At 37.2% G+C, this 72089-nt stretch overlaps 3 protein-coding genes and 1 pseudogene across 3 annotated transcripts; all 4 read left to right on the top strand.

The window, feature by feature from the left end:
• The first annotated feature begins 12488 nt into the window (after positions 1 to 12488).
• On the top strand, positions 12489 to 13121 carry LOC114410641. Its single transcript, XM_028374595.1, has one exon. It carries the CDS (start codon positions 12489 to 12491, stop codon positions 13119 to 13121), a length of 633 nt encoding a protein of 210 aa, XP_028230396.1.
• Positions 13122 to 32820: 19699 nt separating this feature from the next.
• On the top strand, positions 32821 to 35640 carry LOC114410640. The gene has a single exon (XM_028374594.1). It carries the CDS (start codon positions 32821 to 32823, stop codon positions 35638 to 35640), a length of 2820 nt encoding a protein of 939 aa, XP_028230395.1.
• Positions 35641 to 35873: 233 nt separating this feature from the next.
• LOC114409482 lies at positions 35874 to 60472 on the top strand. Its single transcript, XM_028372963.1, has 14 exons — positions 35874 to 36046; positions 56213 to 56425; positions 56529 to 56792; positions 56890 to 57425; positions 57574 to 57781; positions 57866 to 58119; positions 58202 to 58369; positions 58442 to 58546; positions 58645 to 58717; positions 58809 to 58904; positions 58982 to 59488; positions 59617 to 59706; positions 59907 to 59991; positions 60357 to 60472. Exons 1-11 carry the CDS (start codon positions 35927 to 35929, stop codon positions 59054 to 59056), a joined length of 2112 nt encoding a protein of 703 aa, XP_028228764.1. The 5' UTR covers positions 35874 to 35926; the 3' UTR covers positions 59057 to 59488; positions 59617 to 59706; positions 59907 to 59991; positions 60357 to 60472.
• A 3715-nt stretch (positions 60473 to 64187) lies between these two features.
• LOC114410639 lies at positions 64188 to 64888 on the top strand (annotated as a pseudogene).
• Positions 64889 to 72089: the final 7201 nt, after the last annotated feature.

Here is a 72089-nt window from a genome sequence, read left to right as displayed (position 1 = left end):
TATAGGGCCCCTTTTCAACTCACCGTGTGTGCAAAAAGGTGTTGGTGTTGTGTGCATCAAATGAATACATATTTATCTCATGCATACATTAAAACACGCTTACAACATCGAAGAAGTTTATACAAGAACATAAAGGAAAAGGGAAACCGATGAAAGGGAAAACACAACTTTTGCACAAAAGATTAATAGGCCTAACTCTCTAAAAATAGTCCCCAATGGAGTCGCCAACTGTCGCAACCTACCCTTCGGCGAGAGGGCAACACAGGTGCGTCTTCCAAGGGAGGAAGGCGCGTGGAGTCGCCACCAATGTTTATTCGAGGAAAACGTCGGAAAAACTGGAACGTGTGGTCTACGAACTTTAAGTGTGAAAGGGAGTTGTTTTTACGCACGGGGAAGGTATTAGCATCCCACACGTCCGTCACAAGGGACGACAACCTTTAATCAAGTGTGCAAATATGACTTCAAAACTACATATTTTCCCTTTTTCCTGTTTTTATGTATTTTCCCCTTTTTCTATTTTTATGTATTTTTCCCCTTTTGTATTTTTTATCTTTTTATGGTCGACAAGGGTGTTTCCCTCGTTCCTACGTATTCCTCAATTGCGATGAAGAAATCAGACCTACGTAGTTCTTTCAGAACTAAACGTTGGTTAAGTTGTTTTTATCTTTTTTCGCAAGATATATTTTAACCAAACAAAAGGTCCTTTAAGGCGTTGGACCATTAAACGATCTTTTGATTTTGAAAGGAGAGAAACGTTAAGGCGTTGGATCATTAATGATCTCTCAGTTTTTGAAAGGCAAGAAACGTTAAGGCGTTGGACCATTAACAATCTCTTGGGGTGATCGACAAAAGCGGGGTTTTTGCTCCTACGTATCCTCAATTGCGATGAGGAACTCAGGCCTACGTAGTTCTTGCAAAATCGATAAAGTTATGTGTTGATTTTATGCTTTGAATGGTCCATTTTAACCAATAAAAGCAAAGAGGTCCGTTTTAAGGTGTTGTACCTTAAAACGGTTTTGAGTGACTTTTGCGAACAAAACTTGGTTTGTGAGTTGATTTTAGCCTTAGTTTCACTTTGATTATTAGTCAATTCATTCAAGGAAACTTTCAAAGTAAAGCATCCGATTGATTTTTTTGATTATTTTTTATTATTTTTTTCAAGATGTTTTGATTATTTTATCATTATTTTGCTTTTTTTATTTAACCGAGGTTACATTGTGAACAATCGGTTAGATTTTCCTTTAACAGTGATTAAACGATATTACAACACAAATGATCGGTTGAAGTTCATTTTATCATTTATTAGGTGAGGTAACGACTTAAACAATCGGTTAAAGCTCGTTAAAAATGGAAGAAAAGAAAACCGAAAGTGAAAGAAATGAAGATGAAAGACAACAAAACAAGAAATGAATTAAAACTTTCAGATTCGAAAACTTACCGGTTGAAGAACGAAGAACGGACGAAGAACGGTGAAGAACGACGGAAAATCTTCACGAAATTGCTCATGGAAATGTCTCAGAAGCGTTACGGAAGAACCTCAGCTTGGATTTTCTTCACGGAAACACGTTTTTTCACCAAAAACAGCTGAAATGCATAGCATAGGGGTTAGGGACCCTTTGGAACAACCCCCCCCCCCCGCCCTATTTATAGAAAAAAAAAAGGGGTGGAGCTTGCCGCCCAGCTTGCCCAGGCGAGCAGGTGGCTTCCTCAGGAAGTTCCTTGAGGCATCCCCTTTTACTAAGTTCACCCCTTTTTTTTCCGAAATTTACAGAAAAGTTATGGAAGCACATTGGACTTGATTTTCTTCTTTTTTTTTCTCTTCCTTCTCACCCATCTTAAGTGAAATATGCTTATTTAGGGTTACAGGAATTTTACGGAAGCATTACGGAAGCCTTGCAAGTCATTTTTTTAACAAAACGGGGGAGGAGGTTGCCGCCCAGCTTGCCCAGGCAAGCTAGGTTGCTTCCTCCTTAATCAACCCAACTTATGAAATGTTCTAGAAGGGCCTAGATTTGAAATTTCTATTTACACCTCTATCTTGATAAGTTCACCCCCTATTTTTGTGTTTTTTGGCTGTTTTCCTTACGAAACTTTACGGATTCCACGACCATGGGTGTTAAGCCTTCCGAAGTGATAAAAAACGGTCCCCGAATGAAATCAGGGTGTAACAGTCTATTTACACCCCCACTTTGCTAAATACACTCTCGTTTTCGTGTTTTTGGCCGGTTTCTCTCTGAAACATCTCGGAACTTTATGAATTCCACGGTGATGGGTGTTAAACATTTTGAAGTGGTCAAACAAAGGTCGCATGCCGATAAACAATGGTCCCCAGACAAAATTAGGGTATGCCACCTAAGACTTAAAAAAGTACCTCATCCTCAAGGTGGTACTCAGCTCGCAATTGCTCCCAATCTTCCCAAGTGGTATCTTCCGGAAGCAATCCATCCCATTGCACAAGTTCCTTTAGTTTGGGTTGTCAAAACCTAGGATGTACCTGGTGCTTATAATGGCAAGAGGGGATACCACTGGTTCATTGTCAATTACTACCGGTGGTAGTGAAAGTGCAGGAGAAGCATTAACCAGAGCTGGTTGGTGAAATTGTTTAAGCATGGAGCAATAAAAAACGGGATGGATGCAACTGTCATCGGGTAATTTTAACTTATAAGCAATTGGCCCAATTCGATCAAGCACCTTAAAAGGCCCATAATACTTCTTACTAAGTTTGTAAGAACCCCTCTGGTGACCCGTAACAGATGATTGTCGATGTGGTCGGAGTCACACCATGACCAAGTCTCCGATATTGAATTCAACATCTTTGTGTTTCTTGTTAGTTGAGTGTTTCATGGCCAATTGAGCCTTTTGAAGATTTTTCTTTAATTCGAGGAAAATAGATTCTCTATAAGAGAGGAATTCGTCCATTGCTTCCACTTTCGAGGTCTCTGTGATGTATTGTGGCCAATCTGGCGGTTTTTGTTCGAAAGTAACCTTGAATGGCGAGACACCGATGCTTGAGTGCCACGACATATTATAAGACCATTCTGCCGAATTAAGGAGCTTGCCCCATGAGGAAGGTTTCTTGTGAAGGAACGCACGTAGATACTATTCGATCACACGATTCAAAACCTCGGTTTGCCCATCTGTTTTTGGATGGTAAGCCGAGCTCATCCTCAGCTTCATGCCGCTCAGTCAAAACAGGTTTTGCCAAAAATTACTAATAAATAACGGGTCCCTGTCGGAGACCAAGCTCCGTGGCATGCCATGGAGTTTTCCGGCAATGTCCATGAACAAGATAACGGCTGAGTAAGTAGAATGTTATGTTAGCAGCATGCCCAGGTGCACTCCCTTCGAGAACTGGTCTACTACGACCAAGATGGTGGTGTTTCCGTGAAATGGTGGTAGGCCCGTAGTGAAATCTAGGGAAAGGTCCTCCCAAGGTCGACATGACACCGGTAATGGACATAAGAGGCCAACGACTTTCTTGGTCTCGTACTTGGTCTGTTGACAATTTACACAGGTCGCCACAAATTGCTTTACATCCTTCCTTAACCCAGGCCAATAGAAGTTTTCAGTGAGCCTTGCTAGTATTTTCGGCACACCCATGTGGCCCCCTGTCAGAGTTGAGCGGCACTCTGTTAAAAGCGTCTGAATGAAAGGATGCCTTGTGGTAACCAAATGCAATTTCCATGCAAAATTAACCTATTTGAAACAGAATATCCATGGAATGTTTCGGGATGGGCCCTTATGTTCTGTCTGAATTCAATGAAAGTTGCTTCCTGAGTTAATTGTTTCTTCGGTTCTTCCAAAAATGCCAAGCATGGCACCGACAATAATAACATGGTACCTTCTGTTTTCTCAGATCTTCGAGATAAAGCATCAGCCACTAAATTAGTGTTACCAGATCGATATTGGATGCAATAATCATAACCCATGAGTCTGGCTAAATACATATGTTGCTCTGGGGTTTGAATGACCTGAGTCAAGAGCTCCTTAAGGTTCTAATGATCGGTTAAAAATGGTGAACTGTTGACCGAGCAGATATTGTCTCCACTTCTTAACCGCAATCGTAATCACACATAATTCACGCACATAAGTTGAAGCTTGCAACAATTTGGGAGTGAATGGCTTACTAAAAAATGCAATTGGGTGCCCCTTCTGTGATAACACTACGCCCATGCCAACTCCGGACACGTCCATTTCCAGGGTAAACAGAAGGGTGAAATCGGGCAATATAAGAACAGGAACAGATGTTAGGGCCTCCTTTAGGATCCTAAATGCTTGATCAACATCGCATGTCCATTCAAAGGGTTCCCTGGTGCTTATTTTGATTAGAGGAGCAACGATAGAGGCATATACATGAATGAACCGACAGTAAAATCCGGTGAGTCCTAGAAAGCTCTGTAGAGCTTTCATGGTTTTCAAAATAGGCCATTGATCTATTGCTTGAACCTTGGAAGCGATTGGTGCAACTCCTTGGCCCGAAACAACGTGGCCCAAGTACTCCACTTGTGGTTGCTCAAAGAAGCATCTAGAAAACTTAAGGATGAATTGATTGTGAAGAAGGGTCTCGAAAGCTTTCTTTAACTGGAGTAGATGTTCCAGCAAAGTTCGACTGTATATTAAAATGTTGTCGAAGAAGACAATGATGAATCGCTGGAGGTAAGGTCGGAAGATGTCGTTCATTGTGGCTTGAAATGAAGAGGGGGCATTACACAACCCGAACGACATCACCTTAAACTCATAATGACCAGGGTGGGTATGAAATGCAGTCTTAGCAACATCAGGTTCATGCATCCGAATTTGGTAACCCTGCAAAAGATCTAGGTCAAAAAACCAGCTTGCACCTCCCAACTCGTCTAACAGCTTGTCAATGGTGGGAATGTGATAACGGTCTTTGTCGTTATCACGTTTAGTGCCCGATAATCTACACAGAGACGCCACAACCCATCGTGCTTCTTGACTAACAGAACAGGGGAAGAAAAAGGACTGATACTTGGAGGAATAAGGCCTTTCTGTAACATGTCCTCAATTTGGCTCTCAATCTCGTGTTTCTAAAAGTGAGGGTATCTATATGGTCGAACATTCACAGGCTCTGAATGAGGTTGAAGGTGAATGTGATGGTCTGTGGGACGCGAAGGTGGCAGGGATTGGGGTGGTTGGAACAAGGAGTTGCATTTGGCTAGAAGGGGTTGAATTTTGGAGGGGATGATTGTAGTGGTTGGGCTTGAGGGGAGCTCTATGGTGGTGATGGCTATATGGAAACACGCACTCGTGCCATCCTTTCGGAGAAGACGATGAACCTGGGGGTGTGAAAGGAGACCCAAAGTAGACACATCATCACCCTTTAGTTCAACTAAATGACCATCATGGAAGAACTTCATGGAAAGGGTGTTGTAGTCTGTGAGAATGGGTCCGAGAGCCTTAAGCCATTGGACTCCTAGCACCAGGTTAGCACCGCTCAGGGGAAGGAGTTGTAAGTGTATCGTAAACTACGTTTTCTGAATCAACACTGGAACTCCCTTGCAGAGTTGATCGCAGTTCAAGTGTTGGCCGTTACCCACCATGACACTCAGTGGGTTTGTATTGCGCGAAGGCAGGCCCAACAACCTTGCTCATGGTGCTTGAATAAAGTTGTGGGTACTACCCCCATCAACTAAAATCACCATGGGGTGCACATTGATATAACCTAGTAACCTCAGCGTCTCAGGTGCTAGGTGGCCCGAAAGGGAATGAAAGCTGATTTGGGCCGGGGTTAGGTCTGGGTCATCGGGTGGGCCGGGTGGATGATCCAAAGTCACATTGTCTTCAAAAGGGGAATCATCTTCATCCGAAATCAGCAAGAAAACCATAGAGGAGCATTTGTGCCCACGGTGAAACTTTTCATCGCAGTTGAAGCATAATCCTCAATCCCAGTGGGAAGCCAACTCCATCGGTGAACGGTGTTTGAGAGGGACAGGATTGGAGGGGGGTAATCTTAAAGATGTGGGTAGTAACGGCGGGTTTGGAGTGGGAGGGGAAATTGGAGGGCTCGAAAAGGTTGTTGGTGGGGAAGGGTTCAAAAAGGTTGTGGGTGGGGAAGTGTGAGTTACCCTGGATGAGGGGTAAGCGGGCCCAAACCTGTTACGCCCCTGTCGGCGAGCATCGAAGAGTTTCTCTTCTTGTAAACGTGCCAACCCTACCGCCTGAGCCATCATCAAAGGTTGGTGCACTTGAACTTCTCTGCGTATCTTTGAGGATAGTCACGAGACAAAACAACTCAGGAGAAAAGGAGATGGCAAGCCAACAATGCGATTTGCCAGGTCCTTAAACTCCGAGAAGTAAGCGTTAAATGTTTCTTTCTGGGTTAATTTAAATAATGTGCCAGTAGGATCCTCATATTGTGAAGGCGCGAATCTGGATTTCAGGGCTTGAAGGAAAAGTGGCTAGGATATGAACTGTCTGTTGCTCGTCATCCACTGGAACCATGCCAGAGCACGACCATCCATGTAGAAGGAGGCAATCGTCAGCCGTTCATGCTCCGGGGTCACGTGATACTCGAAGAATTGGTTGATCTTAAAGATCCAACCAAGGGGGTTTGCTCCATCAAACCTGGGAACCTCAAGCTTCATGCGGTGTGAAGAAGAGGGAGTCGCGGTAGAAGGGATGGCCAAAGAAGACGAAGGTGAGTGACTGATTGGTTCTGGTTTCTGCAGGTTACTGATGAGCTCGTTAATTTTATGCATGAGGTTATGTAGGGTATCGTTGAGGGAGATGGTGAGCTTGGATATAGCTTCCTCCAGGCGATCGGAGTTAGCTTTGGATCGCGTAGATTCTGCCATGGGTCTCTCAACAAGAGCACAAAAAATGTTAGGAAAATTGCTCTGGTTTAAAGGGACCAGTTCCTCCTAGAAGCAGGAGATGAGAGTGAGGAAAATAGTGATTTTCATTATCTACCATATTACATGATACTCATATTTATACTAGAATTATGCTAACTAAATTTGTAATTTTGTGCTAATAAGGTGTAATGGAAATATGAAATAAAGGTGTAGTGGTGGGACTAATGGCAGACAGGGATCAGACAGAGGTGCCACGTCAGTAGAGTTTGTTATATGTAATCCTTCAAGTACACAGGTACAATGCTTCTCCTTTTAGGTCTGGTTGCTACATAATCCTTTTGGCTATCATGCATGGTCTCATCAATGAATTAGCCATAATGGTTTCTGCTGCATATTGCATTAGGAACGAAGATCCAAAGCCACATGAAATTCATCTTGAAAGAGCTCGGCACTTGTCATACAACAGAAGGAGGCATGATTGCTGTAGAAGCAAGCTTCATGATGATGAACAAAAATTTTGATGATGACAAACCTGAAATCAAGAGAATACATGCAAGTTTTGTTCTATCGTTCACTCATCTCTTTCTCCCCCTTTCTTTTTGAATTCATGCTTAAATTTAAAACTTAGTAAGTGGTATTATGTTCTTGATTTCTAAAATACCCATTTTTCTTGGTATCAAGTGGTCTCGGAATAATTAAGAAGGGGGGAGGGCTGAATTAATTATGAACGTGTCTTGATTAATTAAAAATTATCCTTCTTAATGTTACTAGATTCAATTAGGCTTTACTACTAAGTTATGAGAAAGTAAAGAACAGAAACAATAACTTAGAAAAAAGTAAAGTGGAAACAAAAGGTGCACAGCGGAAAAATAAAGAGTGTAGGGAAGAAGAAAGACAAATACAAGATTTATACTGGTTTGGCCATAACCCGTGCCTATGTCCAGTCTCCAAGCAACCACTGGTTGTTGAGATTTCCAATAACCTTGTAAAATCCTTTACAAGCAAAGATCCACAAGGGATGTACCCTCCCTTGTTCTCTTTGAACAACCAAGTGGATGTACACTCCACTTGAACTGATCCACAAGAGATGTACCCTCTCTTGTTCTCAGTATTACAACCCAAGTAGATGTACACTCTACTTGTACCACAAAAGATGTATCCTCCAATGTGTTAAGACAAAGAATTCTTAGGCGGTTAGTTCCTTGAATCTTTGTAAGGGGAAACAAAAGATATCTCAGGTGGTTAGTCCTTTGAAATCTTTTGTTTAAAGGGAAGATGAAGAATCAAAAGAATTCTCAAGCAGTTAGTCCTTTGAATCTTTTGGCAAGAGGGAGAAGGAAGAATCAAAAGAATTCTCAGGTGGTTAGTCCTTTGGATCTTTTGGCAAGAGGGAGAAGGAAGAAACAAAAGAATTCTCAGGCTGTAGTCCTTTGAATCTTTTGGCAAGAGGAAGAAGGAAAGAAGAAGAAGAATAGTACAAGTTTTTGGCCAATGAACTTTTCTTTACAAAGAAAGTATTGAACAAAAACTCTTAGAAAGATGAATGAATGAATGAAAGAAATATGTTATGCATGCTTTGAAAGTTGTGCCATGGTCACATATGTATAGCCATTTTATGGCTCTTGAAAAAGATTTGTGACTTTTGGCAATTTCTTCAAAACTAGTCACTTTAAGAGTTGTGACTCTTATGAAAACTAGTCACTTAAAAGTTGTGACTCTTTTTGAAAACTAGTCACTTTAAAAGTTATGACTTTTAAAAAATCTTCAAAAACTAGTCACTTTAAGAATTGTGACTTTTGGTAATTCATTTTTCAAAATAAGTCACTGGTAATCGATTATCATCATAGTGTAATCGATTACACATCAACATATGTGACTCTTCATGTTTAAATTTAAAAATCAAAACGTTTAGAAACACTAGTAATCGATTACAAGTATTGTGTAATTGATTACACAAGTTTGAAATGATTTGAAAATGTTTTATCACAAGTTGTGACTCTTGAAATTTGAAATCTAATGTTTTAAAATATTGGTAATCGATTATATGATTATGGTAATTGATTACTGCTTTGTAAATCAATTTGAAAAGAAAGTTTGCTACTGGTAATCGATTACTTCCTTCTGATAATCGATTACCAGAGAGTAAAACTCTTTGGTAAAAGATTTTTCTTTTTGAAAAATTCTCTTGAACAAAATTGTGCTATTCAATATTTTGAAAAACTTTTAATACTTATCTTAATGGTTCTTGCATATCTTGAGTCTTCTCTTGATTCTTTTCTTGAATCTTGATTCTTGATTGAACAACTCTTTGATTCTTTGAAACTTGTTTGACTCTTGATTCTTGACTTGAGTCTTTGGCATCATCAAAATAAACTTGGAAAGCTTTGCTTCCACAATTGCTTCAATAGATTTGATACACTTTATGGTGCAAAATGTCTTTGCACTTTGTAGCCTTACCATTGAGACATTGGTGGTCATCAAAATATCCTAACCTGAGAAGCCATTACCTATCAAACAAGTTACTATTTGACTTGCTGCCAGCTATGAAACGGTTAATGGTGTTATCTTTGTCACACTTCAATAACATCACTGAGGTACCAGACTCTCTTGGAAACTTGACAAACCTTAGATACTTAGATCTCTCTAACACTAAAATTGAAAGATTGCCAGACACAACATACAAGCTCCAAAATCTACAAACCCTGTTGTTGTCCAAATGCTGGTTACTCACTGAATTGCCAAAGAAAATTGGAAATTTGGTTAATTTATTCAACCTTGACATTAGTGGCACCAAATTGAAAGAGATGCCAGTGCAAATAGCAGGACTGAAGAATCTCCAAACACTGTCTAACTTTGTTGTTAGCAAACAACAAGATGGATTAAAGGTCTCGGAGCTGGGAAAATTTCCCCATTTACAAGTGAAACTTTCAATCTCAATGCTATAGAATGTTACTCATTCCTCAGAAGCTTTTCAAAAAAATTTGAAGAAGAGAAAATTGATGAGTTGGACTTGAAAAGGAACTATGATACCTCATAAGACTTGCAAGTTGAAAAGCTCATACTCAATCAGTTACAACCTTCAACAAATTTAAAGAAATTCAACATTCAATCCTATGGTGGAACCAGCTTTCCAAATTGGTTTGGAGATTCCTCTTTTGCCAACATGGTGTATTTGCACATCAGTGGCTGTAAGCATTGTTGGTCACTGCCTCCACTAGGACAGCTACTTAGTCTCAAGAAACTCATCATTTCAGGACTAAATTTAGTTAGGACTATTGGAACTGAATTCTAGGGAACTTGTTCCAGCTCCCTTTTGTTTCAACCCTTTCCCTCATTGGAGATTTTGAGCTTTCAAGAAACGCAAGAGTGGGAGGAATGGAACTTAATTAAAGGCGCATTTGTAAAGTTTCCAATTCTGAAGCGTCTTTTTCTATGCGACTATCTTAAACTCAAATGAAACTTACCCAACAATCTTCCTTTACTACCAGAACTGGAGTTGTCCCAATGTCCCATGCTCAACTCACAACACCACCCAGATGACATGGTGAATAATGGCAACCTTACAAGGCTACTAATGACACTTTCCCTTTATTCTCTTACACAGTTAACTATCACAGGCATTCCCTCTCTAGTGTCGTTTCCAGAAAACATTTTGCCCACAACATTGCACTATCTTACTTTCCTTTTTTTGCCAGAATCTCCAATTCCTATCTTGTGAATCCTTACCGTGCTACACATCACGGGAGAATTTGCATATATTCAACAGATGTGACTCATGACATCATTCCCCTTGTCCCATTCCCCTGTTCTCAAAAGCCTATTCATTCTGGGTTGCAAGAATCTTAAACATATTAGCGTCATGCAGTGTTCATCATGGCAGAGTCTCTTGTGTCTTGAGAGTTTATCCATATACGCGTGTTTGAAGCTGGAGACAGTTCCCGATAGCGGATCATTGGTCACTCCAAACCTAAACAATTTCCTCGTGTCCACTTTCGGAAAACTGAAATCACTTCCTGAACCAATCAACGCTCTCTCTAGACTTTATCAAATGAGTGTTTATGGGATTTCGAATTTGCTGGCTTTTGTAGAAGGTGGTTTTCCAGTTCATTTGCGGACACTTGAGATTTCCTAATGTGGGAGTTTGACCACGTCGGCGATTGCTAATTAGGGTTTGCAGCAGCTGACTTGTCTGATGGAGTTACGGGTTCGAGGGGACAAGCTTGTTAATGCGTTGATGAAAATGGAAGTGCAATTGTTACCCACTTCTCTTGTGCATTTTGCAAATCTTTAAAGTGTGGAGATTTCAGATAGTCAGAGATTGGAGTCATTTCCAAAAGAGAGAATGCCTTCCTAGATTTCCATGCTGACCATCAAACCATGTGTTTTGTTAAAGGCAAGTTTCAAGAGCAATGGAGGGAGAGTGGAATAAAATCGCTCACATTCCATGCATGATTGTCAATAACAAAGTGATGATTATATAGTGTTCAGGTCAATGTTCTCGTCAAGCTAACATTTCTACATAAGAGAATATTTGCTACGGTCTTCCAACTGCTTATAGAATTCATTACATCAATATCAAAATTATCATTTATCACGTTGAAATCTTTTTTTTTTCTTTCTTAATTCATACACCCATGAATAGAATGGAAAAATCAATTTCGTTGTGTACACACACACTTCACTTGTTATTCATGGAATTGTAGTCATTTACATTACCTCTACCTCTTAAAATTGTAAATTTTGATTCCAAGTTCATAAAATTGCATTGCCTCCCTTAACCATTATCTACACCCCATTACACTAGTGAGTGTTTTGTTTCATTTTGACAAATACTTTCCAATTGTGATAGCACTTTTCTAATCTGCCTTTAGAAAATTTGGCAAACTATGATGAAGAATTTTTTGGTGCAACTTACATATGTTACACAAGTACTATAAAGCTCCTTCTCAACATGTATTTGGTGCAATTTAGTACATCACAAGTAGTGGCTTTTGAACTTGGAGAACTATTCTTAGCCAGGTATCTAGCTTCTTTAAGTATGTTTAATTCTACTCCATTCACACTAACTAAGAATAATCCAATCACTTTCATAATCTCTTTCCTGGTGATAGTAGAGTAGTTCCAGAGCTTGCATCCAAAAAGGTGGTCCTGAAATTAACATATATGCAATTTCCTTTTCAGGATGCAGAAATTCCTAAAGTTTATGAGTTGGCTAGTTATCTTGTTCCTCTTATCATACTGTTGAGTTTGTTGAATAATATAAACTTGATTTAGCCCATTAATCAAGTGTTAGGCCCATTAAAGTTTGTGCTACTACTCCAAAGAAAATTCTAGAGAAGTATAGAAATAAGTAGAAGTAATATTTAATTGGAAGAAGTGTGTAGAACTAAGTAGTTGGGAGATGTGTGTAGAACTCACCCTTGAAGTGTGTGGAATATTTCTTGATGTATCTAGAACTCCCCCTTGAAGCCTATAAAAGGGGGAGAGGTTGTCATTTGTAAGTGAATCTAATGAAGCCAAAAGAAGCCAAAACAAAAGCATTTCTCAAGTCATAAAAACTAGCCTTCTTTCAAATATTTTTCCTCCTTCATTACTCTCAAATACTTCATATAACCATCTTCTTTCCAAAGTGGTATCAGAGCTTAGGTTCTGATGAGAAATTCCTCTATAGTTATGGCAATCAGTGGAGTAGCATCCTTCCAAGTTCCACTTCTAAAGGGGAGCACCTATGACAATTGGAGCATCAAAATGAAGGCCTTTCTTGGAGAACATGATGTTTGGGAAATGGTTGGAAAAGGCTATAAGGAGCCGCAAGATGAGACTTCATTATCCCAAGCACAAAAGGAGACTTTAAAGGATTCAAGAAAGAGAGACAAGAAAGCTCTCTTCCTCATCTATCAAACATTACATGATAATGCGTTCGAGAATATTTCTAATGCAACATCCGCTAAGGAGGCATGGCATAAGCTTCAAACCTCTCACAAAGGAGAAGACAAAGTAAAGAATGTGTGTCTCCAAACTCTAAGAGGTGAGTTTGAATCCTTACATATGAAAGAGTCAGAGTCCATTTCTGATTATTTTTCAAGAATTCTCACTGTTTCAAATCAACTAAAAAGAAATGGTAAGAAGTTAGAAGATGTAAGAATTATGGAGAAGATATTATGCTCATTAGATCCTAAATTTAAGCACATTGTTGTCACAATCGAGGAAACCAAATATTTAGAAACTATGATGATAGAACAACTTCAAGGATCACTGCAAGCTTATAAGGAGAAGCGTAAGAAGAAGCAAGAGATCACTGAGTAACTCTTCAAGATTCAACTGAAGGAGAATGAAGAAAGTCAAGGAAATGAGAGAAGTCAATGAGGTCGAGGTCGAGGTCACGGTCGAGGAAAGGTTGGACATGGGATAGTGGACAAAGTTCAAATTTCATCAATAACAATTACGAGAAAGGAAAAAGCTCAACAAGAGAACATGGAAGAGGCTATACAAGCACAAGGTATGATAAATCTCAAACCTGATGCTATAACTGTCAAAAGATTGGCCACTATGCTTCAGAATGTAGATTCACCAAGAATAGAGTTGAGGAGGAGACTATGTGGAGCAAAAAGACGAGAAGTTTGAAATAGTGCTCCTAGCACGTGGAGGCAATGAAGGTAGCCAAGAAAGCACATGGTACCTTGACACTGGTGCAAGCAACCATATGTGCAGAAAAAGAAGCATGCCCGTGGATCTTGATGAATCAGTAAGTGGCAATATCTCATTTGTTGATAATTCCAAGACTCTTGTAAAAGTCAAAGGTAAGATCTTAATTTGTTTGAAAGATGGAAGATATGAATTCATATCAAATGTCTACTACGTCCCAAATATGAAGAACAATATTTTGAGTTTGGGATAATTACTCGAAAAAGGCTATGATATTCACATGAAAGATTCCAGTCTTTCCATCAAAGATGGGAGAAACAATCTAATCACCAAGGTACCAATGTCAAGAAATAGGATGCTCTTGTTGAATATCCAAAACGATGTTGCAAAATGTCTTAAAGCTTGCTACATTGATGTATCCTGGCTATGGCATCTTCTATTTGGGCACTTAAATTTTGGAGGCTTAAGTCTGCTATCAAAGGAGAAGATGGTGAGAGGACTACCCTCTATTAACCACCCCGATCAACTCAGTGAAGGATGTTTACTTGGCAAGCAATTTAGAATGATTTTTCCAAAGGAGTCAAACCCAAGAGCTAAGAAGCCACTCTAGCTAATACATGCTGACGTCTGTGGGCCAATCAAGCCAAGCTCACTAGGTAAAAATAGTTATTTCCTCCTTTTCATTGATAATTTTTCAAGAACAACATGGGCCTATTTCTTAAAGCAAAAATCATAAGTCTTTTTTGCCTTTAAGAAGTTCAAAGCTGCAGTGGAGAAAGAAAATCGTCGAAAGATCAAATCCATGAGGATTGATCGAGGAGGAGAATTCACTTCCAAAGAGTTATGAGAGTTTTGTGAAGAGAATGAAATTAGATGTCCCCTGACGGTTCCATGATCCTCCCAATAGAATGTTGTGGCGAAAAGAAGAAATAGAAGGATTCTTGATATGGCTCAAAGCATGCTCAAAAGAAAGAAATTGCCAAAATAATTTTGGGCAGAAGTTGTGGCATGTGCAGTTTATTTGACCAATCGATCTTCAACAAGAAGTGTATGGGGAAAGACACCACAAGAAGCATGGAGTGAAAGAAAGCCTGATATCTCTCACTTGAGGGTTTTTGGGTGTAGAAGGACAATGGGACTTTGAGACTCATGAAAAGGAATGCAACTTTTTCCTCCACTTGAAGAAGAGAATACACCTCAACATGTTCAGCAAGAGCTACCCCATCAACATCAACCACTCATGAAGATACTTTGCCATCTCCTAAGAGTGAAAGGGTTGTGTCACGTACAAGAACCCTCCAAGATCTTTATGATGGAACTGAGAGATTGGATAATATCACACTATTTTGTCTCTTTGCATATTGTGAATCAATGGACTTTGAAGAAGTTGCGCAAGATAAAAGATGAATAGATGTGATGGACGAAGAAATTAGATTCATAAAAAAGAATGACACATGGGAACTCGTTTCCCTTCCAAAAGGGCACAAGGCTATTTGATGTAATCCTACCCCCCCAAGGGAATTGGATAGAAGACTCTAACAAGATTGGGCCAGAGATGCAGGAAAAGGCCCTAGGATTCTCATGAGCCTTAGGGTAGATTTTGGGCCCACGGGCTATGTATGAGCCCACTTTTCTTTGTAAATATTAGAATAAATTTTCCTTCTTTTGGGCCTTGTATTTTGGCCATTTTAGGTTTGTAGGGTACCCTACAAATTAAGAACACCCTATCCTACGAGTTAAGGGTACCTTAGTAGTATATGGTTTTAGCCTTGTATTTTAGGGAATTTTGAGTAGCCTTTGTAGTAGAGACTTTTTTGTATTTTCATGTATTTTGGCATGGGGTGAGCTTAGCTATTGGAGGGGTGTGTATAGTTCCCCCCTCTAGCTTCTCAAGGAATATGCTAAGATGACTTTTGCATATTCTTGGAATATTCCTTTGGAATATTCTTGTGGCATGTTCCTTTCTCATGTGCTAGAGGCACACCTTCCATTCTTGTAGCATCTAAAGGGAATATGCTAAGATGCCTTTGGTATATTCTTGGAATATGCTAAGATGCCTTTGGCATATCCTTGGAATATTTCTCTTAGATTCACATGAAATGAAATTAGTGACCTAGGCTATAAATAAAAACATGTATAACACTTGTCATAACTTTGATGAATGAGAGTCTTGTGAGACACACTTCAAAGTTCAACTTCTCTCCCTTTCTTCCTTCAATTTTCTATGCCACTTTCTCTCTCTCTTTCTCTCTCTCTCTCCCTCATTCTCTTTCTCCATTGAAGCTTTCTCTCTAAGCTTCTTATCCAAGGCACTCTCTTGGTGGTGAAGCTCCTCCTTCCATGGCTTATTCCCTAGTGGATGACGCCTCCTCTCACCTCTTCTCCTTTACCTTCCGCTGCATCTCCATGGTTGAAAATCACCATTGAAGGACCTCATTGAGCTCAAAGATTCAGCCTCCATAGAAGCTTCTCAAGCAAGCTTCCATCACTATTGGTGTCAAGTGGGTGTACAAAATAGAGAACAATGCAAAGGGAGAAAATGAAAGATACAAGGCTAGGCTAGTTGCAAAAGGTTACAGTCAAAAGACTAGGATTGATTATGACGAGGTGTTAGCTCCGATCGCTCGCATGGAGACCATAAGACTAATACTCTCTCTTACAGCTCAACATAGGCGGAGAATTCACCAGATGGACATGAAGTCTGCCTTCTTTGATGGAGTCCTTGAGGAAGAAGTGTACATTGAGCAACCACTAAGATACAAGGTGAAAGGAGAAGAAGACAAAGTTAGCAAGCTAAAAAGATGCTTTATGGACTAAAAAAAGCTGCTCAAGTAAGAAGACTTTATCAAGTTAAGAAGCTTAATTGGAATGGTAAATCAAGTTTAAGGGTGATGTTAAATAATATAAACTTGATTTAGCCCATTAATCAAGTGTTTGACCCATTAAGTTTGGGCTACTAATCCAAAGAAAATTCTAGAGAAGTGTAGAAATAAGTAGAAGTAATATTTAATTGGAAAAGTGTGTAGAACTAAGTAGCTGGGGGAAGTCTAAAGAACTCTCCCTTGAAGAGTGTGGAATCTTTCTTGATGTATCTAGAAATCTCCCTTCAAGCCTATAAAAGGGGGGGGGGGGGGGAGGTTGTCATTTGTATGTGAATCCAACGAAGCCAAAACAAAAGCATTTCTGAAGTCATAAAAACTAATCTTCTTTCAAATATTCTCTCCTCCTCCATTTCTCTCAAATACTTCCTATGACCTTCTCCTTTCAAACATAGTTCATATTTGGGTATTCCTCTATTGAGGACTTGAGGTTAGTAGTTGATAGTGTTGTCTATAGAATGCTTTCAACTTGTCATGAAATGGATTTACCTTCAAAATATTTCTGTGTTTGTAAGGTTTTATGTTATATGCAGCTAACATTAAAGAGTAGATAGTTTGTTAACTCTAATTGTAGGAATTAAGTGTGTGTTGGACATTTTGTTATGTTAATTACAAGTTTATTTGTTTTTGGATATTATGCCAGCAATACCTTTACTCTTTTTTCTTTTAGCTTTTGTTAGGTAAGCTTCCATTTATTGAAAAGCAAAAGAGCCATGGAGGGCAATAAAATCGGCTTCAAGAATAGCCAAAATCTGGTGAGGAACATCCTCCACAATCATGAAAATGAAAAGCTAATTTTTCTAGCTTATCTGCCCCTAAATTTCCACTCTGTCTTGTATGAAGCAAAGATAGTTGTCTTCCTCTACGTGTAAGGTTCTCATAGTCCTTCAATAGTCCTACATGGTATAAGTAGTGATGAACATTTGGCTTTTTCCATCTCAAGTGAAGAGCCTGACTTTCTGTCTCACAAGTTTTGTTTGTAAAATACTACTGTGATGAGGTTTTGATGGGCCATCTAAAAGCAATTGTCTCCGCAGCCAAAGGATCAAAACAGCTCAGTTAAAAGAGGTTGCTACTGCAGGATGAATTCCAGCATGATCTTAGGATATTGATAGTATATGAATAATTGACTATGAATAGTCTATATATAATGCACTCTTTTAGAAGAGGTTTGTAATGTAGTTATTATAATGTGATCCTTATAACCAGTAAATAACTAGCAACAGCAACTGAAAAATAATTTAGGGAAAAAATTGAAAGTGTTAGATGATGGCTTATACATCTATGTATAGCAATACCACCAAAGAAATCCAATCTAGTCTTTTAGTTTTACGAATAGAAGAAAAAAAAATTAAACCACAAAGGGAAAAACAATTGCCAAAGAATCATATCATTAAGCTCATTAACCTCATTACACGGGACTCTTTTCTTGGAGTATGGTCAGAAGAAGAAGCAAATTCAGGAGTAAATAGGAATTTTGGTCCCTAACTTTTGACCCCTTTTGCAAATTAGTCTCTATCTTTTTGAAATGTAAAAAGTAGTCCCTGTCTTTGCATAAGTTTTGCAAAATAGTCCTTGCCGTTAAATTTAAAAGTAATGTCGTTAGTGAGGTGCGTTGTTGGCAATTTTAGTGTCACATAGGCTATCCAACGTGGCAAATTGTCTCAGATTGTGACACGTAGACTGAACTTTGATGCAAAATTTAAAAAGTTATCAAATATTTTCTTCTTCACTTGCTTCTTCTTCCTCAAATTAGGGTTTCTAAAGCTTCTCTCCTCTCAATTCCAACATGGTGGAGTCTTAAGTGTGTGTGTTTCTCCTTGGTCTTATTTGTCCCCCTCGCTCCATCTTTTTCCTCCCCTCACTGCATCTTCTTCCTAGTGGGCTTTGATTTCTCCATGTCCACAAGTGGTAGTTCTTCTCCATTTTTTGGTAGAACCATTCGCCAATGTCACCATGGAAGAAGTGCAGCTATTCGAACTGCAAGAACAAGGAGGAACCCAGGAAGGTTATTCTATACTTGTGCATTGCCCCAAACAGACACAAATAACTGTCAATTTTTTCAATGGGTTGAAGAAGAAAACCAAGTTTCTAATCCTTCTTCTATCACAAGAGAATCAATGATAGTGGCTGATTTGAACCTACAAATTGAAGCATTGTAGAAGAAAATGAAAAATTTAACAAACATTGTGTTGTTAGGTTTTTCAATTTTAATTATAATGTTAGTTTTAGGGGGAATATGTTTTAGGAAAAATTTGTAGTAATATCTTCTGATATTATAAGTGTTGTTTTGCTGAAGAAATATTGTGAATGAAATTCCTCAAGTTTTTGTTGCTACTGTCAGTTACTTTGCAGTTCCTCAAGTTTTTCATTTGAAATTTGATTTGGGTCTATCTACTGCCATATTTTCTGCTTATAATGCTTCTTGACATTTTTTATTGACAACCAGTAGAAATTTGAGTTAATTTGGCTTCATCAACATTTTTCTTGTTATTGTTCCCTAGTCCTTTGGCTTCATGAAAAATATGATGTCTCACTCATCTGCCTACCTTCTCCCATTGCTATGATTATGAGTACTTTATAGTGTGAGTGATTACTATTAAGATTATCTAAATCATAGCCACATCACACACTTAACATACCACTCTCTAAAAAAAAGCACTAAAAGTAATGGTCATTCCTTGTTTTCTCTCTAATTCGAAGTTCAAATACATGAAGCTGCAGCTCCAAAACAATGTGTAAATTATAAAAGAAGGAGAAGAAACAAGACATTAAATCATGTGATTATTTTTCAAACTCTACAAGCTGCTATGAGGTTTAACAGTGGTCCTAGTCCATATCAATAGTTCCTTACTGTCATGGAAATTGTATAGATGCAGAGGAAATTGCTAGTAGAAATTGCTCCAAAGCCTGCATAAAAGCTCCAACACCTGAGCAGAAAACTACTAGCAAATTTCATTTGACACTTCCTAAACAAGAGAACCAACATGGCTCAACCATAATTTCATTTCATAGACCAAAGCATATGATGAGCACATGCACCAGTGCATGCTAGTTACAAGCAATCCTTCAGCAGGGCAAGCTTTCACACCATAAACCAAAATAGATAACTCAAGCTTTCATAGATAAGTACCATAATGTTTACATCGTTCAAGCTTTCAAATTTAAAGTACCAAAGTACACAACATAAACTAGTACCTACTGAATATAAATTAGTCATATCCAACTACACATCCTAATAACAAAATAAAACAAGAAATGGGTCTTCACTTTTCTTCATTTTTATACTGAATCTTTATCAGCAGCCTTCCTTCTAGTGAACCTTGGTGTTGGCATGAAAAGTAAGGGTGTTGTTGGTGGGACATCTACAATAGGTGTGTCTACTGTTGAAGTGTTTGAAATGTTCTTTTGTTTGGGTCTTCTTATGTTTAGCTTATACCTTGCTACTAGTGGAACATCAACAATAGGTGCAGGGACCTACATTAATACCTTTCTCTCCACCACCAACATCTGCATCAATAGTGGCCAAGTACAAATAAATTATATTAATCAATTATAAACATTAAATTCCAAAATTATTCAAAATTATGCTAACCATGTTGGACCAAGTAGAGATCAATTAAAATTTACCTTCCTCATGGCCAGCAACAGGTACATCATCTAAATCATCCTCATTACTAGCTTCTAGAATTGGATGACATTTCAAGTCCAACATTAATGGGACTTCTTCTGGAATTGGATCAACTTCATGATAAAAATAAACATTTATCTCATTCTCATTTTCCAAAGCATCCTTCACTAAGTATAATATATCTCCATCTATTGTATAGCTCCTTAACCCATGATTAAAATCTAAGTCCTTATCAATCAACCAAAAATAATCTCCTATTCTGCTATACTTCTTACATGCTTACACCAGATCACATAGGATAAATATGTTCATGTAATTTGTAGATATATCCTCCCAAATGTCAAATTCTCCGCCTATATATTCAACCTTTCCATCATTGGCACGTGGAGTGAATCTTCCTCCATGGTGCAATATTAAAGTTATCTTGGCATCCATTCTACACAATCAAAAACCACAAACAATGTCATATATTAGGAAATAAAAAACCTAACTCAAACATAGGCACATCACACGACAAAATGCAATGTCATGTATAAAAACAAAGCATCATAAATCAAAATAATAAAGGACCATAAAATAGAGTAACAATGAATCCATGCTATATCAAAACCCTTCAACATATAAAAGCCCAAAAATACAAGAGAATATAAATCGTTCTTCATCAAACCTTAATCAACACATCACAACGATTTATATGAATGAAAAGCAAAATGACGAACTGGTTCACCAAAATAGTGACCAAAACAAAAAACAAAAATGCAAAAACGCAAAATAACCACGAAACAAAACTCTTCATGTAACAGGGCGATGAACAAGAAAACAAAAATGACAACATAAACGACTGCAAATGAAAATGATAACGTACATTATGCAAACTTGGAGCAACAATGAAAATGAACACACAAAAATTTCAAATGATAGCGTACATGACGCGAACTTGAGTGAAGAGCAAAGCGCGAAGAGTGGCAATGACCAACGAATGCTGAGAAATGTTCGCTACTGGCGGAGGGAGGGGTTGATGATGAGAACAAGGGAGACCACGACTAGAAAATGGAGGGAATACAAAGAGACGTTCTTAGACCACAGTGAAAAAACCCAATGCAATCGTAGTCTAAGTCAGTGAAACCGTTTTGGGGAAAATGGGTTTACTTAATTTTTGAATGGTTTTTATCCTAATTTATCATAATTTTTCAATTTAGTCCAAAGACTTGCCACATGGGTTTGCTTACATGGACAAAGACTTGCTACATAGACATATAACTAACAGTGGAAATTGGATTTTAATGGTAGGGACTTATTTGCATAACGGATGTAAAGATAGGGACTATTTTTTACATTTAAAAAAGATAGGGACTAATTTGCAAAAGGGGCCAAAAGTTAGGGACCAAAATGCCTATTTACTCCAAATTCAGAGTTATCATTCCCCTATTTTCTTTGTATCTTATTTTCATGCAGGGCTTTCTGATGTGTCATTATTTTCTCCTATTTCTTAACCCTTTTTGTCACCATTTTAATTACTGATTAGCCTTAATTGTCAAATTAATTATGCAGTTTTATCATTTGGGCCTACTTGACTAATTTTGTGTTTTTAATTTCATTTCAGGAGAATTATAAGCAATTGGGCTTGGATCTGGAATTGGGCTGAACTGGCTTGGACTTGAAGAGAGCAGACAATTTTATTTTATTTCGTCCAATTTTTATTTTTTTTTTGGGCTTGGACTTAAAAACGATTTTTGTAAGCTTTGGGGCTGATGACCTTTATAACAACACCAGGGTTTTAGTAGAAGGCAGACTGTTGAGATAGGAGAAAAATTTTAGGGTTTTGCAATTTCAGTTTCGTGTTACTGTTCACTCGCACTGTTCACGTAGCAATAAAATTTCGTTTTCTACTTCAAATTGCAATTTTGTTTTCTGCTTCTGCCTTGGAATTCGTTTTCATTTCTACTGATTAATGGAAGGCTGAGTCTCCAATGTTGTTTTCTCTTGAGGATCAAGCACGGCTCTCTTTGAGGTTTTGTTATTACTATTGAATTCTGATCAGTTTTTCCCCTTCACCAATTGCTTTGTATTTGTTGCTATTAATCCATGCATGCTTAATGCTTGATTAATTGTCTCTGTGCTTAATTTACGTTCATGCTTAATGATCAGTTTCGTTCATGCTTAATGGACATGTGAGAAGGATTAATTGGTGTATGTGTTGCTTAAGAGACTTGCTTTTGAATCAAGGGGAAACAACATATTTTAGTTTTGTTATTTTCTTATTCAAGTTTGCTTGCTGTTTAATTTGCAAAAACAAACACCCCCCCCCCAATTCGTTGCTGTTTCACTATTACATGTTATGAACGTTTTGGTTTATCATTGCTCACTGAGAGACAACCTAGGATCACTTCCTAGATACTGTATTTTAATGTTTATTTGATTCGGGTACGGCCTCGATCACTTTCCTTATAACATGCATGCGTCCTCATATTCTTGAATTGATGCTCACGCAAAGGTTTAATCCAATAATCACAAGCCCCAAGTTGAACAACCTTTAGCACAGTATTCTTGTTGTGATCAAGAGACATCAACGCATAATAGCTTATTGCACTTGATAAGTAAAAGAAGTTCAATACTTATGCAAGAATTCCTGGGACTAACTATTTTACATATACTGATAACAAGAACATTAATTTCCTTGCTGACATGTGGAAAGAATTCATAGCCATTCATGTTTGGCATGTGAACCATGATGATTACATAGATACAAATTTTTCCTTTACTCACCAGATTCAGTGCATGTGATAACTACAATGCAACAAAAAAACTATCATTTATTGAAAAAAAGGATTGTACATCTTTCTCTAAGCAATAGTTAACAAAATAAATCTTGTGTATCTAACCTTGATAATGATAAATTCAACAACTTTTGGATCGTTATCGATGGCAAGAACCCTAATACTTGCTAGGAACTTTGAGAGAAGATTTTCAACACATTCCCATAAAGTTCAAGAACTTTTGGGTCATTATCGATGGCAAGAACCCTAAGATTTTCTAGGAATTGGCGGAAAACTTCTACTTGAAGGAAACTTTGGCCATTGCTGAGTGACCTTGGAACAAGGAAGGGAAGGAAAATGAAGAAGTGATTTGTTAGGCTTTCACATTAAAATGGGTTAAAAACGAAAAATATTTACCATAATGAGTTGGTCAACAAAGCATTTATCAGAATGAGTATTTTTGTCACATAGGAATATAGGAGGCGCTACCCTGAGGACACATTTTCATTTAATTTAGCATCGGCTAAGCTAATGCAAAATATCACTACTACAAAAAGGCCTTTCTACGACACAGTTTTTAAGACGGACCTGAAGAACCCGTCGTTGTTGTCAACACGGTGGCAATTCCGTAATTATTAAAGTTTTTATGTGCAGCGTTTCATGTTCAACGACGTTTGTATTTAAGCCCGTCGTTGTTGAAGTCATCAAAGACGGTCATGATGGCTGGACCGTCGTAGAAATAAAAATACAAAGTCGGTGTTACGAATCACCGTCGTAGATTTTTGAGTTTATATATTCTCGCAACAAAGCACCAGCGCCCTTGCTTGCCTGAATTACAACTCGAAAAACCTAGCGCCTCGACTGCAACCCTTGAAAAACCTAGCACCGCCGTGAAGTCCGTCCCGCTACCAGCCTGAGATTTAGGTTGTCGCCGTGAAGAACTTGTCCCTGTGACCCGCTGCTCCCACCACCGCTACCGCGACGCAGGCGAAGTCGTGGGTTTTTCAGACCTTTCCAGTGTTGGTGAAGGTAAGCATGTCCACTATTTTGAGTTGTGTCTTGGTATTTTTTGTGAAAATCTTTTTCTTTTGTGTTTAATTGTTAGTATTTGAATTGTTTGTGGTTGTACCTTAACATAAAACAAAAACCCTATTTCCCAATTTGTATCCCTTTCCACTCATTGTTCATGTTACGGTAGTAGTGTTTGAAAAAAATTAATTGTGTGAAACAAGTTACTATAGTATACATGTTTGAACTGCAGGGTGCTATTTGGAACTAAGTAGAAGAAGGTCACACCCTCAAACTAAGTACACAAAGGTGCGTTTCTTCTGAATCTGAAAATTATGGTATCCCTTTGCACTCATTGTTGTTGAACGCCTGCATAACAGTAAAATTATGGTATGCAATTCGTAATAATAAAACCAATGTTCATATGTTTTTATGATAATGCTGCACTTCAAAAGCACATTACAGTATGGTTGTATTGCTGGATTGGATTCTACTTTTTCTATGGCTGGTTTTGACTGTTCTGTATTGCATTGTATGAGACTCATTGTAGGGGAGAGAATCAATACCCAATTAGGAGTAATCTGAGTCTCACCTAATGAAACCATGATTCAAGATTTTCTATATTGGAATGAGTGTTTTTTCTCTGTGAGCTTGTGACCACAAAGGTGCCAAGTGAACTGGTTATTTATGCATAGATATTTAGCAATGATTTAATGGCCCACCCATCTATCCTTGTTTCCTGCCCCCAACCACCCCACAAAGATCATTCGTACATACGTCAATCGAGATTGTACTTGAATAGTTGATGTCTTTTTGTTATGATTATGCATCAAATATTAAGAGAAGAGAAGAAAAAAAAACTTATTAATTGACTAATTAACTTGTAACCTACCTCACAGAGAATTAGACAAATTCGTCATTAGGTGGCTGATACAGGGAGCTGGTGGGATAGAGGTGTGAGATGATATTGAAGGTGGAAAAGACTGTTATTTATGTGGGAGGAAGAGTTACTTGGAGAGTGGATTGAGAATAAATTTGTATTGCGAATCACAGATTGCACCATAGCAGTGACAAGTGCAGAATTTCTCCAACTCTCATCCTTTTTTTTTGGAAGGTTGAAAATATATATATATTTTATTAATAAGTAAACCAATACCAGTGGTACCAGAGATTAAAATTACAAAGCACCAAGAGATTAATGGTTTCAGCCATGATACATATTGAGTTTTATCTAGTCTTTATTGTGAATTGAAAAACTCAACTACGTATTACGTAGAGATTGACTAAAACTATAGATACATAGATCATATCATAATTTCTACCAGACAATAGTATAATTTTCAAAATGAAGAGCTTCCGGTGAACATGAATGTAGCCAACATGAACAGTAGAAGTTGAAAACAATTTCAGTTGTTTTTTTGCTATATTGTCACTTATAAATGTCAAAATCCAATCATATATATTAAGAAACAAAACAGTGAAAAAAGTTTGGTGTTTCTTACTTGCAAGCCTAGCAACAGAGTTCCATCTGCCTTCACCATGCAACCTGACATACTCAACAAGCAACCTGTCCTCTTCAGCAGTCCAAGGTCCCTTCCTCCATACCTGCTCCTCTATGACACCTCTACCCATATGGCCAGCCATAACTTCCCCCCAATACATGGAATAAGGCTTGAAGTTTGTGCTTGGATAAAATATTTTCTTCCAATTTCTGTGACACTGATTTAGGTCTAGTGTTTGTTGCATATTTTGAGTCTAGTATTGCATATTTATACCTGCTTTGTTTTGATCAATAGTATGACACTGATTGTTAAGCTTGAACTGAAACTTAGAGTCCAACAACTGCTATTCGAGTTGGATAATTATTTGGCACTAGGTTTTGGAAAAGTCTAAAAGAAATGCTCTTGGGTCATGGCTGGAATAGAACTTTGAGAAAGAAATATGTCTGAGCTTAGTCCTAACAAATTAGAGTCATTAATTGTAGTTATTATTCAATTGATACCATTGTTAGGAACAACATAGTGTTAGGAACAGCATAGTGTTAGGATGCAGAGATGGCAATGCTGGTGGTTGGCTCTAACTTGGTCCACTTGGAAGCTTAGGAACAACATAGTGTTCTCTAATGCAACCTTTAATGCTAACAAACTATTTGAAGATGCAATATTCACTCTATGGACGTGGCTCAGGCACTTTGAGAAAGATTTTACTATCCATTTTAATCAATGGTCAAGTAGCATTAGACACGGCTTTTGCATCAGTAGAGGATACATATTTTTGACTAATAGATGTACATTTACTGTACCCATATACTGGTTCCCTCTCAGACCTGTTTTGTCTGACTTTGGAACCATTTCTATGGTACCCATACTGCTGTAATATAGTACCTCTGGTAACTCTTTACATATCTATAAAATAATATCTTTGCTGATCAAAATAAAAATTGATACCATTGTTTTTGTTTTCATATAGTGACTCAGAATTTATTTTTAACATATCATCATAAAAATCTTATACTTTGTAGCTTCATAAATTTAAAGTGTATAAATAGTAATGTGCTTAACAACAAACAATTAAATATTGTTATATGATTAGGGATATTATTAGAAGAACTTCAATCTCGGTAATTTGAAGACGCGACTTTCTTAATGTGGACTTGGCTCCATAATTTGGAGAAGGACTTTACATTACATTTTAGTCAATGGTCTAGTAACTTGAGACATCATTTTTTGCAGCAGTAGGGGTTTCATTAGGGAGTAGGGATCAATATATGTATACTTTGCTTCCCATATTTTGGTTCCCAATCAGACTTATGATGTCTGACTGAGGAACCATTTTTATGGTGACTAACTCTGTAATCAGTACCTCTGGTACTTCCAGGTTATATATATATAATTTATCTTTGCTGATAAAAAAAAAGAAGACTAATAAAGCAGAAATTTGAAACTGCAGTGAACAAAGCTTCTTATTGTGGGTTTGAATTAATTTCGTTACATTTTTTCAGAGGAAGTTATATCAATTGGAAGAGTTACTCAAGAAGTTTTTCAACGTATTGCTGCCACAAGCATAAGGACTGAACAAGCTTTTGAATCTATTGCTGCCACAACCACAAGGTACTTTTTGTTTATTAAATATACTTTGTGCGTTTAGAAATGATTAAAAATATAAAATTTTCTTATGGGTTGTTATTGGTTGGTAACTTTGTGTATCTTAGTTTTTTTTGTTGATTGGTAAGTTGGTAACTTTGTGTATCTTCTCCATATGCAATGGCCACCTTCACGATTTGAAATCAAATAAAGATTGGTTGGTGGTGCTTTCTCTTGTGTCCAGCAATTTCTTTGGAAGAACATGAAAATTTTAGATTTTAAAATATATAATATTTAAGTGATTTTTTTTTTTGCTTTTTTTATATGTACAAAAAAATTATTTATTGATTGAAATTCAAAGTGAGGTCTATTTAATAACCTTCTCATGTGTAGAGATATTCATTTTAGTAGACATGTTTGTCACATGTGTTTCTACTTGATTAATTTATAATATGTAATTTCTATTTTTTAATGTGTTGATTAATAACAATGAATTTTTTTTTATAGTTTTTAATTTTAATATACTTACAACAAGCAATATTAATATCATTAGAAACCCTCAATGAAAGACTGATTGAATTTTTTCGAAAAATATCATTTTTGTAGATATTTATTACAATTAATATATTTTTTCTATGATCAATTAATGTTGTATGATTATGTTAAGAAAAAAAAATACTTATGTTACAAAATATAACAATTAGTATGTTTTTCTCTCGCAAGTACAAGATACTGCTAATAAACACCTTAAGCAACTCTTGTAACAAAATTACTAATGAAATATGAATTGTCTATTAAAGAATAAAAGATTAATTATTTTATTTTAAATAATATTTAATTTTAATAGTTTTCATATAATTAATTGTTATTTATATTTACATATTATTCAAAATATTATTATAAATTTTAAATATCATAAATTAATTAAATCATACAAGTGAAGGAAATTTACTATTTTGGCTTTTGATTTGTAATAAATATTTCATTTTTCTCTTCGGTCTCTAATGAATTTTTGGTTTACGCTGAGTCGTTACTAAAATAACAATTTTATATTTTATTTTTGATATTTTGTTTTAATCTCTCATAAATTAGTTAATTTGTATATACTCCATAATAAAATAATAATTTTTTTTTAGTGTCGACTAATAACAAATAATTTTTTTTATTAAGGAGTAAATACAAAATTTACTAATTTATTAGGAACTAAGAATAAGTGTTAAGGGTCAAAATAAAATTATTTTTTTTCATTAAGAACTCAACGCAAAATACAAATTTATTAAAGAGTAAACGCAAAATCAGATATTTATCAGGAATCAAAAATATATTTAAGCCTACTATTTTTACTCACAATCATTTAAAAATAGCTCTCCCACTAGATATATTCCTTACAACATTTTTAATATTATTTAAAATTATTTATTTCCCAATTATTAATAATTTAAATAATTGAAACAAAATATAAAATTTCAATTTGAAAATTTTTAGTTATTGAGGGGCATAAACAACGTAATCCTTAATGATTTTCTTTATTATTGTTATTTATATATTAAAATTTATTTTGGTGAATAGCTCTACTTTACTATTTTCCTTTTCTTTAAATATTTAACGAGAAATTTATATAAACAGGAAATAATGTAAACAGTGACTATGGTCTATTCTTGTCTGCTTACATGAGTTGAAATCTCACTATATTCTTAGTTGTCATGGACTCATCGCGAAGATGGGATAATGCAGTGTGTTTTAGCATAAATGATAGGAGGTTTGCACTGCAAACTTTTAGTTTCTAGTTAATTATTTTCTTGGTGCAAATTATGTCTTCGTAGCATACTAGTCCACTAGAAATCATTAGAGGACGAGTCTTGAGAAAGCCACATGCTGAGATGGTTACCTTGTATTGAATTTGGAGTTTCTTTCTTACCTTATTCCTCCAACTTGCTGCAGCAATCACTCCTAAGCACTTCTTTTTCTTCATTCCATTCTTTACATTTTCAAGTATGAATCTCTCAGCTTTACATCCAGTGAGGATCACTGCACCATTGCCTACAGAATCAACCAACCAAGTGGAGTCAGTTCCCTTCTTATCTCCTGTTCTGCAACCATAACAGCATGAACCACAATAGTCATCTGCTGACGAATTTATAGCCACAGACTCTACTTTGAAGCCCATTTTCTCACATCCTTGTATGAGAATTTGGTTCAGAAAGCTTTCATTGTTGCACTTTTCTGTTACACCAATCCTTCTTTGTATGATGCAATCAAATTTTATAATCTCTACAGGCTGATATTACTAATCAAGGAAAAATAGACATTCCTTGGTTTCTAATTTCATTCATTTGTTAGAGTTTTTTCCCAATATCTAAGGGGGTGTTTGTTCCAAGGTTTCTAATTACATTCCTTGGATTCTTATTTTTGGTGGCATTACTATGAGCAAGAACTCCATTCTCTGGTATTTTAGGAAAAAAAAACCATTTGCTTAGTGTACCGTCCAGATATGTCTTGACTAACCATGATGTGGCCCTTTATGAAGCTCCATCTGTGTTCAGAGATTCAAGGACTGTGTACCATGGCACTCGGATATAACTCAGTCAATCCTGATGTGCCCCCCTATCAGGCTCCATTGCCTCTGTTGAGTGAACAGCTTGGGCCTTTGCATCATCTGGATATAGAATCCAACATGTTGTACTCAACCTCAACCCATCCCGTTGCACATTCACTTCTCTACCCCTCCAGCCTGATAAATGTTTCTGCCCTATTAAAAAAACAAATTGACCTCTAATTCCATATGAACAATAGGTTGATTTTCAACAATATCCCTAAGTCAATCAAACCAATACCTCCCACCAATTGATATCAGGACTGGTCACAATTTAAGATCCCATTAAATTTTCCATCAATATACCACCAGTTTAACCCCATCACATGGAACCTTCACCCTTTAGACTCAGGCTAGGCTAGTGCAAGCTCCCTTTCTGGGCTAATATGGTCAATGAGAGTTGTATGCATCATTATCAATTCCTGAATACAGATGCAGAGCATTTCACCCCAAAACTGGTATAGTAGGATAGTAGATAGTGGAATAACCACTATTATGAAATTTATACATATAAATTAAGTAATTTATATTACATTATATGCTTAATCATATTAAAAATTTACACAAATAGTTTCTTTTAATTTTTTTTTTGTCAGCAAACATAGATATGATATATTAATAATGAGTACCAGTGGTACTGAAGTTACAAATTTTAGGGGCCAGCTGGTTCCTATGATTATTAGTAGGAACAAAGCCAGCACCATAGCACCCTGCTACCTAACCCATGCTACAAAAGTCCAGCCCCCACACTCCCAAGCTAAGTACAGAAACCTAGTGTTACATTGGAAGAACATTGATTAAAGTGAAGTGTAAAATCTTTCTCGTTGGACTTGAGCCATGACCAAAGTAAAAGCAGAGCATCATCCAAATGCTAGCTGTAATTTGTAGATGCCAAGATATGATGTTGTGATATCAGATTCAATAAAGGAAAGCAAAATCTAAGTACATGTCAAATGAAACAGGGCAAGGGCATAGAGATTCCATCCAAATGCTAGGACAATAATTTCTACAATACAAATCAGATCATATTGGAACATTTCCATTTCAAAATTTACACTAATTGTTTTTTTGGAGCCATTTCTTAATTATATATTCCTGTCTTGCAATGATGATTTCAGCTTTATATAGCTAGAAAGAATATGATGTAGTGAAGACCTTCTTCCATCATTTGAGCTTTATATATGACTGTTGGAACTCTGTCTTCACTGCTTTCTTTAGTAAATGCCTTGCAATTTAATTCTGTATCATATCAAGTTGATTGCCACAAATTATTTTCTACATATTACACAAATGTTTGTCATAGAAGCGGTTGATTGACCAAAGTGTTATTATTTTTCAGGCTGAATCAGGCACCAAAGAATCACCAAAGAACTCCTTTCATTATTTGCAGGTGTGTTTATTGTTTCTAGTAATAGTTTAAAATATGTTTTTGAAATTCCACAAATCACAAACATGTATGATGCCTGAAAGCATGTATTCGTTTAATGCCTTCATATTCATGCCGTGTAATTGTTCTTTTGAGCTGTCTAGTATGATGTTTATTATGTATTTTTGTGCCAATATCATACAATTACGAGAGTACCATAGGTACTATAGGAACAAGTATAAATTAACCCCAATTGTGGTTGAATTTGAGGATGGTATTGTGGACCAGCTACACCCCATAACTTAATTACATGTATGTTGCACCTCTTGGAAGAGGTGTCAGCATTTACCCTTCCTTTGTTGTTTTTTTTGCAAGGCAAAAAGCAAATATATTATGTATAAAATTCAGTACTAGGTGTACTGAAATATTCTACAATAAATCTCTTCATCTCCGCCTTTTTATGTCCTTACCCGACCACCCCCAGAACATGTATTGCAAGGTGTTCAAATTTCTCGAGTCCCGTTGCATGCACACCATGTCATTGACCGCTGGAAGATGGCTAATGGAGTTGTCGTTCATGAGACAACCTGGTGTTGACCTCCACATGCAACTGCTACATATGGATGGTGTAGTCCCTGGTGTAGTCCTTCTCTGCACATTTTAACAAAGACCAAGTGTGGAACAAGGTATCATCGATAACCTTTTCAGGATCAAACGGCTGGTTCTTGAAAATCATAGCATTTCTATGATGCCAGACGAAGAAGGATAGAGCTAACCACAGAAATTTCCATCTGTTGTTTATACTAGCTTTGTTGTTCCATTGAGTGAATTGCAAAAAGTGGTTCTTTGGGTCTGTGGAAAAAGGACCCACTCTATTAACCCATCTCAAAGGCTCCCACCAAAGTCTCCTTGTCATTGTAGAGTTGCAAATAACATGTATGTGACCAGAATGAATCTCATCTACAAAGTCAGCTGCCATTTGTATTTGATAGTCAAAAAAGTCCCTTCTCCAAGATAACTTCCATTCCCATCTGCCGTCCACAAATTCTCCCATAGAATTAATTAGAAAATTCTTCTGTTTACTTATTACATATAATTGGGGATACTTTCGTTGGATATTACAGTTGTCCTACAGCCATAAATCGTTCCGCAAACTAATATTGGACCCCGTACCCACCCTCCACTTTAAATTATCATTAAAGCAGTTATTGTGTTGCTGCTGAAAGATACTCTTTAAATCCTGCCACCATTAGGAAGTGAAATTTCTTCTACCACCAGAAATCAACTACTTTGACATAGATTATTTTTCCCAAATTCAGCTGATTTGATTTTATAAATATTTAAAAAATGATGTTGAATTTCAATTGCACCACTTTCGTCATTAAATTTCGATGTTGTCGTTTGTGCAGTTTTTCTTCATTTTTTCTTATAAGCATTGGTAATAGAGGCCAACAAACTGAAAAATGCCGAATCCCTTGAAACAGCCATGCACCATTTTTCTTGTTAGCATTGCTGGTCCAACTAACTGCAATTGCTAATGTGTTTTCCACTGCAGCGTTTTGTACAAAAGGTGCAGTTCTGGTGTGTTTTCTACTGCAATTGGTGCTCTATGCTTGTGATGCATGTCAAGTAACCCCTAAGCCACTAACGTTTGACATAGAAGGTGTAACATGGATCGAAGTTGGATGAACGCATCACGTATAACTGAAGAGTACGAGAATGGTGTTGAAGAGTTTTTGCTGTTTGCTCAAAGTAAAGCGCAACCTATGTGGGGAAAATTTTTTTGTCCATGTGTGAAGTGTGGAAATGGGAGGCGCCAAACAATTGATGACATAAGAACTCATCTTATTTGTGAGGGAATAATTCGTAGCTACACAAAGTGGATATGGCATGGGGAATCCCTCGATACAGCTGACATGTCACAGGCTGACGATGTTACTACAAACAGCGGAAATCCTATAGAAGAAATGATTCGTGATCCCGGCAAGAGGGGTTTGAAGAGGCACATGCAGCGTTGTATGACAACATAGAAGTTGATTCAAAAATGCCTTTGTATTCCGGCTGCATATCTTTCACAAAATTGTCAGCTGTGTTAGCTCTGGTTAACTTGAAGGCTCGATTTGGGTGGAGTGACAAGAGTTTTAGTGAGTTGCTGATGTTGTTGACAAACATGCTTCCTGCTGATAACATCTTGCCAAAGAATCACTACCAAGCAAAGAAGATTTTATGTCCAGTTGGGATGCAGTACGAAAAAATTCATGCATGTTGTAATGACTGCATTTTGTACAGAGATGATTTTGCTGAACTAGATTACTGTCCTGTGTGTGGGGTTTCTCGGTACAGACCGACCAACGGAGATTCTACTGTACTAGTCTCAGACGCCGACCGCCGTCCAGCAAAGGTGTGTTGGTATCTCCCAATAATACCAAGGTTTAAACGGTTGTTTGCTAATGGGGAAGATGCAAAGAACCTTATATGGCATGCAAATACTAGAAAATCAGATGGATTGATGCGACATCCTGCAGATAGCCCGCAATGGAAGGCAATTGATCGTCTGTATCCTGAATTTGGGGCCGAGCCTAGAAATTTAAGGCTTGGTCTTGCAACGGACGGAATGAACCCATTTGGAACCTTAACTACTAACCATAGCTCGTGGCCCGTTTTGCTGTTCATTTATAATCTCCCTCCGTGGTTGTGCATGAAGCGAAAGTATGTTATGCTGAGTATGATGATAGCTGGTCCAAGACAACCAGGTAATGATATTGACGTATATCTAAGACTGTTAATTGACGATTTGCGGAAATTATGGGATGAAGGGGTTGATGTATGGGACGCAAATTTGCAGCATGCTTTCAAGTTGCGTGCAATGGTTTTTTGTACCATCAATGACTTTCCAGCCTACGGAAATTTAAGTGGATATAGTGTCAAAGGACATCACGCATGTCCTATATGTGAGCAGAATACTAGTTTCCGCCAACTTAAACATGGAAAGAAGACTGTGTATACTAGGCATCGAAGATTTCTCAAACAGTATCATCCGTATCGACGCTTGAAGAAGGCATTCGATGGAAGTCAAGAACATGAAACCGCGCCAAATCCATTAACTGGTGATGAAGTATATCAGCGGGTCAAGGATGTCGTAAATATGTTCGGCAAGTCCCAAAAAAAACCATCATCCACTTCAAACATGTGGAAAAAGAAGTCTATTTTCTTTGATCTTCCGTACTGGTCCGATCATCATGTTAGGCATTGTATAGACGTCATGCATGTCGAGAAAAATGTTTGTGATTCTTTAATTGGGACCCTCCTAAACATTAAAGGCAAGACAAAGGATGGTTTCAAGTGTCGTCAAGACTTGGTTGACATGGGTATACGTCAAGTGTTGCATCCTATCTCAAAAGGTAACAGGACATATCTGCCCCCAGCCTGTTACACAATGTCAACAGCTGAAAAGAGAAGTTTTTGTGAATGCTTGCGTAATATCAAAGTCCCACAAGGCTACTCTTCAAACATCAAGAGTCTTGTGTCTGTGAATGAGCTTAAGTTGGTTGGCTTGAAATCACATGATTGTCATGTGTTAATGCAACAACTTTTGCCTGTTGCAATCCGCGGAACATTGCCTGAGAAGGTCCGTGTTGCAATCAGTCGCTTGTGTTTCATTTTTAATGCTATATGTGCCAAGGTCATTGACCCTAAACAGTTGGATGCTTTGGAAGATGAGGTTGTCGTTGTCCTTTGTCAAATGGAGATGTTTTTCCCTCCTTCATTTTTTGACATTATGGTACACTTAGTTGTTCATCTGGTAAGGGAAATAAGGTGTTGTGGTCCTACGTATTTTAGATGGATGTATCCAGTTGAGCGGTACATGAAGGTCTTAAAGGGTTATACGAAGAATCGACATCGACCAGAGGCCTCAATAGTGGAAAGATACGTTGCTGAAGAATGCATTGAGTTTGCCTCACAGTACATTGACTCATTGAAACCTGTCGGTGTTCCTGCATCCCGGCATGACCAGCCAATAGCCGGCAAGGGTACTCGTGGATACAATGTTGTGACAATGACTAGACATGACGTGTCACAAGCACATTTGTATATATTAAACAACACAACAGAGGTGTTTCCGTACATAGAGGCTCACAAAAAACATGTTAGAGATAGTCACCCCAAAATGAACATGATGAGGGTATTGCAAGAGCACAACAAAACTTTCATAAATTGGTTTAGACAAACAATACTTGCTGATAAAAGTGTTTCCAGACGACTCACATTGTTAGCCATTGGCCCAAATTTGAATGTCCCTACATGGAAGGGGTATGACATTAACAATTATTCATTCTACACAAAGTCCCAAGATGATAAAAGTTCGGTACAAAACAGTGGGGTCTGTGTTGATGCTGATTCGGAGCACTTTTCCAGTACATCGGATAACAACCCCATTCGAGCATCCATGTCTTACTTTGGTGTCATTCAAGAAATTTGGGAGGTTGATTATACATCATTTAGAGTGCCTGTTTTTAAGTGTCAGTGGGTGAACGGGACAACGGGTGTGTTTCAAGATCCATTGGGATTTACTTTGGTAGACCTTAGTAAGGTGGCATATATAGACGAACCTTTCATTATGGCAGCACAAGCCAGACAAGTTTTCTATGTACAAGATCCATGTAATTCAAGTTTGTCTGTGGCTCTGCAAGGAAGACCAAGTGGAATGAATTACCATAATGATGAGTCAACCCTTGACATTGGTCAAATGTCTAGTTTTTCAAAACAATTGCCTTCAATGAATGAAGCTGATGAAGTGGATGATGGACATGCAAATCGTGTAGATCATGATGAAGGTCTATGGGAAAACATCCCTACAGGCTGAGTGCGAAAGTAATGCTTTGTTTAATGTGTAAATATAATGATTATGTTAGTATTACGCCTTTGCTTTTGTTAATGTCTAAATGTAATCGTTAATATTAATTGTGTATTTTATTTACAGGATCATGGCCACAGATCCGACGTCTCCTCCACAGTCCGATGGTCAATCAGAGGCGACTTCCAAGAGGAGTAGAACAACGACACGGCTGAGAACATTGACATTAAGAATCGTGGATCAGCCCAGACCGGCTGTTTATGTGGATCCCGCTACCGGGAGAGCATCCGGACCGATGCGTGAAAAGTTCCACAGCTACCTAGGCGTAGTGGCGCGAGAAAAGGTTCCCATTATCCACAATAATTGGAAAGACGTACCTGAAACGCTAAAGGAGATTGTGTGGAATGACATTCTAGTAAGTCCTTCATACCAATTACAATATTTGAATTAAGAATCAATTTTTCTGTTAAAAACATAATTGACTATAACAAATAGTTGTCCTTTATAATCTCTACATGTGTTTCATGCCCTTTATTTTAAATGACTTGTCCTTTATTTGAATAGTTAATCACTATCCTAGACTCCTATATTTGTAAAGAACAGCACAAGGGCAGTTTTTATTTTAAACATGAATATTAGTTAGTTAGATGAGGTTGAGAACAAATATTGTCAGATCAAAGTTAGAGACCAGAACAAATCATGTGTATAATAAGTTCACAAATTTAAATTGATAACTTAAACAAATGAAAATTGGCATGGGTTTTGTGTTAGGGAGCAGGGGTAGTATTTTTATCCTTAAATACTTAATAGGGTAATGCATATTATTTTTTATGCTAATGTAACCATAAGTTTGATTTTTATGTTATACTATTTTTGTATGGAATAAATTGATTTGTATCACTGTAAACATCCCAAATTTCCTAAAACTATGACAATAGCTGCCTACCCACTTGCACCGCCAAATAAAGCATTGCTTTCCAATCCACATAATCCAGTGGCCCTCCAAATATTATGATTAATAGGAACTTCTTTTCTTTTTTGTTTTTTACAAACACTTAGAATTATACAAACTCAGTTAACACTTAATAGCATTTTTATCACCCATCTATTGTCTATAAAGCTTTTGCGATTCCAATGAGAGAATTGCATAAAATGATTTTTAGGTTCAATGGGGAAAGGGCCCACTCTATTGACCCATCTCAAAGCCTCCCACCATAAATTCCTAGTCATTCTGCATGAGAACATGATGTGGCCAATATCTTCCTCTTCACTATCACATAACGGGCACCTATACGAAGGCAAAGTGATGTGTCTCTTTCTCAAGTTAGCCTTAGTAGGCAATCTGTTTCTGAAAATTCTCCAACAGAAGGCAATTGCTCTTGGGGGGATTTTCAGATTCCAAATAATCTTAAAAGCTCTGTCGTCATTAACAGATCTGCCATCATTCTTGAGGATATTGTAGGCTGACTTTGTGGAATAGGCTCCACTAGGATCAACCTTCCAAATAAGGGAGTCCATACTGGTTGGGCAAATCTGGACAGCATCAATCTCAGCATCAATTTCTCCTCCATTGCATCCTCCATTCCCATTTATTATCAACAAGAATTCCCATTAGGCTGATAGAAGAATCCTGCTGGTAGCTCAGTTGATACAAAGTAGGGTATTTTTCTTGAAGAGTTAAATCATCCTCTCTCCATTTATCCTTCCAGAACCTGATTTTTGCCCCATTACCCAACTTCCAACACAAATTATTGGACAGCCTATTAGTGTGCTGCTGCTGGAAAATAGATTTTAAGTCCTTCCACCACTTAGAGAAAGCTGTGGAGTTTCTCCCATGAATCAGAGCATTCCAGCCACCATACTTGGACATTACAATTCTGGGCCAAAAGTGATTCTGATTAGTCGCCAATTCCCAGCCCCATTTGCCCAGCAAGGCCTCATTAAATTTCTTCAAATATTTTTTTTTTATCAGCAAAGATAAAATATATATATTAAAGAGTACCAGAGGTACTAGATAAGGTACAAATTACAGATCAGATTAGATTCCAGGTAGACCTAATTCTGACCATGGATAGAGTGTGGATACAGGAATGGTTATAATACACATATCAAGGTATTCTTAAAAATCCTGCACTAAGATTGGTAGACCAGTGATTATGGTACTATCATGCAAGTACCCTTTGCACTATTAAAATCTTACTTTCAAACCTCTTAGCCTCTTATGTTTCAAAAATTAACTTTGTTTCTGCTCCCACATAATTTAATTTTAAGCTTGGCAAAAGTTACTTGTATCTTGAATTCATTAGTCTGCTTCAAGTAAATTATGCCAATCTGCTTCAGTAATTTAAGGATATGTTTTTGTTATCTGAGTCAAGGAAGCTAAAGTTTGCAAAACAAAAGTTTACTTCAGATCTTCTCTGGCTTCAAATGGTATAAGAGAACTTAGAGAACAAACATGAAATTAATCAAATAACAATTATTGAAAGGGCCTTCCTAAAATATTTCCCAAACAAGACTTCTTTGGCCTCTTCGAAGACATTATTTGGGTCAGCAAAGAAACAAATCCTTGTTTTCTTATTTCTACTTTCTATACAATATTTCTAAGGTCATTGATATTGTCTGAGAACACAAACTTCCAATTTTCAGGTGTCTCTACCTGCAATAGAAACATACAACATATTCATGTATACAACTCTAGTGTCTAATCTAAGCTCGAGTCCACACCACATCATGGAGTTGCTTGCTGATTGATTTAACAGTTACTTGGTCATCCTCACCATATAGAATCCAGAAAGATTAGTCAAACCTAACTTCTGGTATATGAAATTTAGTATTGAACAGAATGTTAGAAACTAAAATCTTCATAGGGTGCACAAGTTTATCAGTCTTATTTACAGTTTTCAGCCCTGTATTTACTGTTCCAATAGAACTTAAATCTTGCAGTTGCTGGGGTGGGGTAGGACAATTTTTAGCATGCTAAAAATTCATGTCTACCAGTTTGTGCTGGGGACATCACAAATTCGTCTGCAGAATCCTTGGAAGCAGCATCTTTGTACGAGCAGGCAGCAATTATTTCCTTGTTTATTGTGCCATGCACAATGTCAACAACTTTAACATAAAAGAGATGAAGAGGTAAGTTACAATTGCAAGTCTTAAGTTATTTCCTTGTTTAAATCACACCAAGCTTAATATTGTTAGGCTTCTTCCTTGTGTCAACTTGTCAAAAGGTGCCCTCTTAGGAACAAAGAGGATAGGCTTACAGGCATAAGTGTCCCTCACCTGAGAAGTGCTTCACAGGCAAATGCTCTTCCAGTCATTGGAGTCAATCTTGTAGAAAGCATAATACTCCTCCTTTGTGATCTCCTCAGGCTCTGTCATCCAAATGGCCTTATGCTTGTTCACCAACGAGCATTCATGTGACACTTCCTTGCTGAGGAAAAAAAATGTGACACTTCCTTAATCTTCTTTAAATTACTTTCTTCCTTCTCCTTCTCTTCGTCAACATCCTCCACCTAAGTACATTAAAAAATTAGATATTGAAGTCAAATTGTAATTCAAAAAATACCAAAAAAATAAATAAACGTTTTGAAGTACTTCTTTAGATGGTATTCCTTATGGTTCAAGTAGCAATAACGATGACAATTGTATGCATGTTTTGTTTGATATTGATTTCATTTTTTGCATAAAACAAAGAGGGGAACGAACAACAATTTGAAAGTTGTACATTCAGGAACTAAAGAATTCAAAATAGCTAGTAATAAGAGGGATTTGTTTTTGGGATTTTCTGAGCACCAAGAGCGGCTACGCAAGAAGCTTGCACTTGAGGAGGGAAGGATGTTTGCAGATAATGAACAACTTTCTAACTACTTGTCCTTCAGACTTTCCTGGTTCTTCTTGTTAATATGTACATCACAATAGTATAAGCTATGGCGTAAAAACATGGTCTATAATTGATTCTAAGATTGTTAGGGGTCAAAAGACCATGTCCATAAACCATAGCCTTATACTATTTATATTTACATATTACCAAAAGAACAGTCAAATCTGAACGGCAAATAGTTAAGAAAGTTGTTCATTAGCTTCCAATATGCTTCCCTCCTCAAGTGCAAGCTTCTAGCGTACCCGCTATTGGTGCTCAGAAAATCCAAAAACAAATCCCTCTTATTACTAGCTATTTTGAATTCTTTAGTTCCTGAATGTACAACCTTCAAATTGTTGCTCGTTCCCGTATTTGTTTTTTGCAAAAAAGAAATTAATCTGAAACAATTCAGGCTGAATTGTTATCGTTATTTATTACTCGAACCATAAGGAATAACAGCTAAACAAGTAATTTAAAATGTAACTTTTAAATTATGTGGTATTTTTTTAATTACAATTTTACTTCAATATCTAATTTTGTTAATCTACTTAGGTCGTTTTTTAAATATAAATATGAATTTAAAGGTGATCTACTGATAATATAAAGTACTTGCTAATCACAAATTATGATACCTATCATTTTAAATTTAACTTAATTTATAAATATTAATAAATTTATAATAAGAGAATTTTAACATGTGGCTGCAGTGATTCCTTTGACTTCACTATAATCTCCCTGACATAATTAAGAATTAGAATTAGACCTGGGCTGCAGTGATTCATTTGACTTCACTATAATCTCCTTCTCAAGCCTTTGATTGTCTATGTTAACTTCTTTGCCTCTGATACTGTATAACTCTTCAACATGCCATTGCAGCAATTATTTTACCAGGCACATACATTTTTAATTACAATTCCTTTAATTTGTATAAGGATACAAAAATAAAACACGTGTAGCTGAATGGAAAATAAAAATGAAGGAAGCATGAGACTGTCAAAATATTATGTTTATACATAATATGTTTATATATGATAGCATGAGACTGTCAAAATAGTAAGGAGCATGTACTTTAATGTATTATTTTTTAAATCATTAGGCCTTAGTCTTAGCTTGTTTTCATTTGGCTTTATGGCTACTGCATAAGGAATGAGACACAGTCATATGAGTTCTTTGTCTGATTTGACAGTAGAGGATATGAACATATATATGGGTGCTTTATTGTGATATTATTCAATATATCAGTTTTTTTAATGTTCTGCCACTGCTATATCTAGTAGTATCTATTTCATATCTAGGATGCCTTGAGGGTGTATTCTGATTTGGGGTTCAGCCGCAACTTGATGGACTTCATGGTTACCACTAAGGAGCCTGAATTTCTTAGAGATGTTGATGGACGAACATAGTTCTAATTCAGCTGAACAAGTATCTGGTAGCTCCAGCAGGTTGGGAGTGGAAGATATTCCACATTTTAGGTCAGAGTGAGACTACTTCGAAACAGGATGGGGTTTCTGCTTCGAATTCGAAGATTTTAATTCTGTTGCTACTAAGCTTATCTGGTTTGAAGTTAATTGCTGAGACATTTGATTGGAGTCATGATGCCTAGGCTTGTGAACTTTCCTTGCTTGCAAAATGTGTAGATTTGTTGTTAGTGCATTATTTGTGGATTTCAGATTCATTTTTAGGAAGTTTTTGGATTGAAGGGCGAATAAATTGATTTGTATCACTGTAAACATCCCAAATTTCCTAAAACTATGACAATAGCTGCCTACCCACTTGCACCGCCAAATAAAGCATTGCTTTCCAATCCACATAATCCAGTGGCCCTCCAAATATTATGATTAATAGGAACTTCTTTTCTTTTTTGTTTTTTACAAACACTTAGAATTATACAAACTCAGTTAACACTTAATAGCATTTTTATCACCCATCTATTGTCTATAAAGCTTTTGCGATTCCAATGAGAGAATTGCATAAAATGATTTTTAGGTTCAATGGGGAAAGGGCCCACTCTATTGACCCATCTCAAAGCCTCCCACCATAAATTCCTAGTCATTCTGCATGAGAACATGATGTGGCCAATATCTTCCTCTTCACTATCACATAACGGGCACCTATACGAAGGCAAAGTGATGTGTCTCTTTCTCAAGTTAGCCTTAGTAGGCAATCTGTTTCTGAAAATTCTCCAACAGAAGGCAATTGCTCTTGGGGGGATTTTCAGATTCCAAATAATCTTAAAAGCTCTGTCGTCATTACAGATCTGCCATCATTCTTGAGGATATTGTAGGCTGACTTTGTGAATAGGCTCCACTAGGATCAACCTTCCAAATAAGGGAGTCCATACTGGTTGGGCAAATCTGGACAGCATCAATCTCAGCATCAATTTCTCCTCCATTGCATCCTCCATTCCCATTTATTATCAACAAGAATTCCATTAGGCTGATAGAAGAATCCTGCTGGTAGCTCAGTTGATACAAAGTAGGGTATTTTTCTTGAAGAGTTAAATCATCCTCTCTCCATTTATCCTTCCAGAACCTGATTTTTGCCCCATTACCAACTTCCAACACAAATTATTGGACAGCCTATTAGTGTGCTGCTGCTGGAAAATAGATTTTAAGTCCTTCCACCACTTAGAGAAAGCTGTGGAGTTTCTCCATGAATCAGAGCATTCCAGCCACCATACTTGGGACATTACAATTCTGGGCCAAAAGTGATTCTGATTAGTCGCCAATTCCCAGCCCCATTTGCCCAGCAAGGCCTCATTAAATTTCTTCAAATATTTTTTTTTATCAGCAAAGATAAAATATATATATTAAAGAGTACCAGAGGTACTAGATAAGGTACAAATTACAGATCAGATTAGATTCCAGGTAGACCTAATTCTGACCATGGATAGAGTGTGGATACAGGAATGGTTATAATACACATATCAAGGTATTCTTAAAAATCCTGCACTAAGATTGGTAGACCAGTGATTATGGTACTATCATGCAAGTACCCTTTGCACTATTAAAATCTTACTTTCAAACCTCTTAGCCTCTTATGTTTCAAAAATTAACTTTGTTTCTGCTCCCACATAATTTAATTTTAAGCTTGGCAAAAGTTACTTGTATCTTGAATTCATTAGTCTGCTTCAAGTAAATTATGCCAATCTGCTTCAGTAATTTAAGGATATGTTTTGTTATCTGAGTCAAGGAAGCTAAAGTTTGCAAAACAAAAGTTTACTTCAGATCTTCTCTGGCTTCAAATGGTATAAGAGAACTTAGAGAACAAACATGAAATTAATCAAATAACAATTATTGAAAGGGCCTTCCTAAAATATTTCCCAAACAAGACTTCTTTGGCCTCTTCGAAGACATTATTTGGGTCAGCAAAGAAACAAATCCTTGTTTTCTTATTTCTACTTTCTATACAATATTTCTAAGGTCATTGATATTGTCTGAGAACACAAACTTCCAATTTTCAGGTGTCTCTACCTGCAATAGAAACATACAACATATTCATGTATACAACTCTAGTGTCTAATCTAAGCTCGAGTCCACACCACATCATGGAGTTGCTTGCTGATTGATTTAACAGTTACTTGGTCATCCTCACCATATAGAATCCAGAAAGATTAGTCAAACCTAACTTCTGGTATATGAAATTTAGTATTGAACAGAATGTTAGAAACTAAAATCTTCATAGGGTGCACAAGTTTATCAGTCTTATTTACAGTTTTCAGCCCTGTATTTACTGTTCCAATAGAACTTAAATCTTGCAGTTGCTGGGGTGGGGTAGGACAATTTTTAGCATGCTAAAAATTCATGTCTACCAGTTTGTGCTGGGGACATCACAAATTCGTCTGCAGAATCCTTGGAAGCAGCATCTTTGTACGAGCAGGCAGCAATTATTTCCTTGTTTATTGTGCCATGCACAATGTCAACAACTTTAACATAAAAGAGATGAAGAGGTAAGTTACAATTGCAAGTCTTAAGTTATTTCCTTGTTTAAATCACACCAAGCTTAATATTGTTAGGCTTCTTCCTTGTGTCAACTTGTCAAAAGGTGCCCTCTTAGGAACAAAGAGGATAGGCTTACAGGCATAAGTGTCCCTCACCTGAGAAGTGCTTCACAGGCAAATGCTCTTCCAGTCATTGGAGTCAATCTTGTAGAAAGCATAATACTCCTCCTTTGTGATCTCCTCAGGCTCTGTCATCCAAATGGCCTTATGCTTGTTCACCAACGAGCATTCATGTGACACTTCCTTGCTGAGGAAAAAAAAATGTGACACTTCCTTAATCTTCTTTAAATTACTTTCTTCCTTCTCCTTCTCTTCGTCAACATCCTCCACCTAAGTACATTAAAAAATTAGATATTGAAGTCAAATTGTAATTCAAAAAATACCAAAAAAAATAAATAAACGTTTTGAAGTACTTCTTTAGATGGTATTCCTTATGGTTCAAGTAGCAATAACGATGACAATTGTATGCATGTTTTGTTTGATATTGATTTCATTTTTTGCATAAAACAAAGAGGGGAACGAACAACAATTTGAAAGTTGTACATTCAGGAACTAAAGAATTCAAAATAGCTAGTAATAAGAGGGATTTGTTTTTGGGATTTTCTGAGCACCAAGAGCGGCTACGCAAGAAGCTTGCACTTGAGGAGGGAAGGATGTTTGCAGATAATGAACAACTTTCTTAACTACTTGTCCTTCAGACTTTCCTGGTTCTTCTTGTTAATATGTACATCACAATAGTATAAGCTATGGCGTAAAAACATGGTCTATATTGACTTCTAAGATTGTTAGGGGTCAAAAAGACCATGTCCATAAACCATAGCCTTATACTATTTATATTTACATATTACCAAAAGAAACAGTCAAATCTGAACGGCAAATAGTTAAGAAAGTTGTTCATTAGCTTCCAATATGCTTCCCTCCTCAAGTGCAAGCTTCTAGCGTACCCGCTATTGGTGCTCAGAAAATCCCAAAAACAAATCCCTCTTATTACTAGCTATTTTGAATTCTTTAGTTCCTGAATGTACAACCTTCAAATTGTTGCTCGTTCCCGTATTTGTTTTTTGCAAAAAAGAAAATTAATCTGAAACAATTCAGGCTGAATTGTTATCGTTATTATTACTCGAACCATAAGGAATAACAGCTAAACAAGTAATTTAAAATGTAACTTTTAAATTATGTGGTATTTTTTTAATTACAATTTTACTTCAATATCTAATTTTGTTAATCTACTTAGGTCGTTTTTTAAATATAAATATGAATTTAAAGGTGATCTACTGATAATATAAAGTACTTGCTAATCACAAATTATGATACCTATCATTTTAAATTTTAACTTAATTTTATAAATATTAATAAATTTATAATAAGAGAATTTTTAACATGTGCTGCAGTGATTCCTTTGACTTCACTATAATCTCCCTGACATAATTAAGAATTAGAATTAGACCTGGGCTGCAGTGATTCATTTGACTTCACTATAATCTCCCTTCTCAAGCCTTTGATTGTCTATGTTAACTTCTTTGCCTCTGATACTGTATAACTCTTCAACATGCCATTGCAGCAATTATTTTACCAGGCACATACATTTTTAATTACAATTCCTTTAATTTGTATAAGGATACAAAAATAAAACACGTGTAGCTGAATGGAAAATAAAAAATGAAGGAAGCATGAGACTGTCAAAATATTATGTTTATACATAATATGTTTATATATGATAGCATGAGACTGTCAAAATAAGTAAAGGAAGCATGTACTTTAATGTATTATTTTTTTAAATCATTAGGCCTTAGTCTTAGCTTGTTTTCATTTGGCTTTATGGCTACTGCATAAGGAATGAGACACAGTCATATGAGTTCTTTGTCTGATTTGACAGTAGAGGATATGAACATATATATGGGTGCTTTATTGTGATATTATTCAATATATCAGTTTTTTTAATGTTCTGCCACTGCTATATCTAGTAGTATCTATTTTCATATCTAGGATGCCTTGAGGGTGTATTCTGATTTGGGGTTCAGCCGCAACTTGATGGACTTCATGGTTACCACTAAGGAGCCTGAATTTCTTAGAGATGTTGATGGGACGGAACATAGTTCTAATTCAGCTGAACAAGTATCTGGTAGCTCCAGCAGGTTTGGGAGTGGAAGATATTCCACATTTTAGGTCAGAGTGAGACTACTTCGAAACAGGATGGGGTTTCTGCTTCGAATTCGAAGAATTTTAATTCTGTTGCTACTAAGCTTATCTGGTTTGAAGTTAATTGCTGAGACATTTGATTGGAGTCATGATGCCTAGGCTTGTGAACTTTCCTTGCTTGCAAAATGTGTAGATTTGTTGTTAGTGCATTATTTGTGGATTTCAGATTCATTTTTAGGAAGTTTTTGGATTGAAGGGCACATTGCTTCTTGGTTGAATAACCTGTTTGTACATAGCTGAAATAAAATTTTCAATACTAGCACTACTGGTCCTTTTTTTTGCAATTCTATTACCAGCTTTTGGTTTTTTGATGTGTCAATTTCTTGGCTTATTTTACCTAAGATTTTGAATTAATTTAAGACATGTTTCTTCGGAGATAATTAGGCACCAAACGTAAATACCTCTTACAGCATACATTCAGACCTTTTTTGTCGCCTTGTGAGAGATAAATACCTCTTCATATTTTATTAAATTTCTAATAAAAGGTAGGTATTCTTCTATTTTAAACACTTTGACTATATTTTGTTTCTTCTTCTATCACATCATATAGTTTATTATATTTATATTTTTTAACCATGTATCTCATTATTTAATTAGATGTTAGGTGTTAAATAGGTGGTATGATGTCCACAAATTAATTATAATGCATAGTTGGTAATTTGTGATAACAACATCAGCATAAAGGTAATTTGTGATTGAACCATGAAATTCTAGCACCCAAATTTTGGAAAACAGCAAATAGTATCTGCATAGTTGGAAGATGAATTCACTAATTGAAATTCTGATACCAATGACAGATGTCGTACCGGATGTCACGACATCACGCTTCAGAACATGCAGATTATATATGACCGTATGAACAGATTAAACAAGTAAATAACACAAGAGAATTGTTAACCCAGTTCGGTGCAACGTCACCTACATCTGGGGGCTACCAAGCCAGGGAGGAAATCCACTAAAATAGTGTTAGTTCGAAGATCTAACAGCCACTGTTTACAACCTTCTCACCTAACCACTACCCGTGCAACCTCTACCTAAGAGCCACTCTTAGATATGAGAACCCCTCTCACTCCCTCTCAATCACTCTCCCGTGTTTGCAATTAAATCAAATACACACCAGAGATTGCTCTCTGAACAATAGAGATCAACTCTACACACTCAGGTCCAACACTTGATGTTAGGGTAACATCAAGGTGGCTCACAAATCACTCAAGTCCCAAAACTCACAAAATAACTCTTCAATCCCGGACTTGGTAGAAAACTCGTGCAGCCTTCATGTTTATATAGCAGTGTGCGTATCTGGGCTGCAACAACTTGCGCTGGATAAGATCTATCATTCTCCTGAAAAATCTGCACTTAAAGATCTAAAAGATAAAGTTTGATCTTTTAGTTTTTATCTTTAATCTTTAATCCCTGAACGAACTCTTCTAGTTTGTAATTCGAACTTTAATTATCTTTTAATTCGTTCCTAAAGATAGATCGCCAAATCTGTTGCTAACTGCACATTAATCTGTTAAAGATATAACAGATTTATGTGTCCAGTATTTTCGGGCAGGATGTCCTGGACATCGTATCCGACATCGTGGATCCTGCAGCTTCAATTCTTCATTTGACATTTTATCTTGCCTTGTGCATTGTGGAGCCCAATCTGAATCCTTGACATAACGTTGGACATCATGTGCAGCAACTCCAGCTTTCCTTCATTGTCTAAGTGCTTATGTTTTAACAAAATTTTAGCCAATCTTTTAAAACTCAGTAGAGCTAAGCACTAACAATCTCCCCCTTTGGCAAATTTTGTCTAAAACATACTTAGACACTTCCTGAGCAGGTACGAGCAGTTATGCAAGTGGGATCAGCTACTTTCATTATCAGAGTAATCAAGCACAGCGGTATCTGTAGTGGCGACAGCAAAATTCTGCAAGTTGCAAGTCGTTTCCAGGATGTCAAGACATCTCACGTGACATCAGCTTTCTGCTCCCCCTGTCTCCATGCTCTTACTGCATCTTCTATCAGCTACTAGTTTTAGTAGCTTACAACCATCATCATCAGCAGCAGTAGTCTCCCCCTCAAAATCATATAAATACTACTCCCCCTCAAAATCATGAATCATGCATACATCGTATCCTACTACTCAAAATCATAAATCATGCATTTAATACTACTACTCCCCCTTTTTAGACAGAATTTGGCAAAGGTAGAATGCATGAAATTAATGTGCAAATATTACAGACCAATAACTAGTAAAAGTAAAAGCAAAAAATAAAGGTCTGATGGTCATGGGGTGGCATCAGAATCATCATCATCTGATTCTGTATCCTCTGCTGCATCTTCTTCTTCCTCAGCTGCTTCTCCATCATCAATGCCACTGTCTGAGAGTCTTTTGATCAGGCGTTCCAGCTCCATTTTCTTCTCTGTGGTGGCTTTGATGGTTGCTTCCAGCACCTTGCATGTGTCCTTGAGTTCAGCAATCAAAGCATCCTTGGACACAGCACCTGAAGCAGCAGCTTTCCCTGATGTCGAGACAATGTCTGGGACATGTGTCCCCTCAAACAGTTTGTAATGCAGGGACAGAGCCGATTCTTTCTTCATCACAGAGTCAATGTTGTTTAAAATATTGGGATGTTGACTCAACATAATGCCACACAATACAGTTGGGAAGGCAATGGGTAATTTGACAGCAAAAGATTCTGAATGCTTAACAGTTTGATCAAAAATATAGTTTCCAAAATTAAATTTGGACTTGGTTCCAACAGCATACAGAAATTTACCCAAACCTGTGGCAACTGTGGAAGTATGATTGGTGGGTACCCAGTTTGCAGTGCCAATCCTATGCAGGATTGCATACTTCACACTTAGCTTCCCTGCAGAAAGCTTCCCTTTCTTTGGCCAATGCTGGACTTGTTTGGCAGTGATTTCCTTGGCAATTTGATGCTCAGAAACAGCAATATCCACCACTCCTTCAGTTGGTCTGCCCAGGTATTTGTTGATTGCAGCAGGGGAGAATCTAACACATTTTCCTCTGACAAACACTTTCTGATACTCATCACTCTTTCGGTTAGTTATGTCAGAGGGAATGTTGACAATGAATTCCCTGACTAGGCTTTCATAACAATCTCCCAACTTGGTGACTGTTTTCAGCAGTCCAGCAGCCTTGATGAGGTCCATGATCTCCTTGCAATCCAAGGCATCTCTTCCCAGTTCTCTTTCTACAGCAAGTCTGCGTTGATATACAAATTTCCACCTTTCAACATTGCCAATGGAGTGGAATGAAATGTTGTCCAATGGTGCATCAGGGACATTTCCAGGCACCTTTTTCCCTGATTTCTTGGCCCTCTTGATGTCGGGAACATCTAGTTCGACATCATCATCAGAATCAGATGAGGAAATTTCTTTCCTCTTCTTGGAAGGGATTGCAACTTTGCTCCATCTGGATGTGGTAGGAGTGATTGGAGTGCTCTTCTTCTGTGCCATAGTTTTGATTCGTCCAGACCTAGTAATGGGGGTTTTTCCCTTTCTGCTTTGTAATCTTTCTGCAATGCCAGGTGCCAACTTGTTGGCAATGGGTTCCTCATCAGATTCTACTTCTTCTAGGTCAATGAGGTCACCTGAGCAGGTTCTGGTGCCCTCGGTGCAGGGGTCTCCTCTGTGGCTTGATTCTCTTCCTCTGTTGATTTCTCTTTACTGGACGAAGAGAGGACTTCAGCATTTGGGGTGGAAGATGTTGGAACATCTTTATCAGCATCAGGGTCAGAAGCATTTTTCAGAATGCTACTCACAATACTGCGGATCTTCTTGTCCATCTCCGTGTCTACTTCCCTAGGACTTGTTGCAAGGCTAGGGTTTTCAGAAATCTTCACTCCCTGTTGTCTTTTGGGGACCAGTTTCTCAGGAGCAGGGGCTTGACCAGGAATCATTTGTATGGGTTGGATATTGAATTCAGGTTGTTCCTGGTTTGATGGTGCTTTGGTGGATGATGGAGATGATGGTACAGAGGGTGAACCAGGAGATGAAGTTTCTTTTGGTGAGGTAGCCATGGAGAAGCAGAGCCTTTGGAGTGGTTTCGTAAATCTCTGAGAGCTGTTGGGGAATGCTGAAAACAAGATTACCACGAAAATATGAGGTTGAATGAGGAATGTAGAGGGACGTGTGAAGCAACAGTCGAATTTGTTTTGGCCCAGTAGAGAACGCGCTATTAACGTTTGAGCACGTTCAGATAACAGTAATTGCTATAAATCCTCTAGCAGACAAATGCCCAGCTTGCCCCTCAGTTTTTCAAACTGATTTGCATCCAATGCCTTTGTGAAAATATCTGCTATTTGTTTCTCAGTGTCAACATGCTCCAGTGTGATAACTTTATCATCAACAAGATCTCTAATATAGTGATGTCTAATGTCAATGTGCTTGGTTCTGCTGTGTTGAACAGGATTTTTAGAAATATTAATAGCACTCAAGTTGTCACAGTACAATGTCATGACATCTTGTTCGACATTGTACTCCTTGAGCATCTGCTTCATCCAAACTAGTTGTGAACAGCTGCTTCCTGCTGCAATATACTCTGCTTCTGCAGTAGATAGGGACACACAGTTCTGCTTCTTGCTGAACCATGAAATAAGATTGGTTCCCAAATAGAAACATCCACCAGAAGTGCTTTTTCTGTCATCTGCACTTCCAGCCCAATCAGCATCACAATACCCAACCAGCATTGAATCTGAACAATGACAGTACATAATCCCATAGTCACTGGTGCCATTTACATATTTCAGAATTCTCTTTACTTGATTCAAGTGACTAATCTTAGGATTGGCTTGATATCTTGCACAAACACCTACTGCATAGGTGATGTCAGGTCTGCTAGCTGTTAAATATAGTAAGCTCCCAATCATGCTTCTGTACAGACTTTGATCAACACTGGTGCCAGCTTCATCTTTTGACAGCTTCAAGTGAGTAGGTGCAGGTGTTCTTTTATGGCTGGCATTTTCCATCCCAAACTTCTTGACAATGTTCTTTGCATACTTGCTTTGTGAGAGGAATATGGAGTCTTCCATCTGCTTCACTTGGAGTCCCAGAAAATAGGTCAGCTCTCCAACAAGACTCATCTCAAATTCAGATTGCATCTGTTGGACAAAATGTCGAAGCATCTCATTCGACATCCCTCCAAACACAATGTCATCAACATATATCTGTGCTATCATCAAGTTATCAGCATCTTGTTTGACAAAGAGAGTCTTGTCAATTCCTCCCTTCCTATACCCTTGCTGAGTAAGAAACTCTGTTAGCCTTTCATACCAAGCTCTAGGAGCTTGCTTCAATCCATAGAGAGCCTTCTTGAGCCTGTATACATGATCTGGATGAGTTGGATCTACAAATCCCTTTGGCTGCTCCACATAGGCTTCTTCATTCAGGTATCCATTCAGAAATGCGCTCTTCACATCCATTTGGTACAGCTTGAATTTGAGAATGCAAGCTACACCAAGTAACAATCTGATGGACTCAAGTCTAGCAACAGGGGCGAAAGTTTCATCAAAGTCTATACCTTCAATCTGAGTGTAGCCTTGAGCAACAAGTCTGGCCTTGTTTCTGGTTATAACACCTTCTTCATTGGTTTTGTTCTTGAAGATCCACTTGGTGCCAATCACATTAGTTCCCTCGGGTCTAGGAACTAGCTCCCAAACTTCATTCCTTTTGAATTGCTCCAATTCTTCTTGCATAGCATTGATCCAGAACTCATCAGTCAGTGCCTCTTTCACATTCTTGGGCTCAATTTTGGAGACAAAACATGAGTTGGAGACAATCTCAATCTCCCTTGATCTTGTAGTGACTCCTCTGTTTGGATCTCCTATAATCAGCTCCTTGGGGTGCATCTTCTGGATTCTAATGGAGGGTCTCTTGTCAGGTTGGTTGATGTTTGGTTCATCTGTAGCAGAATCAGAGTTTTCTGCATTTTCTGCACTTTTAGCTGTATCTGCTACATTGTCTCCCGATGTTCTGACATCTTCTTCGACATCCTTCTTTCTTGCTGGAGTTAGATCATCAACAACCACATTGATGGATTCCATCACAGTTCTGGTTCTGGAATTGAATACCCTATATGCTCTGCTGTTTGTAGAGTATCCCAAGAATATCCCTGCATCACTCTTGGGATCCATCTTTCTCCTTTGCTCTCTATCTGCCAAAATGTAACATGGACTTCCAAAGATGTGGAAGTGCTTGACAGTTGGCTTCCTCCCTTTCCAGATTTCATACAGTGTGGTTGGAGTCCCTCTTCTAAGTGTGACTCTGTTGTGGATGTAGCATGCTGTGTTCATGGCTTCAGCCCAGAGATTATAGGGAAGTTCTTTGGCATGAAGCATGACCCTAGCAGCTTCTTGCAAAGTCCTATTTTTCCTTTCAACTATGCCATTTTGCTGTGGTGTAATGACTGCAGAGAACTCATGAGTGATGCCTTCAGATGTGCAGAATTCAGTAAACTTGCTGTTTTCAAACTCTCTGCCATGGTCACTCCTGATTCTCTTGATGACACAGTCTTTTTCTCTTTGAAGTCTTAGACTCAACTCCTTGAATACTTCAAAGGTGTCTGATTTCTCTCTGATAAAGTTGACCCAGGTAAATCTGGAGAAATCATCCACAACAACATAGGCATACCTTTTTCCTCCAAGGCTTTCAACTTGCATAGGCCCCATCAAGTCCATGTGAAGTAGTTCCAGCACCCTGGAAGTGGTCTGATGTTGAAGCTTCTGGTGGGACATCTTGACTTGCTTTCCAATCTGACATTCACCACAGATTCTGCCTTCTTCTATTTTCAGATTGGGAATGCCTCTAACAGCACCTTTGTCAATGATTTTCTTCATGCCTCTTAAGTGCAGATGTCCAAATCTTTGATGCCATATTTTGACTTCATCTTCTTTGGAGAATAGACATGTGGAGGAGTAACTGGTTTCTTGAGGTGTCCATAGGTAACAGTTGTCCTTTGATCTGCTGCCCTTCATTAGGACTTCACTCTTCTCATTTGTCACCAAGCATTCTGACTTTGTGAAGTTTACATTGAATCCTTCATCACACAACTGACTGATGCTGATCAAGTTCGCAGTCAGTCCCTTCACCAGCAGTACTTTGTTCAGACTAGGAAGTCCATCATGGACTAGCTTTCCCATTCCAGTGATCTTTCCTTTAGAGCCATCTCCAAATGTCACATAGCTAGTGGAGCAAGGTTCAATGTTCACCAGGAATTCTTTAACTCCTGTCATGTGTCTGGAACAGCCGCTATCTAGGTACCAATCTTCCTTAGCTGATGCTCTAAGTGAAGTATGAACAACAAGACTAACAGTCTTGTGTTTTGGAACCCACATCATCTTCCTTCCGCTGCTGCTACCTTGAGTTCCATGATGTGGATGGCCATGTAAATGATAGCAAAAGGGCTTTATGTGACCATACTTGCCACAGTAGTGACACCTCCACTTCTTTCTTTTGCTCCTTTTCTGCTGCGTTCCATGATGTCGAGACCGATGTTGTGACATCATGGCTCCAGTGCTGTTTTTGGCAGGAACAAATTCTGTCATGGTTGTTCTGCCAGCAGATTTATGATTAAATCCAAGTCCTCTCTGGTTTCCAACATTCTTCCCAAGCTGTAGCACCTCATCAAGCAAATCTGAGCCTTTATTCAGCATCTTTATTGATTTTGTCATGTTTTCCAGTTTAGAGTTCAGAAAACCAATTTCTCCTTTAAGTTCAGAGATTTCCTCTTCATGTGCCTCCTTCTCAGCCTCCAGATTTGCAATGACCTTCTTTAGTTGTGCTTCTTGCTGGAGAATCTTCTCACTTTTGATGCATAGTTCTCTATAGGATATAGCAAGCTCATCAAAAGTGATTTCACTATCTGTATCACTTGAATCTTCAGCAGATTCAAATCTCCCAGTGAGTGCATTCACATCTCTGTCAGAATCACTTTCTTGTTCACTCTCTGTATCATCAGACCGACATACAGAAAGTCCTTTCCTCTGCTTCTTGAGATGAGTGGGACATTCAGTTTTGATGTGTCCATAGCCTTCACACCCATGGCATTGAATTCCTTTGCTGTGACTGGGCTTTTCATCTGACCTTTTCTGGTATTCACTACCTTTCCTGATGTCGAAAGGGATGTTCCGAACATGTGGTTTCTACCTCCTGTCCATTCTGTTCAGCACTTTGTTGAACTGTTTTCCAAGGAGCACAACTGCGTTAGTCAGACCTTCATCAGTATCCAGGTCATACTCATCTTCTTCTCCTTCATCATTGGACACGAACGCCAGATTCTTGCTCTTCTTTTCAGTCCTATCCGAGAGTCCTAGCTCAAAGGTTTGAAGGGAACCAATGAGTTCATCTACTCTCATGTTGCAAATGTCTTGGGCCTCCTCTATTGCAGTGACTTTCATGTCAAATCTCTTAGGCAAGGATCTGAGGATCTTTCTCACCAGCTTTTCATCTGTCATCCTTTCTCCCAAGGTAGTGCAAGCATTGGCAATTTCAAGAATGTTCATGTGGAAGTCATGAATACATTCTTCCTCCTTCATCTTCAGATTTTCGAATTTCGTAGCCAATAGTTGCAATCTGGACATCTTCACTTTGGAGGTTCCTTCATGAGTGGTTTTCAGGATCTCCCATGCATCCTTGGCCACTGTGCATGTGTTGATCAGTCTGAAGATATTCTTGTCAACTCCATTGAATAGAGCATTAAAGGCTTTGGAGTTTCCAAGTGCCAATTCGTCTTCTTCTTTTGTCCAGTCTTCTTCTGGCTTCAATTCATTAGTGGGCTTTCCTTCTGTGTCCAGCATCTTGGGATGTTCCCAGTCTTTGATGACAGCTTTCCAGGTTCTGCTATCCAGTGATTTGAGGAAGGCCACCATCCTTGCTTTCCAGTATTCATAGTTGGTTCCATCCAGAATTGGTGGTCTGTTCACTGGTCCTCCTTCTTTCTCCATGTTCATCAGAATTTATCTCCCTAGATCTCACTCAGTGATTTAGAGTGCCCGCTCTGATACCAATTGAAATTCTGATACCAATGACAGATGTCGTACCGGATGTCACGACATCACGCTTCAGAACATGCAGATTATATATGACCGTATGAACAGATTAAACAAGTAAATAACACAAGAGAATTGTCAACCCAGTTCGGTGCAACGTCACCTACATCTGGGGGCTACCAAGCCAGGGAGGAAATCCACTAAAATAGTGTTAGTTCGAAGATCTAACAGCCACTGTTTACAACCTTCTCACCTAACCACTACCCGTGCAACCTCTACCTAAGAGCCACTCTTAGATATGAGAACCCCTCTCACTCCCTCTCAATCACTCTCCCGTGTTTGCAATTAAATCAAATACACACCAGAGATTGCTCTCTGAACAATAGAGATCAACTCTACACACTCAGGTCCAACACTTGATGTTAGGGTAACATCAAGGTGGCTCACAAATCACTCAAGTCCCAAAACTCACAAAATAACTCTTCAATCCCGGACTTGGTAGAAAACTCGTGCAGCCTTCATGTTTATATAGCAGTGTGCGTATCTGGGCTGCAACAACTTGCGCTGGATAAGATCTATCATTCTCCTGAAAAATCTGCACTTAAAGATCTAAAAGATAAAGTTTGATCTTTTAGTTTTTATCTTTAATCTTTAATCCCTGAACGAACTCTTCTAGTTTGTAATTCGAACTTTAATTATCTTTTAATTCGTTCCTAAAGATAGATCGCCAAATCTGTTGCTAACTGCACATTAATCTGTTAAAGATATAACAGATTTATGTGTCCAGTATTTTCGGGCAGGATGTCCTGGACATCGTATCCGACATCGTGGATCCTGCAGCTTCAATTCTTCATTTGACATTTTATCTTGCCTTGTGCATTGTGGAGCCCAATCTGATTCCTTGACATAACGTTGGACATCATGTGCAGCAACTCCAGCTTTCCTTCATTGTCTAAGTGCTTATGTTTTAACAAAATTTTAGCCAATCTTTTAAAACTCAGTAGAGCTAAGCACTAACACTAATCACCTGCACCGACTTTTCTTTTGTTTTATTAGTGAATAATCTGCGTATGCCATAAGTTTTGATTATTACTCTGTTGTTTTAACTACTGTGCAGAAAACATGAGAAATCAATGTTTTAGTAATGATTTCAAATTACTTAAGAATTATCAATGTACATGGATTATCAATAACATCATTGATAAAAACTCAAATTGTGCGAAGGCTGAAGCATGTTCTTAACAAACCATGAAAAGAAGTTTTTCTAGGAATTCATACTTTAAGGCAATAACTGTTATTAGTGAGTGTCACAATATTTTTTTTCATTTATTATTTGTTCAATTTGGATATTAAATTTGATGGCTGTGACTGCATGGTAAACTTACATTATATGCTGATTGGATGCTTTTGCTTTACTTGGGGTATTATGGCAGAACATTGTCATTAAATTGTTGATTGCTAGTATTGTATAATGATATACATTTGGCTGCCTTTTTCCACAAATTTTGACACCTGGTTATGTAGGCAAAGTTTGATATCGCAGAAGCTACGAAGGTGAAGACGAAGGTTATGTCAACAGTAGCGACGAGATGGCGGCAATTTAAGTCCACATTGACTAGCAAATTTGTGTTTGCTAAGACTGAAGGTCAACAAACACAGGATGTTGTGACAAAATATGGACTAGATCCTGAAGCGTGGAAACAATTTGAAGAAACCCGCCTGACACCTAACTGGGAGGTTAGTTGAATCTGTTTATGGTAACTTCAAATGAATATTTTTTTGCCAATTTGATTATTTTAATTTCAAAAAAATCTCCGCAATTATGTATGTCACATTACAGGGTATTAGGAAACGAGCACAATCAATTCAAAAACACAACGACTGCCCTCACGTACTTTCACGTGGGGGATATGATTTGCTTGAGAAGAAATTGTTAGACCAGAAACGAAAAAGGATACAAGAGGAAGCATTGTTGAGTGAAAATCCAGCAAGTGTTGATGAACCCCCATCCCCAATAAAAAGGCATGTTAAGTGGAAGGTTGCTCGGACCAGGGCTGTTGGCAATATGACATCTGACTCTGCACAGGAAATTGCAGATAAAATAGTAAGTTCACCAATATGTTGCAATGTTCATATGTTTAAGTATTTTGTAATGAAAATGACTGCACGTTGTGTATTTTTGTGTCACTTGTTTTGTGTAGGACTCCTTAGAAGAGCAGGTAACGCAGGGTTCGTTTGTACCCCATGGTCGGCAAGACATACTGAACACTGCCATTGGACGACCTGACCATGGGGGTCGCGTTCGGGCAGCAGGCTCAGGTGTCACTATTACTCAGTACTACGGAAGGGCATCAAGGACATGCAGCAGCTCGTCCACGTCCATCAGCCAACAACAACTAGATGAAGTTGTTGCAAGGCTTAGGGAAGACATGACTGGCCAGATTAGGGAAGAATTGAGGACTCAAATTAAGGAAGAATTGAGGACTCAGCTAGAAGAGGAAAATAAAAGGAGCTTGGAAATAATGACCAATGCATTGAAAGAGGCTATTAAAAAAGAGTTGTCAAATAAAGGATCCCAAGAGGCACTCCAAATTCAGCCGGACATACAACAACTAGGTGCGCGTGTCAGCACACAAGGAAGTAATGCTGTTACCAATGCGCAGGCTTCACAAGAACATGATGCTGATGCCATACCATTGATGGGACTGTTTGTGCAGCGTAACGATGGTACACAAAGGTTTGTAGAAATATTACCTTACTTACAATTGAATCGGAGTTTTGTTTTCTCTTGCAGCTGTAATTGTTGGGTTTGGTTTGTGTTTTGTTCATGGTTTAGTTTTTGTTTTATATGCACTAAAAAAAGCTTTGTTTATGGTTCATTTAAGGTTGGTGGCCATGGGGAAAATAATGGAGGGGGATTCAATCATACACACAGTGGCATATGCAGATGATGTTGTCAGGGTAAGTGTAGAAACAGTTATTGATCCTGAGGCTGAGGTCCCCTATGCCACCTCAGAAATACAATATGTGAAGCAGGCCGTCAATACATTTGTAGCTTGGCCCACACACCTTGTGAAAGCTGTATTAGATGAGGTAACATGTTTGATTTGACATACGTAAAGTAAAACATTCATAGATTACAGTACAAATACTCGCCCACTTTCATTAACCATGTAGCATCCACAACGTATTCCACACAACGAGGATGCACATGTGCCGAAGCCGGCTAATGTGAACGCAGATGATCCGTTGCGTGAATTGATGAAGTACAGTTTCGATCTTTACGACAAGCCACTTCAAATCAGCTTTGATGGGAGATTTCTTGGAATTGTAGATGCATCTACATCGATATTCATCACATATTCAGATGTTATTGAAATAATAGCAGGAGACAAAAGTCTGAACATATCTGTCATACAATTATGGTTAATGTAAGTGAATTCCTTCATATAACTCATTCCTCATTCATTCAATATCATGATCCACTACAATACTTTCAAATCATGTGAATAGGTATATTCATGAGTGGAGTCAGATATTCAGTCAAGGTTTCATGTATGCATTCCTTGAGCCACAGTCGTTGGTTTGTTCAAAGGATAGACGCAGCGAATGCGAACAATATCTTGAAAGATGGCTTAAGGAATCTGACCGAGAGGTGTACATTGGACCTTACTTCCATCAGTAAGTGCTATTTAACAAACATACTTCAAATGATGTTTGGGTGTATACGTATCTAATGTGAATGACATGCAGGGAACATTGGCAACTCATAATTTTGTGTCCTAGGCAACATGTTGTTGTTTGGTTCTGTTCTTTGCGTAGGAAACCTGATATGCATATCAAAGCTACAATTAATAGGTTATCTCATACCATATAACTTTTTGCAAGCCTTCTTTAATGGTCATTATTGATTGACATTTTGTTGTATATGCGTTGATGTGGTTTTTTAAAAGCAGTGTAATGACAAAATTGAAGAAGACCTTGTCTCCTGAAACTAAGGCAGTTGCACCAAAGTGGATTGAAGTAAAGGTAAGTCAGCTATGTACCATGTGTTAGTGTTGTCTAGTTAAGTCATGAACTTATGTAATGTATACGATGTTCAAATGTTTTCCATATGTAGAGTCACGTTCAAACCGGCTGTTATGAATGTGGATATTACATAATGCATTGGATCTGGAACATCATAGCCAGCGACATAAAGAGTGATTGGTCCATGGTATGCATAAACTTCAGTACAATTGGAACTGAATTTTTATATTTGCAGTACTAACTTACAATTATGAATACTTGCAGTGGTTTGCTAATGACACACCGTTGGACATCGGCATCATCACCACAATTCGAAAGAAATGGGCAACATTTTTTTAAAGACAGCAATAAGTCAAAACGGCTAATGATGGCGTTGGAGTATTTTTTTCCCTGTATTTGAGACAATTGTTATGTTATTTGACACAGCGGCTATTTTATTTTCGGTCATGCTACTAATATTCTATTCTTAGTATTACCTACTCAATTTCATATAATTGTAGTAATATATTGTCTTTACCCCCTTCTACTGCATTGCATCTGCATTTGATTACCACAGCAACAATTTAGTGCAGCTATAGTACCACCAAGCTTGCCACTGCAGCAGTTAAGTGAACAAATGAAGTGTCCACAGTCATTGGATGGTTGCTTGGTAGAGGTACATGCTAATAACTAATAAGATTTCCTGTGCAGGGTATCATTGTTTTTGCATGACTGATGGCTACCTTGGGGCTGGAGATTTTGGTTGAATCTGCCTCAAGTGTTATTTTGAAGGTAATTGAGATAATCTTTTGTTGTTGTTTTTTTATTATATACCTAAATTTGGGTTGAAGACTAGTTATTCAACATGTGGATTATCTACCATAAGATTGTTCTAATAAGTGATTTTATCATTTGAGCAGATGATATTATCATTTGACCTTGCTTTTGCTTTGATTCCGCTCCTAAAGTTCAGTAGCAGCAAAGTGACTAGCAGCACAAGCATTGAAGAGGTGTGTTTCCTCCTTGTTTGTGGATTCATGAACTATAAGTTAATACATGAAACTGAAAAATGTTCTAGTTATAAAATTTGATTAGCTAGGCTTACATGAATTGTTGAATTGATCAGCTAGGCATACATTATATCAACTGTTAGTGTCATTTTTTCAGTCTAATAATATTTTGGTTGATATTATCATTATTATGATTAAAGAGATTGCAGGGATTCCAAGGGAAGGGGACCAGGGGATGAAAAATATGATTAAAGAGAGTTCTTGAGGAGTTTGTCACATGCTCAGGTAATTAGTGCTAAAGCAGTTGGGTGAAATTCTCATATTTTGAATGTTGCATGCAATTAATATCGTCATTTGATGAAATGCAGAATCTTCCTGACTGGTTTAGTGCATGTTTCATTGATTGCATAAGATGTAAAATATTATTAATCAAGAGGAGTCTTGCTTAATTGACTTCAGTGTTGAGCGTGCTGCATTTGTCTTATGTACTAGTTCATTCATTTATTTAATTTTAGTTGACAACTTGTGGAATGGTGATATCAAAATATAACCTATGAAAGAGGATAATCTTGTCAGCTAATTGTTGAGTGGTTTATTTTTTTGTTTTGTCTTTTATGTTGCATTTGATGACTTTGTTTCTTTTCTTGTAGGGAAGTGGAAGATTTTGCACGAAGGTTAAATTCTGCTTGGCCTGAAAGGATGCAAATTTGATCTTTGGCCCAACACAGAAGACTAGTAACAATTTCTATGAATAGCAATGGTTCAACGCAGCTGTATATAGGTATGTTCTATCTATCTTCTCAATATTCACGGTGAACCCTACTTGCTGCCTTGTTTTCTATCAGAAGCATCATTAAATTTTGTTGACATGCACATGACTGGAATCAACTAGTTATAAGTTACTTCATCACTCTCATGCATTTCATTCATCACATACAACACTCTCTCCAAAGTTCAAATTAAGACTGAGGGGTGAGAAAGAGACAATTAATATGGGTGCCGGTCTACTTGCAATTGGTTCTTGTGCAATTGGTCTATGCAGTGATGAACATTACTTAAATGCTTGCAATAGAATCTGGAATGAGCCCTCTTGTCCTTGTTGCTTATCGACAACTCTTTGCTACTGTGTCCATTGCTCCCTTTGCTTATTGGCTCGAGTGGTAATTATATATATATATATACCCTTTCTGGTTTTGTTTTATTTTCATATATATAAACAATGCATGCATGAAAGGCTTTGATGAACTTTGAACCACCTATAACATTCTCACTGTGAGTGTCACCGTCGATATCCCTTTTCTTTTGGTTGATGCATGATTGTGTTATTTATCCTTTAAATGTATTTATATATGTTTGCTGTATATAAATGTAGCTTTGTTTTTGAAATTTGAATGGTATAACCCAAATTTTGTAAGCAGGCAAAATACTTCAACGACGGTCCTTATGAAAACCCGTCTTTATAGCCTTATTTACCAACAACGACGGGTGCTCCAGCCACCGTCGTTGAAACCTCAGACAACAATGACGGTGTCCTCACCACCGACGTTGACATACTACCAAACAACGTCGGTGGTGAGCCCGCCACCGATGTTGACAGGAAACAAAACAAATATGGGTGTTATTCGTACCCGACGTTGATATGGACAACAACAACGACGAGTCTTGCGAACCCGACGTTGAAATGGACCAAAACAACGACGGGTTGTCTAATATGTGCGTCGTTGAATCCTTTTTTATAACGTCTATTCTTTTATAGCCACTGACGTTGTATTCTTGCATTACAAAGACGGGTCCTAGGATGACCGATGTTGTTGTTGTCGACATACAACGACATCTGGAACAAAGACGGTGTGGGGCCCGTCGTAGATACCAGTTTTCAACCGATGTAGAAGCTTCTTTTTGTAGTTGTGTACAAAAAAAAAATTACAATTGTAATTGTGTTTCAATTCAATTATTATTTAACCTTTCACTATATAAATATATTTCATTGTAAATTTTGTAATTATAATATACTCTTCATTTTTTTACTTATATTTTATAATCTTAACTAAGAATTGAAATAAAGATTAACAAAGTATATAGGAATGACAACAGAATATGGGTGAAGTTATTTAAACTTATATTAAAAAATATGGGACCAAAAGACTATTTTAGCTTAAGATTTTTCAATTTTTTTAAAATGATTATCACGAGTCAATTTGTTTAAACTTTTAAAAAAAATTGTATATTCACTAATTCATAGCAAATACGTTGGGTTCCTAATTCATAGCCTCGCATATTCACTAATGACTGGCATACATTCCTGCTTTGTAGCCTAGCAATAGACAAATAGGTAAATACTAATTACTTTATAAAAAATGAAAATATTAATTAATGTTAAGAAAACATTAGTTTGGATTGAAAAAAGGTTATTGACGCCCATATTTCATGTAAGCGTCTACATGGCAGCTGTTTTTCAAATTTCAATTAGTTTACCGTGAAAACTTATCAAATATTCTCTAAAATTGCAATAAGTCGTAACAAAAAATGTATCTACCTTTGCAACATAATGCAAGTATAGAAAATTAAAACAGACCTGCAAATGACTAGCAACATTCTCTCTTGTCCAACCAGGGGCATCAATCACTTCAAGAATTAGCTTTGGCACATCCTCTGAAAAATAATTAAGGAAGAAAACTAAAAGTGTTAGGTCATGTCTTATATACATGTATCACTTGAAAGTGGTCTAAGGTTTCTCGATTCCATGCATAATAATCAGCAATCAAGTGATTATGTAAGTTTTTAGGTGAGTAAATAAATAACCGCTTGCTTTTTGCCATCATATGTTGCAGTTTTATGTTTCCATAGTGTGTTAGCTCTATTATTGACTCATGTAGGAAAACCTCTATTATTTCCTGCCATCGTTGGCAAGTAGTTGACAATACCAATGCAGACTCTGAAGCAAATTGGTAGAGCTTAAATTAAAGTTGAATCAGCAGATCCTTGGGGGGTCATTATTCGTAGGTGACAAATGTTGGCATCATGTCATCAAAATTAAAATTCATATGGGCTAAAGTTTATGTCTTCTCACTACTAGAAAATATAGATTCAATATCGTGTAATTAATGTTGGTTTTAGGAAAATGAATGTTAACAAAATGTGCGGTGACACTTTTGTAAATAAAATGTATGGTTAACATTAGTTTTCCTAAAAACGATATTGTTAGAGGCAATTTAACATCAATTTTAAGAAAATCGATGCTGGCAATTTCATATTTGTAAATGTTACAGTAAGTTTTCACTCCTGAGCTATCTCAATTTGTTCCATTCGAAAACCCTGAACACGTGTCTATCGTCGCCGTCATGTCTATTGTCCTCACCACCGCTTGAGTTGATAGCATTCTTTCGCATTCTCCCTTGCACTGCCACTTCTTTCTTCTTTTTCCCATCTTTGGTCTCCACAGTCCTTGGTCAAATCTTTTGCAAAAGAAGCTACGAATCTCCCTTTTCTATAACCATGTTTAACAACATTAGGGGTTTTAGATTGGGAGGGTTGGGATGAGTTTTCGTGTTTTTGTTTTATTTGTTTAGCGTTTGTTAACCAAATTTGAATATGGCCATGTGTTAACATCATTACCATTTCAACTGTAAAGCCAACATTAAGACACTTATGATACTGCACTCTAACTAAAGACGAGATCTGACATTGATATTCTTTTATAATGAAAGATTGAAAAGAGATTTTAGAGCTTCATTAGATTTTACATTGCACCTCTTATAATGCAAGCAAAAACCTAGTAGAAAATTGAGCTTACATTAAGCCAAGATTAATATGTGATGCAATAGAAGAAAATTGAAACCAGTCATTCAAATATTTAATAATAAAAAGGGATCCTTCAAAAGATATTGAATGTTATAAATTTCCATATATGTCTATGGCTAAAGGTTCAAAAGTTTGAACAAGCCACAACATCAGTTTCTAATACCAAAATAACTATAGAAGTAGGGTTGCATTTACACCTTGCCAACACCAAGATGCATTTTTGGCTTTTGCCCTTTTCTAAGGAGTTTGCTTTTTTATGTCTCCACTTGAATGCACTAAGCCTAACTAATTAGTTCAAAGCATACACCCTGGAATAAAGCCACTCACTTGTTGAGGTTGAGTTGTATGTGGCAGTTATCCAATCTAAAGCTATACGCTACTAGAAAAAGTGTTTTAACATCGTCATGTTAAAAACAACATGGTGGCTTACTCATAAATAAAGATCGTGCTCACTCTCCCACTCTTTCACTTAACCCTCAACCTTTCTCTGTGACTTCAAATCCTTTGACCATACCCCTTCATCCATCTTCCCAATCCAGACAATCAATTCCTTTGCCTCAGTGGATTAAAATAACGGAGGAGCCAGGCACACCTTGTACCTCAACAAACAAAATCATTCACTCACTTGAGAAGCAAAACGCACTGAATCAATAAAAGAGTTTTTTTGGAGAGAGATTGAGATGGCTTTGACGAAGATGATAACACTATAGAGTTTGGACAGAAAGGCCTTCGAGGTGAAGGAGGTGGTGGCGATGGAGTTGCAGACGATCGAGCACATGATCGAGGACAACTGCGCCGACGGCGAAATTCCTCTTCCCAATGTTACCAGCAAGATTCTGGTGAATGTTATCAAGTATTGCAAGAAACACGTTGAGGCGAATTACGTTGATGAGAACCTGAGTGAGGATGAACTCAAGGCTTGGGATGATGATTTCGTCAAGCTTGATCAAGCCGCGCTCTTCGATCTCATTCTGGTGAGGGTTTTTCCTTCAATGTTTCTTTATTATTTTGTTGTTTTTTTGGGCTGTTTTTGATGGTTTGGGTTTTGGATTGGGGGTTAGGGATTTTGTGATTGGGGTTTTGATTTTTGTTAGGGTTACATGTTGTTGAGGCTTGAAGGTTTGGCTTGTATTCAATTATTATTATTATTATGTCATGTTTCTTTGTTCGTGGAAGTTGAAATTTAGGATTTTCTTTTCAGTACTAGAAAATTTACTTTTAACAACATTAGAATAACATCGATTTTATAGAAAATCAATGTAAACGAAAATACAGTGGCATAATCGTAAATAACGCAATTTCATTAACACCGATTCTCTGAAAAACCAATATTAATGTGACTTTGTTAACATTGGTTTTCCAGAAACTGATGCTAACGTGAGTGATGTGACTTCGTTAACATTGGCTTTTCCAAAAACCAATGTTAACCAAGTCACTTAACATCGATTTTTGGTAAAAACTTACGTTTTATTATCTTATTTAAATTATCTTTTCGCGCTTCTGGCTCTTCAACTCTACTCTCACTCTTACCCTTCGGCCTCGCGATGGTCCTCTCCCTCGCGACTCTAGCTCGAGACGTTCTACTGCGACGCCGTCACCACCTTACCCACGTTCTGCTGCGACATCATCACCACCTCAACCTGTGTTCTGCTGCGATGCCATCGTCGTTTCGTCTTCTCGATACCTCGCAACAAAGAAGTCGTATTTGGTTTTGTGGCACCCTTGCGACTTCCTCCCCAGGTTAGCCTTATTTGAGCAACGCCTTTGCTTTGTGTCTAAAAATGTGCTCTCTAAAATTGAAAATGGTGGTAAATGCTATTAAACCCTCGTGAGGTGAATTTGTGATTCTCTAATGAAGCTTTTGTTTGTAAGCTATGGTAGTAGTGTTGCTATTTTTTATTTTTATTTTTGCTTGGTTTGTGGTTATGCCCATGGAAGTTAAATTATACTTGTGTTTTTAAGCTATGGTAGTGCATCCTTTTGTATATAGTTGTGGCATTGTGGGTTATGCATATGATAGTAGCTCATGTACAGAGTACTAGAAAATAGGCTTTGGTGGCACAGTTCTGTTTCTGGTTCTGGTTTTGGTAAAATATCAGAGAAAATATGAGAGGAAATGTTGCATGGTTCTAGTTCCACCATAACAAGAGCACTTAGTAAATTTTAGTGAAATCATTGTCTATTCTGTTTGTTTTGCATATTTATTGGTGTTTTGGTTGTTTGCATGGTTCTATTTTTGGTAGTTTTCAATAGTGTAGGCCTCATTATTGTTTGTTTGCATGGTTTTGGTTCTTAGATAAGGATGGTGCATAGTTAGTTTGTGCATGGATTGGTTAGTGGATTTAGATGGTTTGACATAATGTACTTAGTGTCATGTTTGTATTGTAAATGGAGTTTAGAAACGATGGATGAACATCAACAGAACTGGAAGGAAATGGCTAACACAATGATTAAGATTAACAAAAAAGCAAAGGAAATGTTCAACATTGTTCATGTTATGGATCGGGTTAGAAATTTCAACACTCTCAAATAAATAAGACATGATATAACACTTTTTCTTATATTACTTTGCTTGTTAAATGTAGTCTTACGGTGAAGTCAGTAGGTCATTTGTTGTAAGATGGAAGGATGAACTAGAGCCTACTTGGCATCTGCTACACTTTAGTGGCAACATGCACTCTGTCACATATAACCAAGATCTGGTGAGCTCAACTCTACTTTCTGGATGGACAGAACTTAGAGAGTTCTATGGATTCACTAGAAATTATTAGGTGACCTTGACCCAGTATGGACAAAGTGTTTTCCTCCTCACCATCTTCAAAAGCATCTTTGAACCAAAAGCTTACCCTAAATGACACTCCTTGTACCACCAAGTTCCTAACTCGGTCACTTTTAAAGTCCTCCTGACTGAGTACAAAGTGACTTGCAGCAATTTGATGAGCAATTAAGCACTCCTCTGTATGTCAAATTTTAAAATGATATACATATCTAATATGAATATCATGTTAATTCCAGGATGTGTCAAGTACCAAGTACTCATTCATGAAAGCTACAAGATTCACCCATCTAAACTTGGAAGGGACTATGGAGTGTATGATAGTTTATAATCATCATAGGAAGATTGCAAAAATTGGAAATGGATGGAGGAATTTTGCACAATCAAAGAATTGCTTCCTAGAACTCAAATTATATATTTGAGTTCCCAGATGCAACTTCTAACTTTGTTTTATTTTGGCTTTGTTTGTAATTAAAGTACATTACTACTCTAATATTATCAATTTGTACTGGTAATCGATTACCATTTAGGTGTAATCGATTACACAGTGTAATTTGTAGATTTCCATGTGCAAAAGCTGTGTAATTCGTGTTTGGGCACTGGTAATCGATTACATACTTTGGTAATCGATTACCAGAGAGGAAATCCATTGAGAGAGACCTTTTGACTATGCGTAGCGGTTATGGGACGCATTGTATTGTTACCTATAGTTAGATTTCTTATGAAAGAGTCTACCCTTTTCCTTTTATCTCTTGTAGATCGTGATGGCAGCGCAGTTGATCCATGATCGCGTGGTGATGGAGTGCCTAGAGGTTGTTTGGGAGACCCTCGAAGACAATGAGAGGTGCCGATTTCGTGGCACAATTCGACTCACTACTACTTCATTAGTACATCCAGAGGAACCCGCACGCACACTCTAGCAACCTGTGGAGTGGATACTACCTACACCTACTCCATATCGACTAGTTGAGCCGGTTCAAGTGATAGAGGTGTCATCCTCTGAAGGAGATATTGAAGAGGACCTAGAGGAGTTACCTCCTGAACCTGCTGTGGATGCCCTTGACTTCCCAGAGGATGATGAGGACCCACTCCCTGATGTTGATTCCCCAGAGAATATTATGTCAGCATCTGAGGCAGACTCTACAGAGGAGAGTGGCCCAGGAGGGACAGCGAATAGTGACGACTCTTCATTGTAGCAGACGGCTCCTTAGACTAGGAGTACATACTTTTTGTGGGTGGGTGCACCTAGTTCAGACTACTAGGTTTACTCTTTTGATTTTTGGGTGGGTAGACTTATTGTATAGAAATTTTGATGGTTGTATATATTGTGGCTGAAGCCACCACAGTTGTTACCTTTGCTCTGGATGTCACTATGTTATTTTGCAAACTCTCATATTTTGGACAGTTTTAGATGATGAATGTAATTATGTTTAATCTTGTTATTTGAAAAGGAAGTGTTAACAAACTTTATTGAAAAGAGTTTACAGACCGCATCTTATTATTTTCATGTGACGACCTAAAGTGATGACTGGTATATTTTTGAAAGAGAAAAATAGTTTGGAGGTTATGAGAGATCAGAAAGAAATGAATCCGAATAGAGTTGTGAACTGGTCATTCAGGACTCTATAGTGATAATTTTACTTCTGAATTTAATTACTGTGAAAAAGAGAGAGAAAAGAAAAAGAAAAAAAATTCCCATGGTTTTCTGCTATTTAATTTATTATTATTAAACCAGTCATTATTTAGGGACGCCACAATATACATCCTGGATTAACTTTGTGCATTGGAGAATGAGATGCTCCATCGCATTAAGCAACAAGGATTGGACATTGATCCTCACCTTCTCATTATAAGTGTTATTAACAAGCTAACTTGAGTTTACTTACTTATAATGTGCGGATATGTTATTTAAATTGGTGCTTGTGGAAGCTATTAAATGCAACTAACTCATCTTCAACCTGATGTAGTAGGAACTACTTGTGGCCAACGTCTTGAGAAGATATTTGGAACTAAGAATCCTTCAACTGGATTTTTTCTTTGAATACTACTTCTCGGCTTAAGTTGCCTTCCTCCATATTCCTCACCAGCTCTAGAATGTGATCTAAAAATTGAGTCTAAATCTTCAAGCTCTTTACTCTTTGAAAGTTGTGTATTTACCCACTGCTCTAGCTAGTACCTCCATCTTCCATTTACTTTACTTCTTTCTAACTTTGCTGACCTCTGAGAGAGGTTTATGTATGTTAGTTTTAGAAACTTAATGTGCAAAAGAACAAGGCAAAAAACATGAAAGAGCTAGGAGCTTAATCTATGGTTAAATGAGTATTCTTTTGTTCTTTCTCTCTTGCTTGTGCAAGAGGTGTCTACCTCTTCCTTCATTACAATGCTTTCATCTTACTTTCTTTCACTATTTGAGTCCATCTAAAAATGAGAAAACCATGTTTCAAATTCTAAATAGTACTAGGATAAGTAACAACTACAATGTAATGTAATTGATAAAATGAAAAATGAGGTTATGCAAGTGGAACTTTGTGTTTGCAATGTGAATTATCGAGCTAATAACCTGCTATGCTCACCTAAATTATTTTGTCTGTAGAATCTTGCATCTCTTCATGTTCAGAGTAATCAAATCTCCCTTCAACCATTTGGAGCCTCCTTGCACAGACCTATGACTGGATGCTCACAATGGATTGTAGGTGTGACACCCTCTACCCCACACATATATGTACTAATAATAAAAGAAATAGGAATGAGGAATTAATTAAAAGTTCTAAAACAAATTTAAATAAAAACATTTCAAAATGGTAAAAGGCTCACATTCTCTTTTCTAACATGATAATAGAACTTGTCCAAATAAATAATAAAATCATCTCGGCTCAAAACAAGGTTGTCCAAAACATGATGCAATTAATATAAAAACCCATGTTTAAATGTCACATCCTATCAGAGCATTGTGTTTCAGTGTCCTCTAGCATGAGGTTCTTTAAAGTCATCCACTTAACCATCTACTCCCATGAACACAAGGTTCGAGATCATCACAGGATCCAAACACAAATAACACACCGGGAGTGAGTTATCATATTTTTAACTAAAATATGGCTAAACAAAAACATACGCAAAATACATTATAGAATTATTTATAACATAACTCAACTTACTACAATCCACATCACTTCACCACGTTATCATTTAAAATTCATCATAGAAATCACCAATCACATTATATATGAATCACACACTTGAGTTAAGACATAACAACACTCACAAATTTCATAATAAACAATTCACAGGAATTATGCAATAATTATACTAAGACTCAAGTCTATATGCAATATGGTTTCATGTCAGTGAAATACCACACTGGGGCGCTTAGGAGTACATAACAAGACACGCCACACAATGGGTATGTCAGGTCACTCTCACTAAGTAAAATCATAAGGTGACCAATCAGGGTCACTTTATTTTGCGAGAATGCTCCAACCACATGGGATCAACATAGACTTAAAGAAGCACTCAAATTGAGTGTCTTTACCCCCAAGGCCTAGACTCCGAAGAATCCGTTAGTGCATCACCTTCCAGATTCAAGTCCAACCCCTAAAATAACTTTTGCACGCAGACACTACTCATGAATTATACAATACCTATGACCTCACACTCGTGTTTCAAACACGTTTAACACATTACGCTACACTTTAAAACTTCAGGTTCCTAACTTGGAACCCTAGTTCTCAAGGTAAATATCAATCGGGTTATTGTATAATTCACAGTTCATAACATAAGTATTGTCACATCAAGCGTTAACCACATACTTATTCACAACTATATCCCATGTCCACAATTTAACATCTCACAATGTCACAATCCACCATCACATGTTTATGTGTATCTCAAAAATTAGCACATGCTCAACTTTGCGCTTATACTCAATCTCAACAACAATGTTATAATCTCATTATAGCAATTTATCATGCCATATAAATCATATACACATCACACGGTAGTAATATTTGCATGACACAAAACATATATATATATATATATATATATATATATTTAATCAAACTATATTATTTTCAATTAAAAAGATTTTCTACAACAATTAAATTAAAATTATATCAAAAGAAATTACTACTAGACATTAACTTTACAACTTTCTTTAATTTGTAAAATATCCCAAAACTCATTCCAATTGATCTTCTAAGAATCTTTACACATATTCTCCCTACTGTCCAATTGTGAATATTTCATCCCTTACCTCTAAGCGGGCTCTTGTGTGTAGTCCAGCCGTGATAGCGGCATCTCTAGTGTTTCCCTAATATCCCTCAAGTTTTTCTTCTGTTTGCTCTGTTAGGATTTTCAAGCATTAGAGAGAAGGTGAAAGATTGAAGCTTCACTATTCCCTTCAATGCCCTCAAAGCCTTCCTCGTCTGTAATGTCTTATATCAGTCAATGATCAAGAAAAAACAATGACAAAGAATAGAGTAAGTTAACTTTGGTTTTTTCTTCCACTTATTAATTTCTATTACTATTAGTACTTGCTTTCTTTTTTTTTTTGTCAATTTTTGTTATTTCTTTTACTATGTTTGAGTTAAAAATTTTAAATCACTAAATGTTGTAAGAAATCTTTTAATTTCTAAAAAATTTAAGCTTATACTTGGTTCACATTTAGTGTGTTTGCCATTAAGTCATGTTTGGATAAAATTATGTATGACCACTTATAGGAAAAGAGATGAATTTCCATAAATTAAAATCATTTGATACACTTGATTTTTGTAGAAGCTCTCTCATCTAACTTCCCAAAAAATGAGGCGCATACATTGATTTTGTCTCATGAGAGAAGTTCAATTCATTATATCTTTTTGTTTTACTCCTATACAAGTACCTAAGGAGAATTTTATGACCTAAATATATTTTTTTATATAATTAATATGAATCCACAAGTGAGGAACTTAGCAGTGAATGTAAAGCTTATGCAAAGAGGTCTTAAGGTGACACAAATCAAAGAGAATGGGTTGGACAAACTAACTAGTGATCGAGGCCGTACCCGAATCAAATAAACATTAATAATGCAATATCTAGGAAGTGATCCTAGGTTGTCTCCCAATGAGCAATGGTCAATCAAACGTTCATAACAGATAGTAATAAAACTAACGAATTGGGGGGGGGGGTTGTTTTTTTTGTAAATTAAACAGCGAGCGAATTTTAATTAGAAAATATCATAATTAAAACACGTTGTTTTCCCTTGATTCACAAGCAAGTCTCTTATCCTAGGTTACGAGAATTTATCCTTTATCAGTTCAACCACTTAATCCAACCCTAAATTAAATTACTAAGTGAAATTTAACATAAGGCTATCATTATGTGATTAAGCAACACATACACCAATTAATCATGAACGAAACTGATCATTAAGCATGAACGTAAATTAAGCGCAGAGACAATTAATCAAGCACTAAGCATGCATGGATTAATAGCAACAAATATAGAGTAATTGGTGAAGAGGAAAAACTGATCAAAATTCAATAGAAATAATAAAACCTCAAAGAGAGTTGTGCTTGATCCTCAAGAGAAAACAACGCTGGAGACTTAGTCTTCCATTAATCAGTAGAAACGAAATTGTAGATTGAAGCAGAAAACGAAATTGTATTGCTACATGAATAGTAAAAACTGGAATTACAAAACCTAAAATTATTCTTTCTCCCTAAAACAAAAAGTGACTAAAACGAAAAGAAGAGAGTAAAGAAAGAGCCTAAACTAGAACCTTGGTGTTGTTATATATGTTCTCAGCCTCAAAGCTTACAAATCTGTT

Source organism: Glycine soja, chromosome 4 (genome assembly GCF_004193775.1).
Source record: "Glycine soja cultivar W05 chromosome 4, ASM419377v2, whole genome shotgun sequence".
In the NCBI taxonomy this organism is placed as follows: domain Eukaryota; kingdom Viridiplantae; phylum Streptophyta; class Magnoliopsida; order Fabales; family Fabaceae; genus Glycine; species Glycine soja.
Note: the sequence above shows the minus strand (reverse complement) of the source record. Positions and strands in the feature narration are given on the sequence as shown.

What these genes read in the sequence shown, in the direction of transcription:
- LOC114410641 (XM_028374595.1), top strand. Translation starts at nt 12,489, where the DNA reads ATGGCAATCAGTGGAGTAGCATCCTTCCAAGTTCCACTTCTAAAGGGG.
- LOC114410640 (XM_028374594.1), top strand. Translation starts at nt 32,821, where the DNA reads ATGCCTTTGTATTCCGGCTGCATATCTTTCACAAAATTGTCAGCTGTG.
- LOC114409482 (XM_028372963.1), top strand. Translation starts at nt 35,927, where the DNA reads ATGCGTGAAAAGTTCCACAGCTACCTAGGCGTAGTGGCGCGAGAAAAG. An exon ending in CGTAACGATGGTACACAAAG is followed by an intron (nt 57,426 to 57,573) that starts GTTTGTAGAAAT and finishes GGTTCATTTAAG; the next exon opens with GTTGGTGGCCATGGGGAAAA. An exon ending in ATTGGACCTTACTTCCATCA is followed by an intron (nt 58,370 to 58,441) that starts GTAAGTGCTATT and finishes AATGACATGCAG; the next exon opens with GGAACATTGGCAACTCATAA.